At 37.5% G+C, this 72,089-nt stretch overlaps 1 pseudogene; it reads right to left on the reverse strand.

Annotated features, from left to right (window-relative positions):
* Positions 1-22,281: 22,281 nt before the first annotated feature.
* On the reverse strand, positions 22,282-55,988 carry LOC114895333 (annotated as a pseudogene).
* Between the last annotated feature and the right edge of the window lie 16,101 nt (positions 55,989-72,089).

A 72,089-nucleotide genomic window follows, 5' to 3' on the forward strand; every position in this document is an offset into this window, starting at 1 on the left:
AATGTATATTTGGCAGACTACACTGAGTTGATCATTTATGGACCAGAATAGGGGAGAGTATTAAAACTTTTACCTGGCTCCTGTGTTTACAGAGCACACAGTGAAGTTGGAGAGAGAACATATACACAAAATAACTACTATATAATATGTACAGGGTAAAATATCAGTGAAAAAATATAGCACAAATTGAGTAATTAGTGAAAGGAGTACTTAGATCATTGTATTTAGGTAAAGGTTGGGGAAGTTTTCTAAAGAAGATTTAGCTTATTGTTTTTTTGCAGATAGGGGCTGTAAAGTACATGGTTCTCAAAGGGATCTGTGACTAAAAAAGACTAAGACACATTGTTATGTGTCTTAGTCTTTAGGTAAAAGGTGAAAGTTGTGCAGATAGGAATTTTGTTCCTTTCCTTATTGTGTACATAGTTTGAATTGGTGCATCAGTATATTTATGTCTCTCCTCTTCCTTTACACCTCATAGACTCTATTCATGTCTGTGAGGCTAGCCACTTTCTAAATGCTAATAAGAAAACAAGTTTAACCAAAGAAACCTGTAATTTATCCTACTTTATGCTATTTGAGGGTTGGTTTTGTTTATTTGTTTTTTGGAAAATGAAGGAGTTTTCAGTCTAGTAAGTTTTCCCCAGTGGACTGCTTTCTCTACCAGCAGCTCTTTTAATTTTTTAAGCCAACATATAACTTAGACTTATTTGAATTGATATCTTATGAACCTAAGTTATTTCCTTCATAAACAGTTGACTTTAAGTTTATTGCCTTATTGTGGTTTGTGATGCCAATATTACCCTTTTATCAAGGTTCGAATTTTCATTCGAATCATTGTCAGTCATTTTTTCAGAAAATACTGAAAAAAAATTAGCTAGATATCAGACATTCTGCTAGGCTTTGGAGTTAGAGAGATAGGAATAATACTAGAGGAACTCTCATTTAGTGGGAAAGGTAGAAGAATAAAGGAACAATTACAATAAAATGTGACCAGATCCACGATAAATGTTTATACCATAGAGGCAGAAGGTTAAATTAGAATCAAGAGTTGCAGCAAGGACAAAGGGAACTGGGGGGGGGGGGGGGGAAATGAACCAGGGTAGGAAAGTATTCCACAGTTAGTGATAACTGAGTTGAGTTTGAAAGGATAAGTGCAGATTGTCCAAGGGAAGAGGAAGAAGAGCATTCTAAAGACAAAAGCACAAGAGCATGGCAAATAATTAAATACAGCTAGAATATAGAGAGCAAGTGGGAATATTGAATTAAGGCTAGAGAATTACATATATGATGTGTGTGTACGTGTGTGTGTGTTATATACCCACATATATATCACATGAATAGATTTATGTAGAATATTAAAAAGTAAGAAGTTAGGATTTTATGTTCATGGATGAGGAGATATCAAAGTGGCAATTGAGTCTGCATTTTATATGACACTAAGATTATTGGAGGAATTGAAGAGTCGAGACTACTACTCACTCTGAAGACCAGGGGAGAAATGATGAAGGCCACAAATAAGACATAACAATAAAAAATTAAAAAAGAGAAACTGTTACATTTGAGAGGTATAGAAAATAAATTTGGTGAGTATAGGATGAGGGTGCCAAAAAAAGGGGAGAAGCTGTGATGGCTCCTCAGGTTCTGTGAATGGTGACATATTTATGAGCAGTTTGGAGGTGTGGGAGATGATGAGTTTGAAATGTCTATGAGGCATGGAGATCAAGAGACACTGATTAAGTGGATATGTGGGTCCAGAGATATGGGCTGGGAATAGAGGTTTGGAACTTATCAACACACATAGATGGTATTTGAGGCTTTTGGTGTGGATTTTGTACCAAGTGAATACGATGGTGACTAGGAGACTGATAGAGAGCAGCCAGAGAGAATAGCAACCAGGAGGGAGTGTCATAGGCAATGGAAGGAAAAAGTTTTGAGAAATAGGAGGCTGTTAAATACTACAGAGAGGCCCAAATAAGTTAAAAACTTGAAAGTATTCATTGGGTTTGACAATTAGGCAGTCATTGGTAACTTGGTGGCAGTAATTACAAGCAAGTAGGGGGTGTGCAAGCCATGTGCAAGTGTGTTAAAGTGTAAATGAAGACTGCAAATGTAGACCACTCTCAATAAACTTGGCAGTGGGAGCATAGAAAATTACAATTAACATTGAAATTAATTAGAAAAGGACCTGCTTTTCAAAAAGATTTGCATTTCTTTACCTACTCTAAAATTTGCATTGCTTGTATAGTTTCTACATTAATTATGTCATTTGAAGTTTTTAAAAGGCTATGAATTAAAGAGGAGAAAGCAGTAGCTGGGGAGTGGGGAAAGATAAAGGAGGAGGTAGGACTGTGGTTCTCTCACATTGAGTCACCTGGACACCTTTCAAAAAATATCCATGCTTTGCCCTTACTCACCTATTTTCATAATCTCTGCAGGTAGGGCCTAGGCATTGACTATTTTTTAAGAGGTCCAGGTACCTTGATACCCACTGAAGGTTGAAACCACTGAGAAAAGATTTTTCTCTTAAGATGGGAGTGACTGAAGACTGTTTAAATACTGAGAAAAATGAACAATCTATAATTTATATAGCTTATTGATTATATGTTATAATTTATTGATATGAGATACCATTAGCTTATATCAGAAGATACTGATACTAAAGAATTAAATAGATCATTGACTGGGGGTTAAGAGACATATGCACTTTATTTCTGACTGTCACCAATTTGCTATATAATTTTGTGCAAGTCAAAAAATATCTACACATGTATACAGTGTGGAGGCTATGATTCTGTACCTAAGGACCATTTCCATCTCAATTTCATTTTATTTTTCATCTACTTCTTGAGCAGAATCATGGCTCTCTAGAGTAAGTATCTAATTTGTATCTGCAGTTAAATATAGTTCCAATTCCAATTAATCTTAGGATGTTTCCTTAATTTTCCTTTTCTTCCATCTCTGAAATAAAAATTTCAAAATGTTTACAGGATGAAGCACATCCTAAGAACTGCATGGCTTAGAGGAAATTCATACTGCGTTTACTGCGTTCTCTTCTACTCTCAACATTCATACCCCAGGGAAATTTATTTTTAAATTAGTTTGTTCAATTTTGGAAAAACGTGTTTTAAAGCTGAAAAGAATGAAGATTCATCTAGTTCTGCATTCTCATGTTGAAAGAGGAGGACACAGGATCAGAGAAAGTTAGCAACGGAGCATCTTATTCCCCCATTCTGTGCCTTCTATACTAGTCCACTCTTTGGCAGATGGGAAGCCTACATAAGCAGTGACACAAAAGCATCCAGCCTGTGTTGCCTTGGTGACATGGGAAGCTTCAGAAGCACCACAAAGCCCAGGGACCATCACCCTGATTAAGTGAAAGTTTTATTACATATCCACTTAAACTTGATATAATTTGATTAACGCTGAATTTTAAACTCACTTTGAAAATATCAAGCCCTAGAAAATTGCATCTATAATAATAACAAATAATTATCAAAATAGTTTGAGGCAAATGGAAAAATATGTATTCCAATCTCTTAGTTTTAAATATTTATCATTGAGATCAAGAAAAATGAATTTTAGGGCACTTAGGTTAGACAGTGTCACTCAGAAAAAAGTTTGTTATATGTAAAAATAGATATAATTCCCATGAAGCAAAAGAAGCAAAATCTATTTTCAAAATACAGAGAAATTTACAAAAAGTAATTGAAAGGAAAAGGAAAAGTATTCCTAGGTAGCAGTTGCAAGCGTTATCATATCTCCTGGATATAGAAGTAGGGCATCAGTTCAGTTATAAGATCATTTCGGCTCCAGCATTAGTCTCAAGGTTAAGAAATGATAGTGAAAGTTCTAAGTATGCATATGGTTATAAAATGCTTTCAAGGTTAAATATGTGCACTAAACACTCAGGAGTAGATATCACCTGAGCTTATTATCAGACTTAGCTTATGGACTTTTTGTACCTACTGATTTGATAGACAAAATTAGAACTAAAATAGGATTTATTCAAACTGATTGAAAGAAACAATTTTAGTTGTAATACTACAGAAAAGTTGAAATTTTATAGAAACTACTTTGACAAATCATCTAACCTAAAGTTCTGAATTATTTAAATGAGTTAACTCTGCAGAGAGGAAAGTGAACAGTAGTTGGCTTCTGATTCAATTTTTGTACTGTATCGCCCCCAAAAAAGTTAAATGCAAAGCACTTATCCCATAACAGACATTTAAGAAATGTGAATTCCTTCCCTCACTGCTCCCCATTTTTTCAGTGACAGACTTAATTACCATTTCTGCAGGGGACACTGTATAGAGGCTCCATGGGCAAAAGGGAGGCCCTAATTGTCTCACTGAGATATAAGAGACCAAATAATTGAAAAATATGTCTCTGTTGGGTATCAGAGTTACTCTTGGCTCATCAGTTAAGAATTAGCCTATTTAGATGCAGCTTTTACTACCATTTAGTATCACATAAGTACACTGAATTTCTTGCCTTGTTACTCCTGACACATGAGCTGAAAACTCTTTGTGTTGATTTAACTTGAAGTCAAAGTCAAAATTGATAAAGCATTTTAAAATTTTATAATCAAATTAGAAACACCTCTCTCATTTTGACTTACTCTTTCGTATCATCATTCAAATAAATAAAATAAAATAAAAAAATAAATAGAATGTTGTACTATTTTTCTTACAGGGATTATAATATATTTAAACTTTTAGCTGTTCTGTTAGCTGGGAATGAGTGAGCGGGACTGTACTATTCTTGTAACATGAAAGAGGCAGTTCATCGCATTGTTAAATCACACATTGAATTCTCTCAAATTATCCTGTCAAGTAGGTCTTCTTACAATAATTATTCCAAAGCATTGTTCTTGATTTTTATTTTAATAAACTGATGCACGGATCATCTGCAATAATAAAAGTGTGAAAATGTCCAGGAAAGTTTAAAAAAAAAGGTAACAAAAGAGGACTTTCTGTGCAAAAATTTCATATGTAAAGTCATTGAAATCAGAAGAAATAGTTAGATTAATGGAACAGAAGAGAAAGTGTAGAATCAGACCCATGTATACATAAGAATATATTATGTAAAGAAGGTGATATCAATAAATAGCATTGTGAAAACAAGCTATCTTTTGAAAAAATTAAGGTGAATTAAAGATTTAAAGTGGAAAAAAAGGAATTACAAGGTGCTACCCTCAGAATTAATGAACAAGGATAAATTTTAAATTTCTAAAAATAATTCAAGCCTAATTCCACCTCCCTAAAATGTTTAATTTTTTCAACTATTATCCTATACATATTGTTTAATGCAGAAATGTATGTTCATTATGTTTTACATTCCATTTTATTTAATGTTGTATGATTTGTCTTAGGTCTATTTAGTATTTTCAGTTATTTTAATGAAATCTTATCTTTTTAACAGGTATATATAATTCACAACTAACAATTTAGTGTAAAGATTTTTGGATATTTTTCTCTATAAATATGCATCTAAATATGTTTGTATGCATTTATCTCACTGACAAAAATGGAGACATACTATATATACTATCGCAATCCTTAATTTTTTTTTCTCTATACAATATATTTTAGAAATGACATAACCTTTAGAATCAAACTCTCATTTTGAAGCTCAAAACAAAAAGACCTTCTGTGGTTTTGTTTGGAAACCAAATTGTAAAGAAATCATTATTTTCTAAATTAATTTCTAGGCTGCATTTAAAATTTTTTCTACTTTGTTATCTATTTTAAAGAATATACTATTTCAAATTATTTTTATCTGAGATTTACTTATTTTGATTGATTAATTTCTGCCACTTTTATGTTTTGTCATTTTACTTTATAATTTAAAAATTTATACTTCTCCCTTTTCCTTTTTCCATTATGGTGTTACTCTATTTACATTAATATTTTAATAACGTTTGAAAGTAAATATTGTACTTTTAACACTTTATAAATGAGTTAAAGCAATTCACAGTCATGATACTGCAATTATCAATTTATAACTAATCAAGCATCCTACATTTTTGTTTCTTTTTAAGGAGAGAAAAATAATTTTATGCTCTTTAGTGATGTTTTCTGTTCCCTCATTCTTCATCATTAGTTAAATGGGAAAGTCTTTTTGTTGTTAGTTTTAACTAATGTTTCAGTATTAATAATAGGTAGTAATATTACATCCCTTACCTTTCTAGAGTATTCATAATTACTCTTGTTCTGTCAGTAATTACATCAATTTTTAGTTATAGTAAAGTTTTTTACTCATCTCTAAACTACATAATACTTATTCTAAATATTGAACTGCCTCTGTTGGGACCTCTTTATCCCTGTCCACAGGTTGTCTTGAGTTTTCTAGAGATCTTTACAGGAAACATATACTTGGGTAATAAATATTGCAGGTCTAAAAATGTTTTTAGGTACTTTTATACACAGATGATAGCTCTATTAAACAGACTAATCTTTGACTACATACTTTCAGTTTTTAATTCAACTTTTTATTTTGAGATAATTGTAAATTCAATTCACATGCAGTTGTAAGAAATAAGAGATCTTGTGTACTCTTTACCAATTTCCCCCAATGGTAACATCTTGCAAAACAAAAGCTCAATATCACAATCAGGATTTTGACACTGATATAGTCAGGAAACAACATTTCCATCACAAGAAAGGAAATTTCTTTCCTTTTATAGCCACAGCATGTTGTTCTTTTATAGCCACATTCATTTCCCTCCTCCCACCTCCTCCTTTATCCCTGGTAACCAATAATCTGTTCTTCATTTCTATAATTTTGTCATTTCAAGAATGTTATGAAAATGGAATCATAAAGGATGTAAACCTTGGGGACTGACTTTTTTCACCAGTATAATTCTCTGGAGATACACATCCAGGATGTTGGATGTATCAATCATTTCTTCTGTGTTATTTTTTCTAAAAGTTTTATAGCTTTATAGTTAAAGTCAGTGATTCATCCTTGACATTGAAAATTTTCCCAGGACATGTTTGATCTTGGTTTCTGTTTGTTGGTTTTCTTCTTTACTTCCTCCCCAACTCAAATCATATTTCTTAATATATTGAAAAGCATCTTCAGTTTACAGTTGTACCCCTTATTAGTGATTCTGGGGGGTTTTGTGTGTGTGAATTCTTTACTTAGCACTTCTATTATTCAAAAATTTGTGTCTGTATCTTTTCTTTTCACTGGTGCATGTCCTGCTCTTAAAACAGCACCTGCCACATGGTAGGTGCTATATAATTAACTGTTAAAGGATTAAATAAATATCTTTAATGTTTCTCAGCTTATCTGTCATTTTCTTTCTCTGTTATTTTCCCCTCGTATTTTGTATTTCTTCCTTAAGTTTATATACTATTTCACTAAATTCAATTTTGTTTTTTTTGTTTGTTTGTTTTAAAGGTACAGATTCCTTTTTTTTAACATCTTTATTGGAGCATAATTGCTTTACAATGGTGTGTTCATTTCTGCTTTATAACAAAGTGAATCAGCTATACATATACATATATCCCCATATCTCCTCCCCCTTGTGTCTCCCTCCCACCCTCCCTAGCGCACCCCTCTAGGTGGTCACAAAGCACTGAGCTGATCTCCCTGTGCTATGTGGCTGCTTCCCACTAGCTATCTATTTTACATCGGTAGTATATATAAGTCCATGCCACTCTTTCACCTCTTGATCGGACTGTTTATTCCAATGATGATAATAACTTGTTTCAAAGACCCGGTGTTTATAAAATATTTTAAGATGGAGTGCAACAGTGTCCCAGAGGAAAGCCTGGGGTTGCTCAAGGAAGGAGCACAAAGTCTAGTGGTGACCTAATGAGGTCATGAGATTGGTTTTATACATGAGGAATAAATAAACACACTGTGTATAATGGAAGTCATGTTTCTCACTCTGATAGGAAGGAGCTACAAATATGGAAAGCAGGAATGTTAGAATGAAATTTTTGGCATTGGATTAGAATTTCAGTCTTGATTTTCTAAACAGAAATAGAGATATATAAATATATATTTATATATAAGTATGTATGTGTACACATATGTTGTATATGCATATAGATTTTTTTTTTCTATCTCTGTTCACTGAGATGGTCTGGGAGCAATGGCACTCCAATAATAATGAGAACACCTAGTACCCAGATCTTGGTTTCAAAATGCCATTCTCTGCTAAAAGGAACCAGTGCTCCTTGGACAAATGGTTAATCCTAGCTGGGACAAATGGCTAATCCTAGCTTTTTTTTTTTTTCACCAGGCAAGGGCAGCTATGTTCTTCCTTCTCAGACACTTTCTCACCCAGCCTGAGCATAACCCGGCCTCGTTCCCACCCCACTTTGTCCCTCCTTTGGTCTTGCTCTTGTTGTGAACAGAGCAGGACAATGTGGTCCTGGAGCTGTTCTTTTGTGGTGAAGAGAAGGAAGTGCTCGAAGAATGATAGGACACCTCAAAGCAAGCAAACAAACAAAACAAAAAAACCAGGAGCTGGCCTGAAAGGGCTCCTGCTGGCCAAATCTGGAACAATTTGAGCACCAGCGTAAATAAAGATAAAAATAGGTCATAGCCCATTAATGAAATAGGAGTATATGAGTCAATACTGAAAAAAATTAGTAAAGAAATGGGAAAAGAGGAAGCTCTACTTTATAGCAGAATGCCAACTAATAAATCTAGAAGATATTGTGGACATAAAAAATCACCATTCAGCAACTACCATACTTGTGGTGGAGAAATCTGGCTGGTACCACCTTTAACCAAGTGCATATCACCAGAAATGGTATCATCAAAATTGTATACCACATATATGGTAGCCATGGAAGTGCCCTGCTGAGAGAACATACCTTGGAGAGAAAAGCTGCTGACACTTCCAGCCACTATCCCTATGAATGCTGAGGTCCACTTCTCCTAGTCTACTCCCAGCCAATCACTGAGCATGGTGGGGATATTTAAGCCTGTCCATTCCTGCCTGATGTGGGATTCCTCTAACAGGAAACATTTTCTTGGGGACACCCCATCAGTCTGTCTTGAGGTTTTCTCAGAACTGCACTAGAGTGTGAGTTCTTACCTCCTTCTCACCTTTCTCAGGTGTTTGTCCCAAATATTGGTCTAAAGACCCTCTCTCTGCCAATTCCTGCTTCTTCCCCTTTATTCTTCACAGGCATTTCTCCCAATAAGTCTCTTTTGTGTTTAATTCAACTTGGCATCTTTTTCTTGGAAGACAATCCGATATGAGGAAATGAGGGGGGGAAAAAGCATCACTTCTGTGATATTTATGCCAAAAATGCATAATCTGAATCTCTTTATTAGACAAACCCACACTGAGGCATCTTGTACAGAATAATTGACCTGTAATCCTCAAAAGTATGAAAATAAAAGACTGAAAAACTGTTCCAGGTTAAAAAAGTCTAGAGACAATATAACTAAAATGTAACATGTGATCCTGGATTGAATCTCTTAGTCACAAAGTCATTATCAAGATAATCGGAACTTCTCTGGTGGTGCAGTGGTTGAGAGTCCACATGCCAGTGCAGGGGACACGGGTTCGTGCCCCGGTCTGGGAGGATCCCACATGCTGCGGAGCGGCTGGGCCCGTGGGCCATGGCCGCTGAGCCTGCGCATCCGGAGCCTGTGCTCCGCAACGGGAGAGGCCACAACAGTGAGAGGCCCGGGTACCGCAAAAAATAATAATAATAATAAGATAATCGGAAAACTTGAACTGGTTCTTTGTATTAGATGGTAAAAACGTCTTGATGGCAGGAGAGGAGATACTCACTGAAGAATTTAGGGACTATGAATGCATCATCATATCTGAAACTGAGTTCAGGAAGACCTTTGTCTTTGCCCTATACCTGAAAATTTCCTGTAAATTTGGAATTCTCATTTTTCAAAAAGTAAATCTGGTGGTATGTGGAGTATGGATTAGAAGAGGCCAAGAAGTAAAGTCTCCAGACTTTCACAGGTGCCCAGATGAGAAAGAGTGGGCCAGCAGATTTGGCAAAAGCAACAATAGATTCAAGGTTGATTTAAGTGATAGAACTAGTGACTCATTAATAAATTGGATATGGGGGGGTGTTAAAAAAAGGTTTTTTGTTGCTGTTGGTGGTGGTGTTTTGGTTTTTTTTGTTTTTGTTTTTGTTTTTTTGACCACACCAGGCAGCTTGTGAGATCTTAGTTCCACAACCAGGGACTGAACCCAGTCCCACATCAGTGAAAGCATCGAGTCCTAACCACTGGACCACCAGGGAATTCCAAAAGAGGTTATTAAAAATAGATTTTTGTTTCTGGCTTTAGCAACTGAGTGGAGGCTAGCCATTCAGTGTAGCAAAGAAGATGGAGGGGTTAACAGGTTTGAGAAGAAATTCATGAGTTCTGTTTTAGACATGTTATGGGTAAGAATCCTAGTATTAGTAGGCAATTGGTTATATGGGTCTAGAACTTAGAGTAGAAGTTTGGGGCAGAGATGTAAATTTAGGAGTTATTAGCATATAAAAGCCATTGAGATGAATGAGATCACCTGCAGAGAAAGAGTAGACATTGAAGAAAGAAAGTCCATAAATTAAACCTGGATGATCTCCAACATTTACATATCAGTTAAAGGAGGAAAGCAGCCAAGTAGACCAATTCTGATGGAAATCTATTTAAATAATTGCTCATCTGTCCCATACTTCTAAAATGCAAAGTAGATAGGATCTGCATATTTATCCAAGAGGAAGGCATGCCAGAGTGCTAGGTTTGTCAGCTCCTCTCTCTCTCCACATAGCTCTCTCTCTCCACATAGCTCCTCAGGCTATGTGGACTGACCATTCCTTCCTTCCAGCATTATCCTCCATTGCAATAGTAGCTGAAAACAGATGAGCTCTAAATCTGGTTTTAAATTTGCACATGCAATAATAGGCTCATTCCTTATAAGAACTTGGGAATTATTGTTTCTCCTGGGGCTCATTTAGAAGCTTCCTAGTGTTAACAAACAGGTAACTATTTGCCTTATTACATATATAAGAGAGAGAAAACTACTCTCACTTTCAATTCACAGTATAATCATCAAAGGGGACTGTAAATGAGAGCTTTCTTAAGAAATACAATTAGCTTGAGACTACTTAAGTATTCTTTCACAAAATTTTAACTCTGTCTCTGAAAGATACAAAACATATGTGGATTGATTTTATATATTTTACATTTGCTATTACACAAATTCAATAAAAATAGCTGGCATTTTTATTTTTAAAGATAGGTCGTGGGCTTTCTGGGTACCCCAGTAACTGGTGAATGGGAAAGAAAAACAAAACTAAGTAACCATTAAAACAGTTCTTCCAGGCTTCCCTGGTGGCGCAGTGGTTGAGAGTCCACCTGCCGATGCAGGGGACGCGGGTTCGTGCCCCGGTCCGGGAAGATCCCACATGCCGCGGAGCGGCTAGGCCCGTGAGCCATGGACGCTGAGCCTGCACGTCCGGAGCCTGTGCTCCGCAGCGGGAGAGGCCACAACAGTGACAGGCCTGCGTACCACAAAAAAAAAAAAACCAAAACAAACAAACAAACAAAAAAACAGTTCTTCCTAGAAGCAGGATAAAATGGATGATCCTGATGACATTTTGGCAGGGGGATTTCTAGGAAGATGTCACAAATATTCATAGTGACTCCAAGGAAGATATCTGGTCCAATGTCCATAGGGTATGTACTTTGTACACCCTTACAAAATTGTATTGAGAGATATTTAGAATGCTGATGTTGAAAGACTTGAAGAATCTTACTTGATCTGTAAATTTAATAGAAAGAGTTCTATCTCAGCTCTGCCATTCACCTGTGAAAGACTTCACTAAATGGAGTTTGGCCCTGACATTTCCCTCAGTTCGTGTTTTCTGTCCTTCTCATATTTATGAACAAGCATAGCTAGAGTTCTTGGCTCTAACCCTCCAAAATTTTAATAGTAAAATCAGTAGTAGTAGCATATTGAGTTACTTGAATAGTATTTGCCATTGCACAGAGTAAAAGAAGGGTCCAGCTGGAGAAAGTCTCTCTTCCTTATCACTAGCCTGTACACAACTGCTTTTCTTCCCTTTCCTAGAATAGACCAGGGACCCTGATTTGGGCTCAGCTGAAGCAGAAATACAGAAACCAGATGTTTCATGGAGTCTTAGTCATAGGTACTAATGTATATTTAATTATTTTATTTCAACACCCTCATTCTCTCAGAGGCACTTGTCTTATTCCCTGTTTTGTTCATCACTGTATTACCAACACCTAGAATAGTGCTTGGTATCAAGTAGATACATTACAAACATTTGTTGACTTACTGAATACTAAAATTAATATGACCTTGTGTAGATGGAATATGACTTGCTTACTTCACTGTATTTAATAAATATTCAAAAATGTTGACTCTAGGGAATTCCCTGGTGGTCCCGTGGTTAGGACTCCACACTTTTACTGCTGAGGGCCTGGGTTCAATCCCTGGTCAGGGAACTAAGATCCTGCAAGCCACGTGATGTGGCCTCCCCAAAAATGTTGACTGTAAATAATTTTTCACTTTTCATACGTGATATAAATGCTAGGGAATATAATTTAATACTCATAATTATACTATACCTGAGGCTCTTTCCTTTTCTGCATTATTGAAAACAAGAACATTTAATTTTTTTGTGAATTTAATAGAAACTTTCTGAATACTTTCATAAATTCACTGAGGGATATTGTAGAGCTCAGTGTAACAAGTACAGTCATTAAGGTTTAGAAATTAGTTTCTTTCTTTACTTTCAGTAATTTAATGTTTATTTTCTTAAATCTTTAATCAATACCTTAGAAATTTTCATATTTCATAAAAATGGGGTAATTTATTGATTATTGATTAACTCTTTGATATTTGTATAGGAAGTATTTTTCCCAATTTATTTTCATTTTATTTTTCTTAGAGTTTTATAGATATCTATAATAGACTGATAAAGATATAAGTTGTTATATGTAAGCCTCATGGTAACCACAAATTAAAAGCCTACAGGAAGTACACAAAAGGTAAAGACACAGGAATATAAGCATAGCACTACAGAAACTCATTAAATCACAAAGGAAGAGAGCAAGAGAGGAAGAAAGGAACAGAGAGGAACTACAAAAACAGCAAGAAAACAATTAACAAAATAGCAATAAGCACATACCTATCAATAATTACTTTAAATATAAATGGACTAAATTCTCCAATCAGAAGACATAGGGTGGCTGACTAGATTAAAAAAACAAGACCTATCTACATGCTGCCTACAAGAGACACCCTTTAGCTGTAAGGATATACACAAACTGAAAGTGAAGGGATGGAAAAAGATATTAATTGCAAATGGAAACCAAAAGAAAGCTGGAGTATTTATACTTATATCAGACAAAATAGACTTTAGAACAAAGACTAAGAGACAAAAATAATAATAGACAAAAAGGGGCATGATAAAGGGGCTAATCCAACCAGAGGATATAACATTTAAAATATTTATGCACCCAACATAGGAGCATCTCAATATATAAATATTAACACACCCAAAGGGAGAAATAGACAGCAATACAATAATAGTAGGAGACTTTAATACCCCACTATGCCAATTGATAGATCACTGAGACAAAAAAAAAAATCAATAAGGAAACATCTGCCTTAAATGACATGTTAGACCAGTTGGGCTTAACAGATATTTACAAAAGTTACCATCCAAAAGCAATGGATACACCTTCTTCTCACGTGTACACAGAACATTTCCTAAGATACATTGTGTGTTAGGCCACAAAACAAGTCTTAATAAATATAAGGGGATTGAAATCGTATCAAGCATTGTTTCTAACCAATGGTAGAAATGAGAAATTAATTACACAAAGAAAACTGGAGAATAAACATGCTATGGAATAACAAATAGGTCAAAGAAGAAGTCAAAAGAGAAATCAAAAAATACTTTGAGACAAATGAAAGTGGAAGTGTAACATACAAAAATTTATGGGATGCAGTAAAAGCAGATTGAAGAGGGATGTTCATAGAGATAAACACCTACCTCAAGAAAGAAGGAAAATCTCAAACAACTTAACTTTACAGCTTAAGGAAGTAGAAAAAGAAGAACAAACAAAGCCCAAAGTTAGAAGGAAGAAAATAACAGAGATTAGTGCAGAAATAAATGAAAGAGACTAAAAAGACAATAGTAAAGACCAGTAAAACTAAGAGATGGTTCTTGGAAAAAAGTTAACAAAAATTGACAAACATTTAGCTAGAGTCAACAACAACAAAAAAAGATTCAAATAAATAAAAATCAAAAATGAAAAAGAGATATTATAACTGATACCACAGAAGTACAAAGGGTCATGAGACCAATATGAACAATTATATGCCAAAAAACTGGACAACCTAGAAAAAAATGGATAAATCCCTAGAAACATACAACCTACCAAAACCAAATTATGATGAAATAGAAAATCTAAACTGACCAATAACTAACAAGGAGATTGAATCAGTAATCAAAAACTTCTCAACAAGCAAAAGTCAAGAACTGTATGGCTTCCTGGTGAAATTTCACCAAATATTCAAAGAAGAATTAATACCAATTCTCCTCAAACGCTTCCAAAAAATAGAATAGTGGGTAACTCTTCCAAACACATTTTACAAGGCCAGTATAACCTGATGCCAAAACCAGACGAGTTTGCCATACACACACACACACACACAAAGAGAAAATTACAAGCCATTCCTAATGAATATAGATGCAAAAATTCTCAACAAAATATCAGCAAATCAAATTTAACAACACATTAAATGGATCATACACCATGATCAAATGGGGTTATTCCCCAGATGCAAGAATAGTTCAACATCTGCAGATCAATCAGTGTGATACACCACTTTACACCATTAGTAAAGTGAAGGATAAAAATGATATGATCATCTCAATAGATGCAGAAAAAGAATTTGACAAAATTCAACACCCATGTATGATAAAAAACTCTCAACAAAGCATGTATAGAGGAAGCATACCTCAATATAATAAAAGCTGAAATCTTTTCCTCTAAGATTAGGAACAAGCCAAGATGTCCACTCTCACCACTTTTATTTAACATAGCATTGAAAGTCCTAGCCAGAGGAATTAGGCAAGAAAAAGAAATAAAAGGAATTCAAATTGGAAAGGAAGAAGAAACTTGCAGATGACATGATATTATATACAGAAAACCCTAAAGACTCCATCAAAACACTATTAGAACTAATAAAGAAGTTCAGTAAAGTTTCAGGATACAAAATCAATATACAAAAATATGCTGTGTATGCTTATTAGTGTATGAGCTATCATAAAGAGAAATTAATAATCCCATTTACAATTGCATCAAAAAGAACAAAATACCTAGGAGTAAAGTTGATCAAGGAGGTGAAAGACCTGTATATTAAAAACTAAAAGACATTAATGAAAGAAATTGAAGAAGACACAAATAAATACAAAGATATTCCATGTTCATAGGCTAGAGAAATTAATTTTGTTAAAATATCCATACTATCCAAAACAATATACAGATTCAGTGTAATTCTTATCAAAATTCCAGTGGTATTTTTCATAGAAAGAGAACAAACAATCCTAAAACTTATATGGAACCACAAAAACCCCAAAGAGCCAAAGCAATTTTGAGAAAGAATAAAGCTGAAAGCATCACACTTTCAGATTTCAAACGATATTTTGAAGTTATAGTAATTAAAACAATATAATTTTTGGAATAAAAACAGACACATAGATCAATGGAACAGACTATAGAGCCTTTACAACAAAGGAACCAAGAATACACATTGGGAAAGGAGAAGTCTCTTCAATAGATAGTGTTGGGAAAATTGGACAGCCACATGCAAAAGAATGAAACTGGACAGCTATCTTACACAATACACAAAAATTAACTCAAAATGGATTAAAGGCTTGAACATGAGACCTGAAACAATAAAACTCCTAGAAGAAAACATAGTCAGTAAGCTCCTTGACATGGGTCTTGGCAATGATTTTTTTGTATCTGACACCAAAAGTAAAGCAATAAAGCAAAAATAAACAATTGGGAATACACCAAACTAAAAGGTTTCTGCACAGCAAAGGAAAATATCAACAAAATGAAAAGTAAAACTACTGAATGGGAGAAAATAATTGCAAATCATATATCTGATAAGGGGCTAATATCCAAAATATACAAAGAACTCACACAACTCAACAGCAAAAAACAATCCAATTTAAAAAATGGGAAGAACACCTGAAAAGACATTTTTCCAAAAAAGACATACAGATGGCCAAAAGGTACATGAAAGATACTCGTCATCATTAATCATCAAGGAACTGCAAATCAAAACCACAATGAGATGCCACCTCACACATTTCAGAATGGCTATTATCAAAAAAATAAGAAATAACAAGTGTTGGCAAGGATGTGAAGAAAAGGGAACTCTTGTGTACTGTGGTGGGAATGTAAACTGGTGAAACCACTATGAGAAATGGTATGGAGGTCCCTCAAGTAATTAAAAACCGAACTAGCATATGATCTTGCAATTCCACTTCTGGGTATTTATCCAAAGGGGAAAAAAATCACTACCTTAAAAAGATATATACATGTCCATGTTCACTGCAGCATTATTTACAATAGCTAAGATATGGAAACAGCCTAAGTGTCCATTGATGGTGACTAGGTAAAGAAATTGTGGTATATATCTACAATGGAATATTATTCAGCCATAAAAATAATGCAGCGTTGCCATTTGCAACAACATGGATGGATCTTGACAGCATTATGCTAAGTGAAATAAGTCAGGCAGGGAAAGACAAATACCATATGATCTCTCTTACATGTGGAATCTTAAAAAAGAATGCTCATAGATACAGAGAACAGATTGGTAGTTGCAAGAGGCCATGGGTGGGTGAATTGTTTTTGTTTTGTTATTTTAGTTTAAATAAATCTAATTTAAATTCTTTAAAAGAATTACAAACAGTATTAATTAGCAATAATAATTTTAAAAAGAAAATGAAAATAGGCAAGTCAGAACAGATTTGTTTACAACTAAAGACATGTCTCAGGGAAAAAAAATGGTGAAGTTTGCCAGTGAAGCCATCTGGTCCTGGGGTTTTCTGTGTAGGGAGTTTTGGGGCTTTTTTTATATATATAAGAAAATAATGGATACCACAGAAATTTTACCCAGTATCCCCCAGTGGTAGCATCTTGCATAAGTATAGTACAGTATCAAAACTGGGGATATCACAACTATTGCTACAGTCAAGATATACTACAGTTCTATCACCACAAGGATCCCTCATTTTCCTTTTTCATAGCAACACCCACTTCTCTCCTGTCCCCACCCCTTACTTAATCCTCGCAACCATTAATCTGGTCTTCATTACTATAATTTTGTCATTTCCTTTTTTTGGCCGTGCCACACGCCATGTGAGATCATCTTTCCTGACCAGGGATCAAACATACAGTGTTTGATCCCTGCAGTGTTTCAAAAATGTTATATAACTCATAGCATTCTGCATGGTGCCCAACTTCAGGAAAGACTGAGACACCATCCTTGTGGGGAAACACAAGTAAGGCCGGATCCAGGGCTCAAACCAAAGCCTCAGGCAGGGGGTCCACAGCCCGCTTTCTGAACCCCCCAAAACTCTTACGCCCTAGACTCTCAGGAGGCCTGCCATGCAGAATGCCATGAGTTAGAAGCTGGGGGAAGGAGGGCTTAGAGATGCTTGAGGGACGTCCTTAACCTATGTGAAATGTTGGAAGTTGAGGTGAAAAATATGGCTTTGATATCTTCATGGAAAACTGCATTATTTCAATCCTGAATCTGGTTCAGTTCCCTTACTGACTTATTATTATATTAAAAATGTCTATTTAGCAGTGATTGTAAAATGAAAGTAATTAACATGCAATGTTTTTTGTGGGGAGACTAAGGGGAAACAGGTGTTCAGCCTAGAAAAACGTTTCTCATTGGATTTCCTGTGAAGTCAGTGTGTCTTGGGTTTAACTTTGAAACAAATTAAAAATTTTTTTAATTTTTTAAATTAAAAAAAAAAGTTATATAAATGAAGCCATACAATATGTAATCTTTTGGCAATGGCTCTATTTCACTCAGAATAATTCTCTGGAGATTCACGCAGACTGTAAATAATTTGAAAAGAATTCAATCTAGTAATGAAGAAAATATAAATGAAGATGATGGTGATACTATTTTGTTAAACCACCAAAGCTTAAAAAACAAACACACAAACATCCAACATATGTAACACTGCAGGGAAATATACACTTTCATGAAAAACAACTAAAATAGCTAACATTGATTGAATGCCTATTACTCAGGCAAGGTTCTAAGTATTTTTCTGTTTTAATTTACAAATTCTTACACAACACTACGAAGTAAGTGCTGCCATTATCTCCATTGTATATATGAGCAAACCAAGCACTGAGACGTTAATTTGCCCAAGGTCATAGAACTAGTAAAGGTCAGAGCCATGACTCAAACATTTATTTCCTAGTTATTTTCAAATAACAGATAAGCATTATTGTAACATCAAAAATTCATCTGCTCACAATTAAAAATCATCACCAAGTGTTCTGGCATCATAATTATTTCAATGCTTCACTTTATCGCCTATGTCCTACAGTGCTAAGCACCAGAGCAACAAATAAAAATTGGTATTATTATCTCTAATACAAATAATAACCAAGTTATTTCTATATTTATAATTTTTAAAATATTTTTTCTTTTTGACTGTGTCCAAAAGCTCTGAAATCATCATTATCAATACCTAATTTAATAAAATGCTACAACAGTAAGGTGTATTAACATTTTACTCGGTGTTATTTCCCAAGTTCTAAAATATCTGAGGCATCTACAAAAAAATGAAATTTATTTCTTAAAAGGGGGAATTTATTTTAGACATACAGACACAGATATTTAGAAATGAAGGGGAAAGAAATCAATTACCCTGAAAATATCATCACCTAATATAGTGTTTTAAAACTGTAAGCATTCTTTATGGAACCAGAAATCCACATTAACTCAATGGGTTGCAAACAATCAAAGCTATTATGTTTATCTAAATGATTTCTGAGTGTATATAAGTGAAACATAGTAATAATTTATATAGATTATGTTAATCATTTAAATATTGTCTGTCTACTTTTTTTTTTTTTTTTTTGCCGTACGCGGGCCTCTCACTGTTGTGGCCTCTCCAGTTGCGGAGCACAGGCTCTGAACGCGCAGGCTCAGCGGCCATGGCTCACGGGCCCAGCCGCTCCGCGGCATGTGGGATCCTCCCGGACCGGGGCACGAACCCGTGTCCCCTGCATCGGCAGGTGGGCTCTCAACCACTGCGCCACCAGGGAAGCCCTGTCTGTCTACTTTCGTAATAAAAAGCTATTTACCATTTTTTCCTCTGATATTTGTTCCACTCTAAAAGTGCTGTTACCGTTTTTCAATTTTAAAACTATACTTTATAAATATAGGTACATATACATTAATCAGAGAAAGAAAATTACATAATTATCTTAACATTACTCAGTTAAAAATAAACTATTTTTCTAAACTTAAAACTACCATATTATGATTACTGTGGCTTGTTGCATTTAAGTGGTGATTAAAGTTACAGCAAAGCATTTATGCTTTCAGGCAAAAGTATTGTATATATGATCAGCTTATTGTCATCATTATACATGTAACTGTGAAGGTATATAGACAATCTACCCAATATTAACACACCAAAACCAAAACAAAACAAATAAAAAGTAGTCACTGAAATGTCTGTGAGCCAGAGCACATTTGCATGTGAAATTCCTTACTTCAGATACACAGACTTATTCTTGTCACTAGAAATAATAAAAATAAATGTATCTTTCTTTTGACCCCTGCGCCATTATAAATCAAGGTTGAAAATGTGTTCATCTTGGGGCTTCCCTGGCGGCGCAGTGGTTGGGAGTCTGCCTGCCGATGCAGGGGGCACGGGTTCGTGCCCCGGTCCGGGAAGATCCCACATGCCGGGGAGTGGCTAAGCCCATGAGCCATGGCTGCTGAGCCTGCGCGTCCGGAGCCTGTGCTCCGCAACGGGAGAGGCCACAACAGTGAATGTGTTCATCTTGGATTTTCTTCTTTTTTATGCTTCTTGAGAGTATAAAATACTATCCCATACAAAATTATTGTGTAATTTTGTACAGAGATTCCTTGTAGCAAATTCTCCATAGGTGAAAATATAGAGAACTCAAAATAACTCTCGACAGATTTCAGATATTAATTATATGTTTTAGCGGGAAAAAAGTACCCATTAAATTTGCCCTTCTGCCACGGAACATAAGAATTGGCTAAATGAGATGCTAATTACAGGAATGAGATAGAATCTCTGAGAATTAAATTCTATTTAATATTTAAGTATTAACTCTCCTTTCATATTAACAACTATTCAGTTTGATTCACATATTTTGGCTCTTTTCAAGGTAAGTAAAATTACTTCTTGACTTCATGAAATTCACATTCAATTTTATAAAGTTTTCAGATAATAATACTTATGCAAAACCCATATTATCTTAGGTTCTTAATGGTCACAATATGTAATTTAAATGATATTTTCTTTAATGTAGAAAATAGTTTCATTTCTGAAATGGGACTCTGTGTTTAAAATACTGTAAATTAGATCATGTTTGCCCATTGAATTCTACTGTATATCTAGAATTATTCTTTGGGAAAATGTAAGCCACAATCTAGTTTAGATGTGACATGGCTCTTAAGAGCAGAGCATGAAGATTTTGATGGTTATAATGTAGCACTAGCTCTAGTGACCCATTCATCTTATAGGAAGTTTGTGTACCTCTTTACTCCATATGATCTGGCTTACTCATATTCAGATAGTACCAAAGTTTGAGTACAAGGTAACAGCTAACTTTTTTTGAGCTCCTACTGTGTATCAGACATAATTCCAATCACTTTCAGGGATGATTTAACTCTGTGCAGTAGAATTGATTAGCCCCCTTTACAGGTGAGGAAAATGAAAGTCAGAGAGCTCTCATGGCTAAGAAGGGCTTGAGAACACAGTTTGATTTCAGAGATGAGTTTAGGACCACTATGCTATGCTGCCTTCCCATTTTCAAGACTAGAGCTTCTCAATCATGAATGGGTGACAAATATGTTCAGATATGGGCCCTCTCAGCCCTTGGGATTGATGGACAGGACCTGGAGCCCAGAACCCTGGTCTGTTCCCATGTCTGTGAGCAGCTTCATTTACTTACACCAGTGCACTACACAAAGATGACTTTCTACATGTGCCATAGTGTGAAAAAGTTTGACAAGCATGCTGCCCTAGAGCAAGGAAAACATTTAGAGATAAATATATTAACTGTGTTCCTAATTTGTAACTGACATTAAATTTTCAGAGTCAGCAATCTTCTGACAAGGGATAATTTATATACCTTATATAATTCTACTTTATGTTGCTTTGCTAATGATTTCCTCCACTGATATTTTGTTATGCTTCATATTAATTCTTAACTGGCAACATTTATCCTGACTAGAGTTACCATGAATTCTTTTTTTTTTTCAATTCCAGAAATTATCACTTTACTATACAAAAAAACCTAAACATTTACAAAAGAAAATCAAAAGAAGTTGCATTTTTAGACCTCATTGGGAAAGTTACACAAGAGTCTGATGAAAAAACAATATCATAAAACGTCTCCGTACCATGTCAGTACCATCCAGAGAAATCCAATCAACCATTATACCATAGGTTGAAGTGTTCGGTACCTGAAAGTCAACCCAGTGCCCTCTTGGTTTATCATTTGCCTATAACAATATAAAACTCTAGCATCTTTACAAAACATGGAATTGTTGCCTATGAACTTTATAGGAATAAAATTTTGTTAAAGGAAATAATATAGTACAAAGATGACATGGTTCAGCTGCCAATCAATATTAACAGGAATTAAGTTATAACAGTCAGTCCAAGCAACATTTTAATAATTTTAGAAATGTGACTATAGTGTGCTGATATTCCAAGCAATCTTGCTCTGACATAGTTTTATTTTACATATATACAAGTCATGTTATTGCATATACACATCAAGAAACTACTCCAGTTATCACATCTCAAAGGTAGTGCCTATTTTTTAGGCCGAAATTTTCCTTTGGCTTCTGGCTCACAACAAGGGGCATAGGCAGCCATTTCTTTCCAAGAGTTTACTACATTCAAGGAAGTTTGGACTCCTAGCTTGTTGTTTTCCTCATGGAATGATGAGCAGTACTGAGGATTTGAACATCGTGTCTCTGAGTATTTCAAACATTAGCTACACTTTTGATTTCCTTGCTTCTACAAGACTGTATGACCCTTTCATGTTAGCTTTTCTAGCAAAGTAAATAATCATTCCAATGGCAGGTATTATTAAGGAGGATGCACAATAGAGCATGAGAAGTTCAGGAGAAAAATAGTCCTTGTTACTTTCTCTTCCTTTAACATCAAGTGTTATGCTTGTTAATTGAAAGCCAATTTCGTTTTTAGATTCACATTCATATACTCCCGCATCCTCTAACTGGGCCCTGTGGATGGTATATGCACCATATGTAGACTTAGGCACTATGTAGCCTGACTCTGCTTTTTTCTTCAGGATTATCAAAGTTTGGAGAACATTTCCACATGTACAGGAGATAATGACAGTGTCTCCTTCCTTGACATTCTCAGAAGGAAAAGCTGTTAAGTTGTATATCTTTTGGAGCAACTTGGATAATTAATTTGACTTCTTTTCTGCTTATTCCAACCTGTTTAATGACTTCACAGACATAAATACCAGAATCTCCCATTTTTGTAGACATTAAGGTGAGAGTGATATTCTCAGAAAGAGGCTATAGATCCCCATTACTTAGCAGCCTGCTCCACAGGATTTTCGAAGCTGGAAGGCCATTGCTAGAGCATGTCATATTCACAGATCTACCTTCCTCCAGGATGGAGGAGGGGCTGACCAAGAGGGTTGTATCACCAGGAGCAACATTAACATATAGTACCTGTGTACTCTGCCTTTGTTTAGGTTCCAATTCCATTTCATCAATAGGTAACTTAGTCGGACAAACAAGAACTTTTCCAGTATCTTCAGTGGTGGGGATGAAGATCATTTCCAATCTCTTGGTCTCTAGGGATTTCTTACTTACGTCTGCCAAAAAGATTTTATTTTTCATAATACTCTCCCCTTTAAGTAATTCAATCTCCAGCCAGTCAAAAGGATACACATCAGGAACCTTCCAGCTTACAGTGACCAGGTTTCCACTCACTAACAGACCACTCATCTCAATTTCTGGATCTCTAGGGAAGGAGTAGAGCGCCACCTGGATTACCTTTTCCAGTTTCTTATGTCCACATGTCACGGTGCACAGGTAAAAATGTTTGTTCTCAAATCTCACAGGGCTCAGGATCAACGTGGACTTGGACCCCTTGCTCCTCACCTTCCCATTCAGAGGGCTGTCTATATGGGTTCTCCAAGAGAAAGATGGGGACTCGCAACACATGACATCACAGGTCAACACAACTGAGTTGCCAATCTGAGCAGCAATCTGGGATCCAGGAGAGATCTCTACAGTAAACATTTTCTCTTGAACAATTAATTTCACCTCTTTTCTGTCTTTCCCAACCAGGTTAACTCCTTCACACACATAAATTCCAGAATCTTCCATCTTCATAGCAATTAAAGTGAGAGTTGCATTCTCAGAAAGGAGCTGTAGATTCCTATTGTCTAATTTCTTGCTCCAGAAAAATCTGTGGAGCTGGTAGACCTTCACTGGTACATGTCATTGTCATGGAGTCAGCTTCTTGTGGGCTTGTGGAGGGATTCACAGATATAACTGTGTCCTTGGGTGAGACATAGACTTGCAGTTTTTTTGTAGTCCCCCGTACTTGGGGTTGAGAATCAATTTCATTAATGTGTACTGTAGCTTGACAAACAAGAGCTTTCCCAATATCCTCATAAACAGGAGTGAAGGTTACTTCCAAACTCTTTGTTTCCTGGTACTTCATTTCTGAAGGCTCCAGAAAGTTCTGTGTCTTCACTGAACGGTTGCCCTTCAGTAATTCTATCTCCAGCTTTTCAAATGGGTAAACAGCAGGGACCAAACACGTGACTGTGACTGGCTTCCCAACTTCCAGGGAGCCACTCACATGAATCTCTGGGTCCTTAGGGAAAGAGTAGATCTCCACTGGGATTCCTTCTTCCAGTTTCTGGGACTCACAAATCACTGTGCACAAGTAATAGTGTTCATTCCCCACACTAACAGGATTTATGGTCAGCGTGGATTCTGTCCCCTCATTTCTCACCTTCCCGTTCAGCGGACTGTCTATCTGAGTTCTCCAGGAGAACGATGGGGACTCGCAGTCTGTTGTGCTGCAAGCCAGTGAGATGGAGTCACCAATCTGAGCAATAATTTTGGATTCAGGGAAGATGTTGATTTTAAAAGCTTGAGCTGCTAGTATTGGAGGGTCTCCTGCAGAGGTGGGGGGTGGCTGTGGCTTACCACGGGGACAAGGACACTGGCAGCAGAAGCTCTGGGAACTACTCCTTGGTGTGAGCCCTCCCAGAGTCCGCCATTAGCCCCACCAAAGAGCCGGGGAGGCTCCAGTGCTGGGTTTCATCAAGCCAAACAACCACCATGATTTCTTGAAATCATTAAAATGGAATTTTAATTATTCTTGATAAATTATTTTTTACTGTTCATATGGACTGCCTACTTCTCAATCAGAATTGGCAAATATTCTGGCTTGAATGCTGGAGTACCACAAAGCACATGAGGGTGAATAAAGTATTGATAAATAAAGGAATGCTTTCTTCCTTTCTTTTTTTTTTTTTTAAGATGGGGGGAAGGCTCCCCAAATCCAAGGAGAAGAGTTGCTCAGGGACTTCGTGGTCCAGGCTTTCTTTCTTGCCCCTGAGGATTTCTACTGTGGTCCCCCCACGCTTCCGCAGTGCCAGGCTCGGCTCCATGCCACTTCCCACACCTCAGCCACTGTTCACCTTGACCCACCGCTGACTGCCACTTTGACTGGCCCTGCTGCCGGGAATGCTTTCTAAAGAAGTGATGCTTGAAAGTTAAAAAAAATATATGGAGAGTCTGTTTCTGCTTTGTAAATAAGTTCATTTGTATCATTTCTTTTTAGATTCTGCATATAAGTGGTATCATACGATATTTCTCTTTCTCTGATTTACTTCACTCTGTATGACAGACTCTAGGCCCATCCACCTTACTACAAATAACTCAGTTTCATTTCTTTTTAAGGCTGAGTAATATTCCATTGTATTTATGTACCACATTTTCTTTATCCATTCCTCTGTCGATGGACATTTAGGTTGCTTCCATGTCTTGGCTGTTGTAAACAGTGGTGCAATGAACACTGGGATGCATGTATCCTTTCAGACCATGTTTTTCTCTGGATATATGTCCAGACTTAGAGAATGACTTATGGTTACCAGAGGGCAAGGATTGGGGGAAGGGATAGTTAGGGAATGTGGGATTGACATGTACACATTGCTATATTTAAAATGGATAACCAACAAGCGTCTACTGTATAACACAGGGAACTCTGCTCAATATTATGTAACAAGCTAAATGGGAAAAGAATTTGAAAAAGAACTGATACATGTATATGTATAACTGAATCACTTTGCTGTACAACTGAAACTATCACAACATTGTTAATGAACTATACTCCAATATAAAATAAAAAGTTAAAAAATAATGGAGAGAATAGGAGTGCTGTCTTAATGAGGAAAGCTTGAGCTGTTTAGAAGCCCTTGCACAGCACTGAAGTGAATTTTGAGACTTCACATCACTTCAATGCCAGGATAAAATTAAGACAGTATAGTTTAGAATCCCTGGGACCCTTAGAAACAGCACAGGGAAACCCAACTGGCAATCCCAACTGTCTTAAGTCAAAGTGTAGTGATGCATAAACACTTGCACTCAAGTGTTTTCACCGTGTTTAAAATGATTTGTTCACAACGCATTAACCATGGAAGCTCATCTGGAAGTGGGTTTGTGGTTTTCCAGATTTTACCTCCATAAAAGTTTTCAGGTAAAGATAAATGTTGCAGGTGAGTCAAAAAGGAAAAAAAGTAATTTCCTATTGGTTGCAATAGCCAGAGAATGATTGCCCAATTACACGTTTGTTCTGGCTTAGAACTTTGGTGGGGGCCATCCTTGGAATTTGGACAGTTTGCCATCTGGTTTAAGTATGTGATTACACATGAGATACCAGGGAGGGGGAAGGAAAGGTGACTCCAAAGTTGTAAGCCTCACTGATTCAGTAATAATGGGCCATTGTCAAGGAAAGTATTACCAAGAAGAGGAGCTGGTTGGGTGTGTTTGGGGTGGAGAGGATGATGAATTCTTTGGAGAACATGTAGATCTGAAGGAATGAGGAGGAAATCCAAGTGGAGGTTTCATGAAAGCAATTGAAAATGCTTGCCTGCAGTTGTGTGGAGAGATTAGGACTGACGGTTTGTGTCGGAAGTCATCTATTCATAGTCTTAGGAGTGAAAGAGATCTTCTCTCCAAGGAAAAAAGGAAAAAGATAAACTAAAGGGCACATTGCATGGATAACCACCTTCACAGGGGGAGGAAGGCGGAAACAAAGGAGATAGGCCACACTGGCCTCTGTGGCGTCCTTGAACCCACCAAGCATAGCCCCCTGAGAGCTTGCACCTTCCATCCTCAGCCTGGAATGCTCTTCCCACAGAGGCAGAGGTGCTTCCTCTGTGCGCCTATAATACTCTAAATGTTTCTGATGCTACATTCACCACAGATTATGACTTCTGTTTGTGTTGTCTCACCTGATACATAACTATTCAGTGAATGAATGAATGAATGGGAGAAGTGGAATGAGAAGAGATTGCGTTCAAGGCCACATTTCAGAAATCAAGATCTTGGAGTTCTCATAAGTTGGTCAGACAATATGTTATTTCAAGGAAAATATAATCCAGTGCTTATTGTGTGCCAGGCATTCCTGGAACAAAAGCCAGATGTTTTGGGACTTCCCTGGTGGCGCAGTGGTTAAGAATCCACCTGCCAATGCAGGGGACACAGGTTTGATCCCTGGTCCAGGAAGATCCCAAAAGCCTCAGAGCAACTAACCCCGTATGCCACAACTACTAAGCCCGTGTGCTGCAACTACTGAAGCCCACATGCCTAGAGCCCATGCTCCACAAGAAAAGCCACTTCAATGAGAAGCCCACACCCTGCAACGAAGAGTAGCCACCGCTTGCTGCAAATAGAGAAAGCCCGCGAGCAGGAATGAAGACCCAATGCAGCCATAAATAAATAAATAAAAGCCAGATATTTTAAAGTAGCGTCAAGACAACTCTCTCCATTTCTTGGCTCTGGTTTTCTAAGTACCGGCCTCATCTTCAGGCAGGTTTTTTTTTAAGTGGCAGCAAAGTCAACACTCACTCCTTCAAAATGATTCTGTCTCTGCTGGAGTCATTTGCCTACCTTTGTGAAACTACGGGATGTTGGGCCCCTGATGGATTACCCAGGCCAGAGGGGGGACAGTTTTGAGAGCAGAGTATGATATGAGGGCAAAATCAAAAAGTAACAAGTCCATTCTTGAAATCATAAAAGAGGCCATCTAGTGGCACTGTGATCTGAAACAACAGTAGGGAACAGAAGGGGAAAGAATAAATTCATTCTCCCCCTCCTCCATCTTATTGTCAAAATTACACTGTACTGTCAGAAACAAGGATGGATGCTGTTCCCTGAGATTGCCTCTGTTGTGTGTTTAAAGTTCTGTAGATGAAGGAGAGTTGAAAAAGCATCACCTGAGAATAAAGCCACTTGTTAGTGTTAGAACACTGAGCTTTGATGTTTTAATTTATATAAATCTTGCCTTTGGTATGTATGAAAATATAAATCTAATATAAAAGTTTTATATAAACTTTAAAAAGTTCTCTAAAGTCCCATATATATAATGTTGTACGTATATCACGGGTTTTGTAAATAGACCCAGGTTCAAATCCTGCTATACCATTTACTATTTGTGTGAAGCCTAGGCATATGAATTAAGCTTTTGTGTCTCATTCTCTCTGGTACTTACCTTAAGGGTTAACTAAGAGAGTGCATGAAAAGCATTTAGCACATTGTCCAGTGCACTAGTCAATATTGGTAGGTATTATTGGCATTATTGCTGTGGCTTAAGAATTTTTTTATTATGGTAAATAAAATATGCATAAAACATACCATTTTAACCATATGCAGCTAAGTGGCATAAAGTACATTCACATCATTGTGCAACCATTACAAATATCCATCTCCAGAATTTTTTCTTCTTCCCAAACTGGAACTCTGTATCCATTAAACAATAACTCCCCATCTCTCCTCTCCTCCCAGACTCTGATAACTGCCAAACTTTCTGTCTCTCTGAGTTTGTCTATTCTAGGTTCTTCATGTAAGTGGAATCAGACAAGATTTCTCCTATTGTGTCTGGCTTAATTAAGATTTTTTGTTTTAATAACAAAAGCTAAATCCAGACTTTTTAGTCATTGATTCCTAGGGTTCCTGTACTACATAGGCCCCAACAGATGAGCCTAAATTCCACCACCTTGGTGATAGTATCTACTAATTATAGGCACAATCTTAGTAGGTGAGAAATAGTCTCTACAGTGCACGCTTTAGATACCCCATCTATTTCCACAGCATCACAGAAGCAGAGTTTTTATAGTGTCTGTAGAATCTGAAAATATTTCTAAAAGGTAGCTGAAATGCTTGGGTGCTTTAACTGTGGATAAGGATAAAAGTTTTCACAACTTTTTAGTAATCAGCCTCAGGACCCCTGTCCCAAAGTGACTGTAAATTGTGCAATCAGTAAGCAAAATAGATGACAACGAGGCGTAAAACTTTATTATTAAACAATGATATAAACCTAAATAAGACTGTTCAGAAAAAAACCTATTTAAAAATTTTCTCTCACAATCTGTTTCTTTTTATCATATTACGAGCTTAATGAGTTACTTCCCTGCCTGGCAAAGCTGCATTCCTTCAGTTTTGCATTTCCTGGACAAAAAGCAAGAACTGTTCAGCCTGTAACCATCAAGTACCAAGCAAGTTGCTTCTGTAGCAACAAATCACCCACATGAAGTCTCTTAGGGTTTTTATCTCTTTACGTCAATGACTTTTCAATGCAAATTTGGCTATTATCAGTCAAGTGGAAGATCCTAAAACTGCTGCTTAAAAATCTGGGAGCAGACTCTTTCTCCATAGCTCAGCTCCTTTGAGCCTGGTCTCTCTAATATCCCTGACCCATATTACGATAATCATCACTACAAACAAACATATGCCACCACTGACTGTAATTTCTATTTTCCTTGTATAATCTTGGGCAAGCAATTTATAATCTCTGAACTTTAGGGTCTCATCTATAAAATAGGCAGATAAAGACAGTTTGTGAAAATGCCTAGCATGGCATGTGGCATGTGATAAGGTACACAGGCAAATATTAAATTTGGGAAAGAAGCACGTGTGTATGTTGTACTTTCCAGCCCTCTTTCTCCTTGAGACTATTTCTCATTTCTCTCCTAACAACCGTCTCACAGCTTCTTGATCTAGTATTTAGGAACTGAAATTATCACCTCATTTGCCCTTCTACTAGCAAGACCGGTCCTAGCATAAGCTAAGACTGCCTTAATCATTGCCCTTCCCACTTAATTATGTTTATCTCTTCCACATCCTGGGCCCTCAGGACTCTGCCTGCTGCTTTGCAGAAAGCAAGTTTGATAGCCTGCTATTTCTAGTTTTTAATCTAAATGAAATGGCATTGATTCAGACATTTGAAAGTACACTGTGATAATTAGAAAATCAAAATTCTGTAAGAACAAAAGCTTAAAAAGTGTTTATATTTTGTTAACCCTGGGCTTTTTGTCAGAAAAGGTGATGCTATGTTCATTGTATACTTCTATTTCTTTGAACAATTATGCTGGTATTTATTGAGTGCTTACTACAGCCCAGGCACTGTGTTAAACACCTCACATACATTATTATTTCATTTAATCCATCCAGCAATCCTAGTAGGTAGGTGTCACTCATACCCATGTTATAGATAAGGAAACAAAGGCTTAGAAAGGTTAAGTATCTTGCCTAATTTCACACAGAGCTGGATCAAAACCAGGCTGACCCGAGAACCCATGGTCTGGCCACCACACCAGGGTTTTCAGTGGTGTGTTCAAATGCAGGTCCTCAGTCCAGAAAAGACAGTACTGAGTTATTTTAAACTAGGAAGCCTCTGGAGGGCCTTAAATGATGGTCCTTTTTACCGCATATTTTTTTTCCCACTTACCTTATTTTTCTCTTATTGAGGTCCTTAGGTTTAATTTTTTAGTACTAAAATCTATCTGTTCTCTGTTCCTTGCAGTAAGAAACATAAGGCTTCGAGAGCGTCATACAACTTTACAAGTTTGAAATTCCTGGGGCAACATAACACACTGAATCCATTCAAGAGTACATGGTGACCTCAGTGATTCTTGTGGTTGGAATTTTTCTTTTGTAATCAAAATAGTAAGAACACTTGATTAATTTTCTGTGAAAGTGTGCCTGAAATTAAGAATGTTCCCCACATAATATTTTATTTCTTCAAGTAAGAAATATACAGTCCCATGTGCAGAATTTATGAAAAAATGAAAATATGAAAAAAAATCGGAACTCCGATTTTATGTGGGTTATAACAGTTGTCTCCAGAGTGGGTCTTCCAAGTACCTTGGGAAGTTTCTATTTCTTCTATTAGAATTTTGATTTCTAATTTTTTTATGATTATTTTTAATTTCTATTTTTATATATACTTTATAATGTATATATTTTATACAAAATATATACAATTTATTTGAAATTATGTACTATTATGTACATAACATATGCAATATATATTCACATGTATTTTTATTCTATATATTCATGTATTTTTGTTCATATATATAAAGTATATGCTGAAAACATTTTATTGATGAAATGAGTCATCAAAATTTTAAGCTTCCAGCAATTCTAAAATATAACAAGAATTTATTTTTTTGTAATCTAAACAATCAGAAAAAATTTTAAAGATACAGTATTTTCATGAGAAGGAGCTAAATCATAAATAAATACCCCGTGATAAAGTTAAAAGGCCATTTGTAGGATATACCATGTTCATCTAAAGTATAATGATGATTAAAAGCTATAACAATGTTCTTGGGGCTTTGCAAAATTCTTAATTATCCTCTAGCTTAAATTGTCTTGTGTCTAGTCTAAAAGTAAAATTATATAGAGCCAGTCATTGGTAAGTGATTTTTTTCAAGTTAATTTCTGATACTTGCAGTGGCTCCATTGTCCCTGATGTGACATACAAGATTTTCTAGTATCCTGACGGTGTCCAATCCTATCTCATTGCTCAACACTACTCTCAAGTCTATGCTAAATTCACTTCTCTTTAACAATTCTCTTGCCTTTGGGCACTTGCAGAATCCATTCCCTCTCTTAAGAGAGAAACACCCTTCCCTTCTCTTTGCCTGGCTACCCTCTTCCCATCCTTTCAGCCTCAGTTAAACTATGTTTCTTTTAAATTCATATTAGTTGCCCCCTCTATGTATTCCAGGGTATCCTATACTCTCCTCTCCTTTAACATTTAACACATTGTATGTTTAGATGTCTGTCTTCCAACCTAAATTTGTAATACTCACCTCACATTTCTGGCAGATTGGACTATTTGGATCCAAGTCTAGGTGGAGAAATAATGGCACATGACTGAAGCCTTCCAACTTGAGTGATACGGAAGTTTCTCTGGCCCTTAAGTGGCACTGCATACCCTCTCTGGTCAGTTGGTTTATACCTTGTGGACTGTTTATTATATGCTTTGATATCTTCACTTAACTCATTCCCTCACTCTTTTTTCTTTTCTCCTTGTCCTCTCTTCTTTTGTTTATTAGACTGACAGGTTAGCCCTGCTAATATTTCTGATTTTCCTCCATATACCTACTGTCTATAGGAAATTAACCTTGCTCATCTAGGCAGTGTTAAAACTTAGGCACTGATCCAGAATGGCCAGTCGAGAAATGCTGCTGAGCAGAGGCAAGAGAATGCACTAGCAGCATGGGGAAGGACCAAGCTGACTTTAGATGAGACCAGATTTAGTAGATATTTGACCCTTGATCAACAATCAGTCTTTTAATGCAAATTTTCCCTACTTTGGGGAAAAAGAGGTAGGTTTTTCTTTCTCAGCTCCTAATCTTTGTTGTTTTTTTTTTAATCACAAAATGCATTTTCTCTATCTTTACATCCACTTGACTCTAGGGCAAGGATAGTTTCTAATTATGCTGTCAGCAAAATTATATTTGATTATGAAGGCAAAAACATTGCTAAATTATTTGAAATTCTATTTCATTTACATTCTAATTCAAATTTGACCTTCCTTGATTTTGTTTGATTGCAATAGTGTATTATAGTCATTCATCAGCCACTTTTCTGGATCATGAACTTAGATTTATATTGTTTGTATTAGTTGATTTGGAAAGTGCTTTCAGTTTTCATTGTATTATTTCTTTGTGGATCTGAATTGTAGATTTGCTCTTCCCACCTCTCATAGTGCTATCATAAGCAAAATAAAGTCTTAAAACCGGCACCATTCTCAAGATTTATTTTTACAATAATTTTGCCTGTAGTGATACTGTTGGCTTTAAAGTCTTCTCAAGATTGTGCCTTACACCCCTTCTCATGAAGGGATGATGTAGTCAATTTGATTGGAGTAATTTTTTGGAAATTACTGGCAGGATGGGGAGGTGATACACTGTTTTCTATCAAAACTGCCTTTCTCAGGGAAGCCTTTGCTGCCTGCCTTGCCCATGGGTAACTTACAGACTCGAATACAGATCACTCAGGGAAATAAACTGCAGTATCAATGGAGGGAAAAAAAAATGCCTTATATAGAAAATTAATTTGTCAATTTCTTAGTGTCCAAAGTTTTCTTTTAGATTTTGATAAACAGGCAAAATTATTTTAACTAGCTGTAAGTGAAAGTGTGAAACTCTTGTTTAAGGATATTATTTGCCTTTCAATGGTTGAATACATGATGAAGTAAACATCCTAAGGTTCACATTATTAAAGTTATCACAGTAATTGTCAATAATTCTACTTAAAAGTATAAATGATTAATCGGGAGACCATGTATATGTAGAATCACGTTAATAATCATAGATTAAGAATAGGCTGAGTTGGACTTAAACATGATGACATCTGGCCTGAGGAATGAGTATACATAAGTGACTTTTTAAAAGTTGAACTACTTAAAAATTTAAAAATATATACATTCTTAAAAATCTTTTTTTCATGTTGCAAGATGTATACAGAAAATCAGGTAAACAAAAAGAACATAATTACCCAAAGTCATAAACTACATAAACTACCCAGAGACAACTATTGGTAATATTGTGTGTATGAAACAAGTTTTAAAAAGTGTACAAATAGTGTATATAGCATACCTATTTGTGCAAAATGATAGAAAAAGGCAACTTCTCAGTTCCTGGCTGTTGTTTTGCTTTTTTGTTTTTTTGATAGTACACTTCCTAGTTTTTAATACAGAAATCTTATAGAAAAAATAATATATACATATCTCAACACTTTTTAATAGACAAAAATAACATATTTACATCACCCAAACTCAGTACAATTTTAAGAAAACAATGCTTGGGAAAGCCTCGAGTTATACTGCAGACACATTGGTAGGTTAAGAATCAAATGTACACGTTTTGGGACGCTCACAAGTGTCAACAAAAGTCATCTGCTTCTCTGAAGTCAGTGCCTGAAGATGCCCTAGTCAGGCATACAAAGCAAAGGTTTGTTAGTAAGTCTATTATTGGTGATTAGCAGGTGATGTTTTAAGGAATTTTTATCCTAATATGATAGTATGTTACATATATAAACATTTTACTGTGGTTTATATATGATTTAGGAAATTGGGGGTCTGGGGGTTGACATGACACAAGATGCATTAGAATGATAAAAATAGGCACCTGCTTAACATTCTCTTGCAGATTTTCAGGACTGTATTATTGTTAATAACACATTACCATTAATGTGCAGGCATTAACATTAACTATACAGGTGTGTGAGATACCTGTATATGTAATTGTGCATACATAAACAATTTCTGGAAGCATATACCAGAAACTGGTTTCACTGACTGTCTCTGGGAAGGGGACTATGTCACTGGGACAGGAATGTCAATTTTGAACCATATGTATATGTTAGCTATCAAAAATGAAATTATATAAGTACAATCAAATGTAATGTGAAAAATATACTCATGCCTTTGAATATGACTAGTTTTATCTATTTTCAGTAAAAGCAAACATGATTTAAGACTATGATTCATAGTCTCTATCCGTATTAAATGTGCAATGATTTACTAGGGGCTACTGAGATATGAGGAGATGTTCATATCTATAGTAGACTTAGACTGGTGGTCTTGAAACTCTAGTCAGGTATCCAGTGGCCCCTTTAAGGAGCTATTGGGCAAGAGCTGGTATCTCTCATTAAGGAGCACTCTAGGGAAAGAAAGAGAGAGAAAGTGAGGGAAGGAGAGAAAGAAAAAAAGAGGAAGAAGAAGAAAAAAAACGCCCTGAGCACTTCTCACTTTTCTGCTTCTTTTTGCTGGCTGTTATCTGATTCACAGTCCATTGCTCCCAACTACAGTCGGCCCTCCAAATCCCAGGTTCTGCCTCCCTGGATTCAACCAACTGCAGATTGAAAACATTCAGGAAAAAGAAAAATTCAAGAAAGTTCCAAAAAAGCAAAACTTGAATTTACTGTGTGCCAGCAACTATTTACACAGCATTTACATTGTATTTAAATTATTTACACAGCATTTACATATTAGTATTCGGTACTATAAGTAATCTAGAGATAATTTAAAGTACATGGGAGACTGTGCATAAGTTATATGCAAATGCTACGTACACTATTATACAAAAGGGACTTGAGCAGCCTTGCATTTTGGTATTGGGGGTCTTGGAACCCATCCTCCATGGATAGAGGGAAAACTGTACAACTTTTGTTATCTCCACTGATCAGCTCCAAGTGTTTTTTTTTTCCCTTCCAGTTTTATTGAGATATAATTAACATACAGCACTGCTTAAAGTGTACAGCATAATAATTTGACTTATACACATCATGATTACCACAATAAGTTTAGTGAACACCTATCATCTCATATAGACACAAAATAAAAAGAAAAAAACTTTTCTCCTAGAGATGAGAACTCAGGATTTATTTTCAACAACTTTCATGTATTACATACAGCAATGTTAATTAATCATGTTGAACATTATATCCCCAGTATTTATTTATCTTATAACTGGAAGTTTGTACCTTTTGACCACCTCCATTCAGTTCTCCCTTCCCCCACCTCTGGTAACCACAAATCTGATCTCTTATTCCATGAGTTTATTTTTTTTTAATTATTATTATTATTATTGGCTGTACCACACGGCTTGTGGGATCTTAGTTCCCCGACTAGGGACTGAACCCTGGTTCTTGGCAGTGAAAGCACCGAGTCCTAACCACTGGATCACCAGGGTATTCCCAAGTTTGTTTATTTTTTGGTGTAGAATTGACCTACAACACCATGTTAGTTCCCGGCGTACAACATGACAATTCAATATTTCCATACATTACAAAATGATCACCATGGTAAGTCTAGTCACCATCTGTTATCATACAAAGATATTACATTATTATTGACTATATTCTCCATGTTGTACATTTCACCCTGTGACTCATTTATTTTGTAACTGGAAGTTTATACCTCTCAATCTTCCTCAACTATTTCTTTCCTCTCCCCACTCCTCTCCTCTCTGGCAACCACCTGTTTGTTCTCTATATCTATGAGTCTGTTTCTGTTTTGTTATGTTTGTTCATTTGTTTTTTCTAGATTCCACAGTAAGTGAAATCATATGTATTTGTCTTTCTCTATATGACTTATTTCACTTAGCATAATACCCCCTAGGTCCATCCATGTTGTTGCACGACAAGATTTCGTTCTGTTTTCATGACTGGGTAATATTTCATTACCCAGTCATGAAAATACACACACACACACACCCCACACCCTCTTTATCCATTCATCTATGGATGGGCACTTAGGCTGCTTCCGTATTTTGGCTATTGTAAATAATGCTGCAATGAACACAGGGGTGCATATATCTTTTCGAACTAGTTTTGTTTTCTTTGGATAAATACCGAGGAGTGGAATTACTGGATCATCTGGTAGTTTTATTTTTAAATTTTCTTTTTTTTTAATTTTTGGATGTGTTGGGTCTTAGTTGCGGCACACGGGATCTTCGTTGAGGCATGCGGGATCTTTTGTTGTGGTGCGCAGGCTCTTCATTGCAGCGTGCAGGTTTTCTCTCTCCAGTTATGGCACGTGGGCTCCAGGGTGTGTGGGCTCTGTAGTTTGCAAGCATGCAGGCTCTCTAGTTGAGGTGCGCGAGCTCAGTAGTCGTGGCACATGGGCTTAGTTGTCTTGCGGCATGTGGGATTAGTTCCCTGACCAGGGATCGAACCCACGTCCCCTGCACTGTAAGGTGGATTCTTTACCACTGGACCACCAGGAAAGTCCCTATTTTTAATTTTTTGAGGAACCTCCATACTGGTTTCCATAGTGGCTGCAACAATTTACATTCCTACCAACAGTGCACAAGGGTTCCCTTTTGTCCATCCAGGTATTTCTTAATGATCTCCCAGATGCTACTTGAGCAAACAAATGAAATCCTGCCTGTAGGAGCAAAGATTAAACTTCTTTCCTGTTCAATGATTTTTGGAAGTGCCCTGTTTAATCCTAGTTCTGCATTTGTCTAGCTCCAGCTGGGTATAGGGACACTGTTAGCTCATGAGGGAAACTCTCAGAGTCCCTGCCCATCTGCAGATTTTTGGAGGCCTGTGTTCTAATTGCTCTGACTTATGTCAGAAGTCCAAAGCTAGGTTTCTATTCTCATGTACATTAATCTCAAGATACAGGATCTTCCCATTTAGGAAAAGAATAATGAATGAAATGATTCCTGGCCACCTTTCAGCCTGCTCATCATTATGCCAAACGCTTCATCCTCCAAATGTTTCCAAAAAAGCCTATTTGAACTCTTTTTTGCTTTTATAACACCCTCCTTAGCTTTGGTAATCAGGCATCCACTCTTTGCCTCATACCATATGTACTGGCTTATTATGGAAGTCTAGTCCTGGCTGAAATAAACTGCATGGTTTGTGGCCATTGAGGGTGGGTATGAACTAGTTTTCATATCAGCTACCTGATAAATCTGGTAGCCTGATAAATCATGGCATCTATCATAGTCATGCTATTAAGGTTTATCAAGGCTTCATGTCACTTCCCCTTGAGGACTCATGACAGTCAAAACCTGATTACTTTAACATGATTTATTTCCAAACCACCAACAGCTCTTCAAATGACAGAAAGTTATCAGAAGTCTTTCAACAGCCAGCCTGACACTCTGGCCTATAAGCTTTAACTGGCTTTCCTAAGAGCATTGTCTCTTAAGCAATTCTTCACTCTATAATTTTTAAGCCACTCAACACAGGCTGTACCAAACCAGCTTTCTCCAAATCCTCAGTTGACTTCAGCTGAACATCCTGTTATTATTACTGAGAATAGGTTCCCTTATTCTCATCCTGTCAAGGAAGTACCAGGTGCATGTGTTACACTTAGGCAATGATGCAGTCCTCTTATCACCCACACAAGCACCCTAATGCAGCCTAAGTTCCTATAAGATACCTCTATCAGTCTGCTTTATCTTCCTCATTACAGTTCTGTCTGCTTCCTCATATCTGCCTCACATCAGTTTGTATATCTCATGACTTTTCAAGTGAAAAATTTAAACTTTTAACGGTATGCAAAGTTCTGTGCTTGCAGACAACAATCCTTGCTCTTTAGGAACTTATATTTAGAAGGATACAGGAGACATATGCCTTAATTACTGTGACGCCAATCAGCTGATTGTGTGATGTATCAGGAGTCCAGGCAAACCACAATAGAAGTTCAGAGGAAGAGCTCTCTGTCTGGGGCGGCAGAAGGCTTCACAGTGGAGACAGCATCTGAGCTAAGATGTGAAGGCTGGCTAGGGTTTTAAACCACAACTAAAATAGAAGAGTTGACATTCCAGGAAGAAGAAAATAGTCAAGTAAATGGAAGATCTGAAATTATATGTTTGGAAAACAATCAGCAGCCCATTTCTGGCTGAAAAAAAGAATACATGAAAAATAGTAAATCTAGACATTTTGGGGTCAACTTGTGGCATGCTTTGATTTTCCAAATTATAGAACTGAATTAGTATGTATTAAAAATAAAATGGCAGGATTGGAGCAATGTTTTAGAGATGAATTTGATACTGAAATGCAGAGTCAGAAGGATGGAAAAATAGTTAAAAGATTACTGAAACAGTAGTAAAGCTCTCTGAGAAACAGGATTGTAAAATAACTGAGTGCTGTAAGGAATTATAAAATAAGTTATGTGATGAATACTATGAAAAAATAGTATCAATGTATGATAACCAGTTAGCTATTTTAGACCTAATGGATGACTTAGAAAGAAAAGGAATGATAACACACTCCATTTTTGTATGCTATGCAGCATCTATCATTTTTCTTTGCATATAGTAGGTGTTCTATAAATATGGATTCAGATGCTCTATTTTTAATATCTGATTTCAACATTCAGGATATTTCTGGGTAAGCTAGTCTCAATTTTGTTGTAGCTAATTTAAAATGCTGGATTTATAACTACTGGAAATTGAAGTGCACTATAATACTATTGCTATATTATCATTGAAATTCTTTGATAATTTATTACAGGTTTCACAGGGTATACCATCATAAATTTTAATCCTTACATTTTATCTGCAAGAGTAATACATACTTGTAACAAATTCACAGAATATAAGAGCATATGAAATAAAGGAAGCAAATTCCAACGCCCCTGGAAACCTGGCAGGTAACAACACGAGTCAAGTCTGACACAGAGAGGGTACATACCTTTTAAAGGGGGCAGCGTTTATCCAGCTCAAGCCAATTGTTGCCAGGCAGGAATACGGGTCCTGGGTTTCCAAATCTTATTTTAAGAGAACTGGAAGTCCAGGTTTTCTCATGAATTCTTTTGATCTTTAAAACATTCTCTCTCTGTAAAAAATACATCTGCTAGTTGAATCAAGCTGGCAGGTCACCAGTTTGCAGTCTCTGATATGAAGTTAAAAAGTGAAAGTCTTTATGCTCTAGCCTCATTTCATAAAGATGTGCATTGCAGACAACTGATGCACTATGATATGATGATTATGTCTATTGGTCTATAAATTGTTTTTTGAAATTAACAATAGATTGAAGACATTTTATATGCCAGCCTATGGAGATGCTCTTCTACTTCATCTCTTCCATCTTCCTTCTCTGGGCTCAGTTTTTCATTGTTGGAATTACATAATTAAATTACCTATTTGTACCACTTAAGGGAAATTTATATTATTTCCCTTTTTAAAAGTTACCATTGGTAACAGATGGACAGCCTTACAGGGGTATCATTCTTCTCTTGTGCTAACATGGATTCTGTGATGTGGTGTTGCTGGGTGAGTGAAAAGGCACGTGCATTTGAGATTTTAATAGATATTTCCAAATAGTACTCCAAAAACATACCTGGAGTGTTACAGAGTGCTAGATTTTATCATCTCTTGTAAATACCAGATAGAATCTTACACATTTTTCTCAGCCTGATTAGAAATGTTGTATTTGATTATTTTTTACTGGTGAGGTCAAGTACCTTTCTCTACACTAATTGGTCATTTGTAGTCTTCAATAAATTGCTTGCTCATAGCTTTTGCTCATTTGTCTACTCATGTTGTTTGCCTTGGTTACTGATTTGCAGCTTAGTATTTTCTCCCATCCTGTTTGCTCTTGGCTATAGTTCATGTAGTTTACCTTTGGACTTTCTGCCTTTCACTGTATGGAAATGTTAATTTTTTATAAAATCAGATAAGATCATCACATCACCAAATATTTCCTATGTGTCTTCTGAGTTCTAGGTCATACTTGGAAATGCCATTTTCTCTTCAAGATTATAAAAGTATTCACCCACATTTTCTTGTACAGTAATATATATATATAATATACATAATATGCTTATATACATATTAAATACTACTATATTGAATTTAGATATTTAATCCATAAGAAATTTATTTTTCTAAATGGTTGGGGTAGGGATCTACATGGTTTCCTTCAAATGGTCCAACTGTCCAAATACCATTTGTTTGGGTAACTGGACCAGCTGATTTTAAGTGTCACCTTTGTTATATATGATTTCCCACACATATGAGTTTGTTTTTGTTCTCTCTATTCTGTGCTACTAATATATTTATCTATTCTAGTACCAGTACCAGATTTTTAAATGTCTATAGCATTATACTACATTCTTATATACAGTAGGAAGCTCTTTTTTAAAAAATTTCTTGACTATGCTGAAGCTAAACATCATTTGACAGTGACTTTTCTGATTCGATAATATATCATGTATTACTATTAATCCAAGACTTCTACAATGTTAGTTGAAAAAGTTTGAGTTTATTCCTAGATATTTTATAATCGGGGTTGTTGGTGAATGAGTTTTTCCTTTTTTTTTTTTATATAACTCATTACTTGGATACAGTTGTCATATAAGAAATCTATAGTTATTTATAGTATCTTTGGGGGGACCATTTTATCTAACTTAACTATTTCTAAGCAGATGATTTAGTCTCCTGTCCTGTAGGATGTTGAGGAGAAAATGATCAGTGAGTTGAGCTGCCACAGAAGGACGCTGAGATTTTCGCAGCCTAGTATGTGTTTCTAAAAGTCTGGAAACTCTCAGGACTAGGTGGTGTTGATAATATACATTCTAAAGGAAATTAACTACTAGTTGAAAATAAATTAAGATGTTAGCATTGCATTCCAAAATAGACAGTGGCACTCAATTTAAAGTTCTAAAGAAAACTGTTATAAATGATTATGCTCAGAGGCATTTGTCTGAAATGTTTGCACAATGATTCAGCACTTTATTAAGGTGAAATTTTAAAAAACTGATCACCAACTTGAGTCAATAAACATATGTTTTGTAAATGGACTTACACTGAAAGGTAAAAAACATCAAGTTCTTTTATAAGTGAATCTGACAAATATTTCCTGTAGCAATAGCAACCATTTAAATTTTACAGAGCTTTGTAGTTTACCTGCAATCATTTAATCCTCAGAAAAATTCTATGAGATGGAAAACAAGGCTCTAGTGTTACCCTCACTTTCTCAATGAAGAAACTGAGGTTTAATGAGGTTAAATGAGTTGTCCAAATTTATATAACTCTTAAGTGGTAAAGTCAGGGTTTAGATGCAGATCCCCTGAAGCTTATATCAATATGCATTGCAATCCACACTGCTACTTCCAAAAGGATCCAGCGTATTGTAAAATGACATATGAAATATCTTGATGATCTTGTCTTTGATCCTTGATTACATGGCTGTGCAATCACACATGCAATCTGTGTGACCCCTATCTGACATTAACATTGCATGGGTACACCAAATTCTCCACCATGCAAGTCTGAATACTGTCTTTCTGCCATGGCCAATGAAAGATTTCATTAAAGCCCTCCAATGTTTTTTTGATATCCATATTGACTTTATGCTAAGCAATTGTGTTCTATATAATAATCAATTACAACATAATTCCAAAAGAAGTTTTTTAGTATTTACAATCCTAAATTCAATGAGCTCTCTACTCTGCCATTGGCATGACAACTTCATGTTCACAAGGATTTGACATTTTTGAGTTTTACAATCTAGAATATTTTAAAAAGCATTTCTGAACTTTCCATAACAATTTTTTTCTTCAAATTGTGAGGCTGTAGAACTCCTTGTATATTATTTTTCCTATGTCAAATGCCCTCTTCCCTGGTAGAGAAGGGCTGTAGAGAGGATGGAATATTAATGGATTAAATCTCAATGAATGTCCTACTGATGGCTGGGGAACATACTTTTAAAAATTTAGTTAATTATACACTGAAACTTTCAAAAAAAATTGAGATTTGTTATGATTCTTACTTCTAAAACCCTCACTTCCTCTCTTTTCCATCCCTTTCCTACCCCACCCTTGTCATATTACTTTTTCCTCAAATTCACCAGATCACCAGGGACTAACACATTTATTCTAAGCCATCTCTATACAGCAAAGTGCTGGATAACAGGTATGAAAAAAAAGAGCCTTTCAAATATTTCTAGTTGAAGAATAATACAGATAAAAGAATATCTTAAGGATTAACTTCTTAGTTCTATTTTGTGTTGGCTCCTGTCAAGCTTCCATAATTTGAACTTTGAATAAAAATACATATGACCTAAAAATTAGTAATCAAAATGAAGTAAAAGAAGTACCTTTCTGTGAAACTCTCAGAAAGTTGTACTTAAACAAGGAGAAGTCAGTATATCATATACTGTATTCAACACTTTTTTCAGATTACATGCCAGGGTTTAACAGAGCAAACTGTCAATCCTAATTATGGCTAGATTAAAACCTCTCTCTAAACCAGTGACTGTAGTGAAGACAAGGAATATCACATAAAAATGTTTTCTCTTAAATAAAAAAGCCTATACATAGTGTTCTAACCAAAGCAATCCTTGTTTCATGCTTACAACTGAACTCCTTATAAAATGGAGATACGCTGTCATGTCATTATATATGTAGCACCTCAGGGAAAATATTGTCAAAGTAATAAACTTAGTAAAAATACACAAAACATTCACAAGTCTTTCCATATAATATTCTAGCATATGTTTAATAATTTTCTCACTTATTTCTATGAGTTGTTTACTGCTTACTTGGCTAAACAGTAAGATATTTCCATAATGAGTCAGAATAGTATATTCCCTAAACAGAAAATTCTCTAAAGGTTTAGTTTCTTAGCATAACTTTTTGCCTGCTAATAAATGTTTAACAAGAACGCTCAGGTTGCTTGAGTGCAAGAGATATTAGTTATGTACCAAAAAAGTTTTAATTAAATATTAATTTTGACGTGAAGACATACCCCCTATATTCTCCACCAATAAAATAGGGCAAGTAGCCTCTGCAACAGTTAGAATTTTTCTATATTTTAGAGAAGAGGAAGTTGCTCAAAATAATAATTCCTGAAATATATTGGCATTTGCTATGTGCAGGAACTATGCTAACGATCTAACTGGATAGAAAATGGGTATTTACACCAATTTTTCAGCTAAGAGACCTGAAGTTGTGAAAGTCACTTGTTATAAATGGTAGGGACAGGATTCAGTCCAGGTCTACTTAAATTTAAAACCTGAAGCTTCAACTAGACATACAGCTACAGAAGAGCACAGGGAATATCTGGCTTCCCCTGAACATATTTTTCAAAAGAATATGCTTTCTTCTTTTTAAGAAGAAAATTAGAACATTATGTTGATACAAGGTTATGATTACAATAGGGGAAGCAGCGTGAAAATAATAATGCCAGATTCTGGCAACAACCCTGCTTTAAATCACTACACTATAGTACTTTCCACGACACTGAGTACTTCATGAGGACTTTTTTTTTTTCTGTTTTATCTATTCACCCATTGCCCGATTATTTGTTATTTCCTGGTTACCTTGTCTTCTAGCTTTAGAAATGACCTAGAAGTCAGACATCATTTTTTTAAAAAACTTCTCAGAGAGGAAATATGTGGTCCTCCTAGAATTCCTGGAAGGACTGGATTATCTTTCTTCTCCCACAATAATAGTACTGTCTTATGAAGAAAATGTCAGGAGGTCATAAAACAGTTACTTTTCCTGATAGTGGTGGTAACTGCACCTAGATGTAGTCCTACTCTTTCACGTGCCCTAGTGACATATATTTTTAGGACATCTGGTAAGATTCAGTAGGTTAGAGAAGCTTACAAACAATCTTGGGGTATTGAGTTACAGCTTCAAGGAAAAGAGCATGAATGTATCCACTGAATCATCACTACTAAAAAAAGACTTCAGAATCTCTCATAGTTAGACTTCGATTCATTAGGTTTGCAATAGCAAAGACTTTCTGCACACAAGTAGACAATAGACAGCTTGGTCAGGAATTAAATATGATCCTGGACTTCACAAAGTTTGCTTATGACATTGGACAATGCTATAGTCTATTCAATGAAATGTCCTAGGCCTGAATCTGTGTTGGGACAGGTCGTTTGCAACTAAAATATTTATCCCACATCATCTGGGTCTATTATAGGTTGAACTATGTCCCCTACAAATTTATATGTTGAAGATCTAACCTCCAGTAACCTCAGAATGTGACCTTATTTAGAAACAGTCATTGCACATGTAATTAATTAAGATAAAATGAGGTCATATTGCAGTAAGGCGGGCTTCTAATCCAACAAGAACTCGTGTCCTTGTAAAAAGGGGAAATTTGGACACAGAGACATGCACACAAGGGTAATACCACGTGAACATGAAGACAGTTGGAGGTGATACATCTACAAGTCAAGAAATGCCAGATTTCCTGCAAACCACCAGAAGCTAGAAGAAACACATGAAGATTATCCCTCACAGCCTTCATAAGAAACCAATCCTGCCAATATCCTTGATATCAGACTTCTGACAATAAATTTCTGTTTGAGCAGCCTAGTTTGTGGTGCTTTGTTATGACAGCCCTAGGAAACTTATACATGGTCCTTCAAGAGAGATCTTCATTGATTTAGGATGATATATATGTCTCTATGCCTTCAGAGGGTTGATATGAAAAACGTTGTTTAAATAATCCTTTATATTTTATAAAGCTATTGTTAAGATAGCCACACACTATGATAAAGACTATTATAATAAATTCCCATGTGGATTTAGTTTCAAGAAAAGTTTTGCCTTAGTATGCTTTTATGTTTTCCTTTTTAATAGTGCCTCAATGTGCTTCCCTTCTTACTCTAGCACCCAGAAAGCTTGGAACCAAGTGTATTGCCCCAAAACTGAACACGTGTATCTGAAAACATCTACTCCTGAAATGAAAACATTTGCAAAACATCCTTTAGATGTTTCCTCTTGTTGTATCCTTACTTGCCTCATCTGAATGTAATTTGTAAGTAGTTTCAAAGCCTTTCAGAAAAGAAAAATCAATTTTTAAACAAAATGATAGCATATGCGCTCTAGAAGTTAGTCATAATTTGTGATAGTGTCAGAAAAATTAGAATTACTAGCTGGAGAACAGCGTTTGGGTAGCCGAGTACTGAATAGCTATTAATTCGGAAAAAAGTGTTGGGGTGGGGGGGGTATGGGCACGGAATCATCCCTTTGAGATCCAGGAAAACTCTTATAAAAGAGAAAGCATCAAAGACACAAAGATTTTTCCCATATGGTGTTTCGTCAGTTCATCAATAACATTACTTTCTGTGATTGGTTCATGATGTCTAGAAAAGGCTCACCTTTTTTTGTATAAAAACTGAAACAAGCAGAGGTAGTATATTAATGTCCTAGGAAGAAACAAAAAACAGTTAAGAGGAGGACTGATGGTGGCAAAAGCCTAAGCAGGGAAGTTGAATGATAATTGTGGCAGCAGAGCTGCAAGTAAGCAGGCGTCTTGATGTCAAAATGAAGCGAGTCAATGAGTCAATACCAAATATCAATGAGGTCTGAGTCTGGTGATACAAACTGCAGCTTGCATCCCTGCACTGAAGCCCATTAAGCCAAAGACACAAGAAGTCCAGAAATACAGAGCATCGACAGTGATGCCACAGAACATGTGTGCAGAGAGCATAGCATGAAATTCAAGAATTCACCTTAACCTTAGTAATTCTCCAGATGATGCACAGCAGTATGCCAGGGCACATCAACCAACATATCCAAGCAGCTGGCAAAGTAGGTGGATGTTTAGAGTCACTGCATGTAGCTCAATGTTCATAAGCTGTGTCATAGCTCTATGTCATACCCCCTCTCCCTCAGCTACTACTGCATCTGTACCTAGGGCTCCATGAGCAGCCATGAGTTCCAGGCACTCAGATAATTTATGATCTCATGTCATGTTCACAATAATAGTATGAAATATATATTTTTTTTAAATCTTGTTTTAATGTAAGGAAACAGAGGATCTGAAACGTTAAGTAATTTGTTCCAAGGTAACCCAGCTGATGAATGGCGGAGTGGTATTCAAACTTAGGTCTGTTGGAATTTCAAGTGTTCCTACCCAGCCTTTCCAAAGAATCATTGCTATTGCTAACTCAATCATTGTCACTGCCCAGTTCGGAAATCTCCAGATCAATATTGTTATTTTTCTTCTTTAGGAGAGCATTTCTGGCTTTTCACAAAATGTCTTGCCCCCTTTACAGTCATCCCTGTCATTTCATTAATGTCACTTATTCTTCCCCTCCATAGTGCTGTTGATGGCAGCTTATCTCTGGATGCAAGGTCTTTTAGGAGAGGGTGGATAATTGTGTCTACTTGGAATCAGCTGTAAGTATGCCTTCTGATTTCTTCTCAGCATCTCAAAACGATTGATTTTGTCCCTGGTGTGACCCAGTTGTCTTGCCCCTTTACAAAGCTGGAGATCTGGAGTCAAAGTAATTTAAGGTCTGAATTTGCTCTATGGAGAAATTTCAACAGCTCTAGGCTCACACAATGGACAATGACAAGAGGGTCTTAGCATCTGCGGGGCATATGGGTCTGGCCACCACACTATGCCTTCTTTCTTTTAGCTTACATTATAGTATTTAAGTCAAGCAACTTAAAATTGACACTCATTGTAGTAGCCTGAATAATGACCAATTATGTCCATTTCCTAATCCCTGAGACTGTGAATGTTACCTTATACAGTAAAAGGGACTTTGCAGTTATGATTAAGGATTTTGACATAGATTATCCTGGATTACCTGGGTGGGTCATCAATATTATTACAACTGTCTTTAAAAGAGACAGAGGGAGATTTGACTACAAAGGATCAGGTGATGTGATGGATCTGATGATGCTATGAAGCTCTAGCAATAGAGAAGACAAGGAAAGGGATTCTTCCACCCAGAGTTTCCAAAAGGGAGTACAGCCCTGTTTACATGTTGACTTCAGCCCAGTGAAACCAAATTTCAGACTTCTGACTTCCAGAATTCTAAGTAAATGTATGTTGTTTTAAGCACCAAGTGTGTGTTAATTCATTATAGCAACCATAGGAAACCAATGAACACAGATTTTTAACCTTAAATGGAATGGGCCCCAAATACTTGAAATGTTACCATCTTCTTTATCAATGTCTTTCAGAAAATAACTCCCTTAGAGATTCCACTGAGTTTTACTAATAAGGGGCTGGAAGCCCAGTAATGCAACTTCAAAAAAATATGCAACCCTTCTTTTCAATAAATGTGTTAATTAATGTGAGCCACAAACTTTGCCTTTTAATATTCTTTGTTCAGCTGGCATAATACAGCTGGGGGTCCTATGATTAAAAGAAATAGTAGGAAGAGTTCTTGAGTGTCCTTGACTATGCCCCCTCCTCCCCCCACTTACCTTTTAGTGCTGAGGGTCAGGCTGCAGAATGCAAATTTATTTTGTAGATTAGATCTTATTTCTTGTACACCAGGTCTGTGTAGCTGCTTATTTCTAGTATCTGGGTGAAATAAGTCTAGAAAATGCCAAATAGCCCTATGCAAAGGTGAAAGAAATGAAAAATTATCAAAGAATGTCAAATAAATATGCACACTTATTATAGTTATTTTTGTGTTTACCATGTAAAACCGTTAGAATATTACTACCCTTTCTGTGGCTCATACGAATTTATATTGATAACTTCTTATTCTAAATAGACGACATGAAAGACCTTTGGATTCAGCTACTTTCCTTTTCAAATTTCACTCTCAAGAAAGTGAAGCCAATGATCATGAATTGGTACAGTGTATATTTTAGACAGATTCTTAGGCTCATGACCCAGTTCTGCGACTGCTCAGATTTCTGACTCCTGCCTGGAGCTCATCCAAAAGCACCTAAAAGCCACTTTTTACTTAACCATGGTGATTTATGGGTCCCATGGATCTGGTTCATCTCAGCAAGGCTAATAATTCATTGAACAACATACCCAGGAAAAGAAAACTTAAAGATGTTTTCTGGCTTTATTTAAAATGACTTAGAGCAAGATGCTATTTTGTTCTTTGTGGCAAGTGTTCCTGTTTTAAAGACACAGTACTCCAGTAAGTCTTCCAATTTTGACCAGGAGTTGCTTTGTGTAATTCAGAAATTACTGATTGAAAATCCTTTAAAGTTTTTTCCTCAATATTTCAAATAGGTGAAGATTTACTGTTATCTAAAGCTTTCTAATAGGAACATTTTGATTTAAATGGGATTTGGGGGGCTTCCCTGGTGGCGCAATGGTTGAGAGTCCGCCTGCCGATGCAGGGGACATGGGTTCGCTCCCCAGTCCGGGAAGATCCCACATGCCGCGGAGCGGCTGGGCCCGTGAGCCATGGCAGCTGAGCCTGCGCGTCCGGAACCTGTGCTCCGCAACAGGAGAGGCCACAACAGTGAGAGGCCCGTGTACCGAAAAAAAAAAAAAAAAAGGGATTTTGGTCATATTTGAAACTATCAGTTAAAAATCACTGGACTTCCCTGGCTGTCCAGTGGTTAAGACTCTGTGCTTCCAATGCAGGGGGGATGGGTTTGATCCCTGGTTGAGGAACTAAGATCCCGCATGTCACACAGCGTGGCCAAAAGAAAAAAAAATCACTTCTTTATAATTCTTAACCAATTGGGTGCTGTTTTTCTTGCACAAATTGAAAAGCAATTATTGACCTTAGAGAGGAAACTGCATGCCCTGGGTTGGTGATGAGTCCTTTTCATAATTCATTGTACATACTCCAAATCTCGGTGGAAATCTAGAAATACTATGGAGCAAAAGAACAGAGGCTTGCCTAGTGGGCAGAGAAGTTGGGCAAAATTAGGTTACGGGGCAAATGCTTGGGCTAGAAGCATTTGGGAACAATTAGGGAAAGAAACTGAAAAAACAAAAGAAAGAAGGAGGATAGAAGCACAAGGTCGTAAGAGGCAAGAGGGCTCATGGGAGGTTAAACTGTAACAGAGGAAAGGGACGTTCATGAACTTAGAAAAGGGAAAAGTGGGACTAAGTGCTAATTTGTTAAATCTGGAAATGGAAATTGAGGGATGTCAGACGGCATCTGTTGTTTCAGTGAGTAAGATAGGAGACTAGAGTTCAAAGAGGGGAAATGTTCAGGATAATATTTGTGAATATGATAGAAAGTCAATTAATACTGAAAAAATTGTTGAGTGGAATGAAGGCTGGGGTAAGACTGCATATCTTACAAGTCTGTAATAGAACAATCAGCTAGGCTATGCTTTGCAAATTCAGGTACCCTTGGGTCTATCAGCTGTGTGCCTAGAATAAACAAAGCTGTAGGAATAACAGATCATCTTCCTCTAGCATCAGTTTTACTTGAAACATCTGAATGAAATTTTAAGTGCTTAACTGAATGTTTTAAAAATATTTTAATATAGACAGAATGAAAATCAGGGTAAATTTTTTAAGATAAATGAGAAACTTCAAACAAATTAAGTGCTTGTGGTAAGCTGCTCTTGATTATAACCCCCAACACTCTCAGGACTGCTACATGTAACTGTTCATTTTCTTCTACCCTTGGAGGAATGCCTACAGAAAAGTTTCAGATGCTAGGGAGCTGTAGACAACGTAAGCAGGAGCAGAGAAAGCAAGAGGGTTGATTTCTCCCTGGGATTGGCAAGGGCTGGAGGCCAATGAGGTGAGGAATTATAAGGTACTTGTGCAAGGCATTAAAGGTGGCCTTTTACTCCATAGGATAAAGTGATTCTCCCAATCTGTCTGACATAGATATTATATTTATCTGTTTTACAGATTTGGAAACTAAACCTCAGAGTGGTAAACCATTTGCCTAAGACACATAGTTGATAAGTAACAAGGGAACTAAGTGTGGTCAGAAAGGCTCTGATGGCTTAGGAGACGAAGAGGCAACGGAGGGACTACAGGTCTTGATGACAATAAAGGCAGGGTCAGCAGGGGCAGGGCCTAGGCAAGGTAGAAAGACATCAAAGGGAGGCACTGTATTTATTGGTTGTTTGAAACCAAAACGTCATGGTTTAGATTTAACAAAACTCCGTAAGCACCATTCAAAAAAATCAAATCAGCCTTATATCTCCCACCAGCTATTTAGGGTGGCTGTTCCTTTGCCTCATTTTTCTTTCCTGGAGGACAGAAACTTCAATAAGACTGAAATTTCCTTCTGTTATGCAACAATCACAAATTAAGAAAATGGAGTAAACTACATTGGATTAGTAAGCAGTGAAGTTTTTCTGCACACCATTATTTGGGGAAAAGCACAATCTCTAGCAAATTGTATCTTCTTGCTTCTTAATAACATACATATAGTATGCCAAAGATTTGGGACCTGTGAGAGCTTCTGTTCCTCCCAGTTACACATCATTGTGTTGCCTGTGGTCAGGCTCCCTCATTACTTTAAAAGACTTTTTCCACATTAAGAGCAACCTTTTCAATCTCTTGGGGATTTCAAATTATTATTTTTGTTACTGTTCATTTAATATGTATTTACTGAGCACAAGCTGCATTTTAAACATTGTGCTATTTGGGGGGCAGGGGGCAGCGGAGGGAGGCACTAAGAGACTTGTTTACAACCCAGGACTCATCTTTAACTGCTACCTAGTTTACCTACAAATCAGACTTAAACCTGTTTTCTAATAGATGGAAATCCTAAATTATCAATAGTAAGGTCAAATAAAGGAGTTTGCAGTAGGCCTGGTTGGTCCATTTTGGAGCCTGGTGTTTCCAGAGAAGCAGGATTCCAGACAGTGAAGAGTCAGGCAGAGGACTTGGGGGACTAGGTATGAAGTAAAATCACTGTGTGCAGCAGAGCTGGAAGGTCACAATAAAATTCCCACAAATTAGGGAGGTTAAAGATGCACTTGGTGTGCTTTAAAATGCATTCATGAGCTGTGCGCCATACAGGTGAGAATCAACCAGGGCAGCTCCATCCTTACCCATGATTCCCTTCCTCAGTTCAACCCATCAGCGGTAGCAGGTACAGATTAAAAATAGCAACAGTAGCTCTATGTTGGCTAATCCTACTCCAGAGAGGCGACTATGTCTATATACATTAAATGACTTTACCAAAAAATGTCCATTTGAAATGATGGACAGGAAATGAAATTTCCTGGCAAAGGAAGTGGTGAATGCTGATTAGAAGACACTGTCTTTCATGAACTCAGTAGAGTAGACTTCTCTATTAAAAATAAGAAGCAATCTTACTGCTTTGTCTGGGAACCAATATTTCCAGATTCTTTTGATATATTTGTCTAAACAGTGGAGGCTGAGTGGAGAAATGTTACTGATTTTCAGATTAGACAAGTTGTTATTACAGAATCGACTAACTTAACAAGTGTGTATCTGAGTTGACCAGAAGTACCTCACCTCATGCAAATCAGTTTCCCAATTAAAAGAATTTCTGAGATCACATCATTTTGTTTAAGGTAAATGGACTAGCTTTTGATGTAAAATACCAAAATCATAATTAAGACTAAGAAATGTGAATGATCCATAATGTATTTTGAAAGCCAAGTAGGTAAAAATCCAAAAATTTAATCATTCAAGAGCAGTAATGCAGAAATGTCATGAAGAACATAAATATTGAATTCACAAAATACCATCTGACAGACATTTCAGGTGAATGGTAGCAGTGTGAATCCAATAACAAGAACAAGAAACAATTATAAAATCTAGGGGGCCCTCCAGTCCTTTCCATTAGACATTTACATGACAAGTCTGAAGATGTCTTAATAGGAAGTTTGGAGATTTTATCAGAATGACATTTTCCTTCACAGACTCTAAGGAATGAGACATGTATGCCATTGGTGCAGGTATTGAGATTAAATATCCTCCATAGGGTTGTGCAACATTCATTAAACATTCTGGTGTGCAAACTATGTTCTAAGTGTTGGGATAACTCTGAAAAATCTACTTAAGCTATTTTTTAATCTTTAAGTGGAAAAAAGAGGTGTGGGGAGAGAGGCAGTGTGAAAACGGCACTAAGAGGGATACGCTGGGAAAATACTGGAAAATCAAAAGGGTTTCTAAAAACTTGGGCAAATTTAATAACTATGCTTAGGAGAGGCAATTTAGAAATCACGACTATAGAAGCCCCTGTATTGTGTGAGGCGCCATTGCATGAGCAAGGATGGTGTGAAAAGGGACATCCCAGGCTGCCACCATGGCTGACCTGGGTGGATAACGGAGGATCAGTAAATATTTCTTACAAATCTTCCTATTAGATTGCCAGTTGTGGTAACATATTTGTAATTTTTGAAAAGCAATTAGGTCAGGAAAAGATTTTCTAGAGTTTCTGAAGGTTTTGGGGTTGAGGATGAGGGCTACCATGACCAGGATGGGGGCTCTGAAGCCCAGCCCTCTCCCCTCCCAGCCTTGTGTCAGCACTGGTGGTTTTGGTGAAGATTAAAGGAGAAGCACACACAGAGCATCTTCATTCTACCTGGTACAAATAAGAGCTATCCTGATCACCAACATCTTTTTCATCATCACTCATAAACTGCTGGGATATATATGAGACGAATGGTGAAAACTTAATATTTAAACAAAGAATTTAAAATGAAGAGGAGAGTTACAAAAACAAGACCAGAATGAGCAGCCAACTCTCAAGAGCCAGGTTCCAATGAAGAGTACACATGCCAAGGGAAAGGGTTCCCAGCCTTTCCTGTCAGCAGGCAAGTTCAGGGGAGAGTAGACTAGAGCATATTTCTCAAAGGGTGCCCACCACATTCACCTGAGATGTTCTGTTGGAAAGGTGGATGTCTTCAAATCACTTCCCAGGCACCCCAACTCAGGAGTGCAACAAAGCACAAATGGGAAAGGAGCCACTATCAGCAGGGGCGACTCATGGGGATGTCAGGACTCACTTGTTGCTCTCAAACTACTCAGCTTCACAGACCTCTTAGTTTTCCTGAACTTCTCTGTTGCTCTGGTAGTATGAGAACACATTTCCCAAGGGAAAGGCCTTGTGGAGGGATTGCTTCTTCTCCATGGCATGGAGATCTCCTGTCCATCTTTGCCCTGTGGGAGAAGGCTGTGGCAGAGGCCCCTGGCCTGGGGGTTCAGTGCCTGGGAATCCCACTCAAACCCATGCCAGGGGGGTCTGGCAGGCAGTCCCTACCTCATTGACATGCAGGGCCACAAGCTCAGTGGAACCATTGTTGGCAGTTGGCACCACCTTCATGAAGCTCACTTTGCTGGGGTCCTACTCCTTTGAGAGGCAAAGTGCTGCTGCTGAACCCTTCTCAAGCCCAGCTCCATGGTCCCCAATGGGGAGGCTGCTGGGGCTGCAGCTCTCGGGACATGTTCTGGGCTCTAGGTGTTGGTTTGGTCATTCCCCAGTCTGTCACTGGGCCAAGGGACAGCACCATGCTGGACACCTCACCATGCCTCTGGTCCAGCTTATATCAAAGCTGGGGTTACAAATAACACCCAATGCCCAGAGCTCTGCTGATGACATAAACTCAAACAGGAAGAACAATACCTGGCATGAGGTTCGCTCTCAACCCACATGAGCCCTGTCACAGGCCACCTGGCCTGCTGCCTCTTCCCCCCAACCCATCACTATTCTTCCTTATGTCCTTAAGTAATGACAGACAATGAGACTCGAGGATTGTTCTTAACTCAACTAAGGGGCTTGGCATGTTCTGTTTTCTCCACCTGGAACAGTCACAGAATTGGCTTCAGGCCTTTGCTCAAAGGTCGCCTTCTCAGGAAGTTGCCCCTGGATGCTCTGTCTAAAGTTCCCTCACTACATTCCTATCCTTGTCCTGATTTTCTCTCTTTAGCATTGACTGCTGACTATGAGTTCTATCTTCCCCACTAACACCATAAAAGCCATGGGTTTGTCTGTTTTGTTCACTGCTATTTCCCAAGCACCTAAGATATGGAGGCACTGAATGGAGTTCAATTAGTGCTCCCTCAATCCTGTGAGATGCATCCATCCCACCCTCTGCTGCCATGGGTGTTTGGGGGATGGGGGTGGGAGGGGAGGCACAGCCCTGATCCTGAGAAACAAGGCCCTGCCCCTCTGAGAGTTCATGGGCCACCAAATCAAGCAGAAAATAATGAAAATAGACAAATTTATAAACTCTGGTAACCTATGAAAAAAAAGTGCAAAGCACTACGTGGGGCCAGCCTCACGGCAGGCCGTTTGCAGAATAATCACAATGGTACTCTGAGGTATGTGTTACAGTTATCACTAAGGACCCTGGCTAAGATCCCTGATGCAAACCCAGATCTTCCTGTCCTAACCTCACAGCTGATTAGCTCTTCTTTGTTCTTCATCCTTGGAGAGAAGGTTAACAGTCATACTTTTTAGTTGCAGGCCAACAGGCAGCGCCCCCCCCCCACAACTCCCCTCCATTCTTTTGTCCCTTGCTGGGGTCTTTCATTGTACTGACTTGAAGCCACCAAGCCCAGAAGTTTGAGCCCCTCCCCAGGGATAAGGCTTGTTGGGATAAGGGAGATTTCACTCCCTCGGAAGAGAGAGAGGATTCAGTCCACTTTTGAGGGATGAGGGATTCCTGTCTTTCTGCAGTCCTTGGTGCTGTTTCATTTCCCTCTTCTTTCAGCAAACACATGCCTGGGATCTGAGGGGAGGCTGACTAAAGGCTGAACTCAGTGCTCATGGCTCCAAACCTGCTGGTGTCATCTGAGGCAGACCCAGAGGGCCTGATATCAACTGCTGACCCAAAGCAGCTCTCACTCATCCATATTTCAGGGCTAAGGGTCACATGCACTATCTTGCTGTTGTATCCTGATGGCAGTCTTAACTAAATCACTCTCGTCTTGCAGAAAGGCATGAAGACTCCAAGCAGTTAAGTCACTTGCTCACAAATAGCTCCTGCTCCTCCTAAACACCGCCTTAACTGCATTTCAAACTACCTTTGGTCCACACAGGGTGGGGGAATTAAAGGGTGAGCCTCTGAGCATTGTACAGTAGGACTAATGCTCAATTCTCAAACCAAGTTTCATAGATAGGGAAACCTACCCTGCAGGTCTAGCCTCACAATTTGAAAAGCAAGATAGGAGATAAGACTACAAAGAAGACAGGGTCGCTTCCAGGAAAAACCAAGTACCCGCTAACATGGGACCTAGCATTAACAAATCCTATCAAACAGCAGCATATACCGGGCCCAGCGCTAAACTATCGAATCTAAATGACCACACCAGGAAGGAATTCCAGAGAAGGTAAGTAACCGGCGCCAGGGTGGCACAGCAAGTCAGCAGTGGGGTCGGGATTTAGCCAGCGCAAAAGGGTGGAGAACACCGCTGGAGACCTAGGCCCAGAAAATGCGAGGCCCAGGCAGGGTTGGGGACGGACACAGCTCAGTGGCAAAGCCCGACCTTGCTAGGGATTGTGCTCGTGTGCAAGCACTTACCGGGGTGCAGCTGAGCGCGCACTGCGCGTGCTCGTACCAATGCGCCGAGAGAACGGTGAGAGCGCGAGGCACATGGTGGCGAGCACGAGCCACATGGCCTCGGGGACCTACGTCCAGCTGCCAGCCCCAGCAACCAGCTGCCGCGGCGCCCAGCCAGGCCAGGTAGAGCAGCCCCTCGAATGGCAGCACCGTGAGGCGCCGCAGCAGCGCCAGCCACCGGTTCGGCCACAGGGCGGCGACTAACTCACTCACTGTGAGTGCAGGTCCAGCAGCAAGGAGCGCGCGCGCGGCAAAGAGGGTACGCGGCTGCAATCTGGGCTTGGGCTGCTCGACGACGGGGTGGGCCAGGCCTAGCAAGGCCGAGCCCCTCAAGACAGGCCGCTGCCCCCGGACCCAGCCAACATCGCCCCCGTCTTTCCCAGAGCCGCGCCGGTTTCCGCATAGGCACCGCCTCACTTCTGACGTTTTACTTCCGCTGAGCCTTGGGCGCCACCAGAGCATCGCGGAATTAGAACAGCTGGGGACACGTAGTGGGCTGGATCTGGAAGTGGCTACTCAGGGAGACGCCATGACAGGTTGCTGCCGGAAAAAGAGGCTGGGCGCCGCCATGACAGAAAGGGCTTGAAAGGGCTAAAGGCGGCCTGTCTACCCTGCCACGCCGGACTGAGACCGGAAAAAACGAGGCAAGCCGGGGCGCCGTGACAACCTGAACCGGAAAAGGCGAGTCCTCCTCCGAGACTACACGGCACCGGCCTATCTGGTTCACGAAGGACGGAACTTGTACACTTCGGAGGCAGGGCCTGTCAGGGAAAAGCTGGTGTTCAGGGGGCGGGGCTTGCTATGAGGTGGGGCTTGTGTCTCCTGCTGAAAGCCTCCGCCTTCAGGGTCCTGGGGAGGGCTCAGGACTGGCAGGCTTAAAAAGCTAACACAGGACACAGCCACACATGACAAGAGCCATCATGCAATAGATAATAATTACTCACAAAATTACTACTTTAACATAAAATATGAAAAATCGGTGTTTATTTGAAATGATGTATTTTTTCTGTATTATTTACTTTCCAGTTACATAAATGCTATTGTTTGAACAAAACCAAGATAGTATTGTATTACTAATAGAAAAAGGTATATCAATATGTTTATAGTGTTTCTGCCCTCTGATACAGAATTTATGAGCTATATTTTCAACTGTTTATTGGATATTGAATTTTCTGTTACATTGCATGTTCTTAAGATTCTTAAAATACATATGTGTAAGACTTTGCAAAAGGAGAATGTAAATGCAATAGGACTTGGATAATATTCTATATTTAATAAAATAACGATGATGTTTCTTTCTTTGCCGTTACACAGTAGGATATTTTTACTCTTTCACTCTTCTTTTCCAATTATGCTTATATGAACAGACTGCGACCTTTAGAACATCCTTTTCTTTTATGTAGTTATAAAACTAAGGCAAAGATGACATCATTCTGACTTGCTCTTATCAAGTTCACAATTCTTGATTCTTGGTGTCATTCCAATGTGATGACATCAAGCTAAATATCCTCTCAAGTAAAGCCTTTCTTTACTTACTAACAACAACAAGCTTTTTGACTTGTAGGATTTTGTTTCTAGTTCTCCGAAGCAGGTTTGTTTTGTAGACCAGCTTATTTATCAATCAAGCCTTTGCATCTATAAATTCATCATATGCTGCTATCGGTGTCCAAAATGTTTGTAGATTTTTGAACACTCAGAAGCACGTGGGATATCAACATACATTAAACCTCCCTTTCTCCGGGAGAATGGTTTTAAAGCATAGAGGTAATTTGAAGTTGTGAAATCAGAGTTGGATTCCAAATAGTTACATTTTTAGGAAAGAAACTGAGAATTTTTTGTTTAGTTTGCCCTTTCTTGGTGACATTTTGAATTCTAAAGCAGGCTTATTTCAAAAAATGAGTAATTTTTTGCCATATGAATTTTTGTCACAACCTACACATAGTGTTCAACAACTTAGGGGCAATTGGTTCATCCTTGTCTTGTGCTTTTGGTGTCATATGCAAGAAATTGCTACCAAGACCAATATCAAGGAGCTTATTCTCTCTGTTTTCTTCTAGGGTTTTTACAGTTTCAGGTCTTATGTTCAAGTCCTTAATCCATTTCAAGTTAATTTTTGTGAGTGGTGTAAGATAGAAGTTCAATTTCATTCTTTTGCTTTTGGTATTCAGTTTTCCCAACACCATTTGTTGAAGAGACTACCTTTCCCCATTGGGTATTCTTAGCTCCCATGTCAAATATTTGTTGACCATATATGCATGGGTTTTTTTCTGGGTGCTGGTGGCCTTATGGAATGAGTTAGGAAGAATTCCCTCTGCTTCTGTCTTCTGAAAGAGATGTAGACGTACTAATTGGTATACTTTCTTCCTTATAGGTTTGGTAGATTTTACCAGTGAACTTGTCTGGGTCTGGTGCTTTCTGTTTTGGAAGGTTGTTCATTATTGATTCAATTTCTGTAATAGATAAATGCCCATTCAGATTGTCTGTTTCTTCTTGTGTGAGTCTTGGCAGATTATGTCTTTCAAGGAATTGGTTCATTTCATTCAGCTTATCAAATTTGGGGGCATAGAGTTGTTCAAAGCATTCCTCTATTATCCTTGTAATGTCTATGAGATCTGTAGTGATGTTCCCTCTCTCACTTCTGATGTTAGTAATTTGTGTCCTCTTTCTTTTTTATCAGTTAGCTGGCTAGAAGCTTATCAATTTGATTGATCTTTTTCAAAGAACCACCTTTTGGTTTTGTTAATCTTCTTTATTGATTTCCTGTTTTCAAGTTCATTGATTTCTGCTCTAATTGTTATTTCTGCTTACTATGGATTTATTTTGCTGTTCTTTTTCTAGTTTCCTAAGGTGGAAACTTAGGTTACTGATTTTAGATCTTTCTTCTTTTCTAATATATACATTTATATATAAAAATTTTCTCTAAGCACTACTTTTGCTGCATTGTAACAATTTTGATACCTTGTTTGTTTTCATTTTCTTCTAGTTCAAAATATTGGGTTGGCCAGAAAGTTCATTTGATTAATGAATATGTTCAATAAAATTATTGGTGAAAACGAAAAATGTGTCTTTTACACACACTTACTAGAGAATGGACTTGAGGATATGGGGAGGGGAAGGGTAAACTGTGACAAAGTGAGAGAGAGGCATGGACATATATACACTACCAAACGTAAAATAGATAGCTAGTGGGAAGCAGCCGCATAGTACAGGGAGATCAGCTCGGTGCTTTGTGACCACCTGGAGGGGTGGGATAGGGAGGGTGGGAGGGAGGGAGACGCAAGAGGGAAGAGATATGGGAACGTATGTATATATATAACTGATTCATTTTGTTGTGAAGCAGAAACTAACACACCATTGTAAAGCAATTATACTCCAATAAAGATGTTAAAAATAATTTGTCTTTTACTTAAAACATAATGAACTTTTTGGCTAACTCAATGTTTTAAAATTTCTCTTGAGATTTCTTCTCTGACCCATATGTCCTTTAGAAGTATGTTGTTTAATCTCTGTGTTTTTGGATTTTTTTCAGTTATCTCTCTGTTATTGATTTCTAATTTAATTCCATTTTGGTCTGAGAGAAGACAATATGTGATTTCTATTTTTATAAATTTTTAAGGTGTGTTTTTTGGCCCCAAATGTAGTCTATTTTGTTGAAATGGTCCCTGTGAGCTTTAGAAGAATTGTAATCAGCTGTTGTTGGATGAAGTAATCTATACATATCTATTATAACCAGTTGACTGGATATGCATCTCTTCCAACTGGCTGTTCCTGAGTTATATCTTTTTTAAAAAAACTGGTAACCTAGTAAGTAAACTGTTTTTCTGAATTCTGTGAGTTGCTCTAGAAAATTAATTGAACCTGAGGAGGAAGTTGGAGAAACCTCTGATTTATAGCCTGTAAGTCAGAAGTACAGGTAACAACCTGGAATTGTAATTGACCTCTGAAGTGAGTGGGAGAAATCATGTGAGACTGAGCTCTTAACCTGTGAGATTTGATGTTATCTCCAGGTAGATAGCATCAGAATTGAGTTAATTGCTTGGTTTTGTTGGAAAAACAAAACAAAAAAACACATACCAGAGTGTCTGACATTAGTTGGGGGGAAATTCTCAGTCATTAACCTTTCAAATGTTTCTTCTGGTCCTTTTTCTCTTCTCCTTCTGATATTCTTGTTATATGTAAACTACACTTTTTGCATTTGTCCCACTGTACTTGGATAGCTGTGTTTTTTTGTTTGTTTTTCTTCTCTTTGTTTTTTTACTTTTGGAGATTTCCATTGACATATCTTCAAGCTCTGAGATTCTTTCCTCAGCCATGTCCCATCTACTAATAAGCTCGTCAAAGGCATTCTTCAATTCTGTTACAGTGTTTCTGATCTTGTGAAAGAATTTTAATCTAAAATAGAACCAGAGGATATAAAATGGAGAATCTCACACATGTGCCCTCAGGAAGACAAAACTTAAGGACTAAGAGAAAGGTTTCCCATAAATGCCTGCTTTACAGAAAACTGATAGTGTCAGAATTTTCTCAGATGATAGGGATTGATCAAAGTTGTCTTATACCAATTTTGGAAAGTTTTGCTGGAGACATGAATAGGTGATAACCCAGGTTGTGTTGATCTCACAAAGTGGGCTGAATTGAGCTTGGTTTGTGTGACTGGACTGATTTTGTCAGCTCAGTAAGTTTTCATGGCTAGTATATATTCTTTATTTTAACAGACTCTAACTGAACTTTCTCTTCTTTACATTCCCTTTGCATAAATACAGCCTACTCCAAGCCCTCAATGGGCTCACCTGTAGCTTGCTACACTTTGCTTGCCCTGACTTGCAATTCCTCTAACTATTCCTGCACAAACCCATCTTTTTGAGCTTACCTCAGTTTATATCTTTATTGTCAACAAACTCTAACATTTCTATTTTGTTATTTCTTAGGATTTTCATCTCACTGTTTACACTGCCCATCTGTTCTTGCATGCCATCTACTTTATCCACTGAAGCCCTTATGTTAATTATAGTTGTTTTAAATTCCTGGTCTGATAATTTCAACATCCCTGTCATGTTTGGTTTTGATGCTTGCTCTGTCCCTTGAAATTATGTTTTATGCCTTTTGGTATACCTTGTAATTTTTTCTTGATAGCCAAGCATGAGGCACTGTGTTAAAAAAAAAAAAAAAAACTACTGTAAATAGGCCTTTAGTCATGTGTGGTGAGGTTTCAGGAGCAGGGAAGCAATTTACAGTCCTATGAATAGGTCTTAGTCTTTTAGTGGGCCTGTGTCTCTAGGCTCTCCCTGAAGTGGGAGAGAATGGCTAGAGTTGACTGGAATTAGTATTTCCCTTCCCTCAGGTCAGGTAGGCTCTGATAATACCCCAGCAAGTTAGGCTTTGGTTAACTAGTTTCCCCTGAGGACAGGCCTTGTTAAGAATAGTTCTATGACATTTATCAAAATGGTTCCTTTTTGGAAGGGGATGGGGAAGATGACAGAGTAAGAGGATGTGGAATTTACTTCCTCCCACAAAAACATCAAAAATACATCTACATGTGGGACAATTCTCAAAGAAAACTAACTGGAAACTGGCAGAAGATCTATACAACCAAAGCTGCAAGAAGGATCTCCACATAACTGGGTAGGATGGGGGAAAAAAGCCATCACATCAGGACCAGCACTCCTGGGAGGGATCTGTAAGGAAGAGAAGGCCCACAGATGAACACTCAACCTGCGGAGCCCCCTTCCTGCTGAGAAATCTTCTGATACTGATTAGCCTAGACTCTACTCATGAGGAGTGTGTGTGTGCTGGCTTGCTAACTAACAATCAGGGCAGAGAGAGACTTGCACTGGAAGCTACTGCCTCACTGCACTTCCCAATCCAAAGGGGTTAATGCCCCAGCCCTGCTTACTCCCCACCACAGCCTGATAGGAGAACAGGACAAAGATTTGGCCTAGCTGTGCAGAGACACAGGTGGGGGAGCCTGGGGTGTTATTTTTGCAAAACTACAGAGACCACTGTCAGTGCGTGCACAGGGGTGGTGGGTAAAACCGGGCAGACATATTCAGCATGCACACCAGGCAGTGCCACAAGAACGCCAGCAGCTAAGTGTTAAATCTCAGGGTAGACAGTCCCTGGGAAAGGATCTAGCTATGCAGAGACAGACTGGAGTTTCTGGGGTGTGATCCAGGTGAAGCCGCAGAGCCCATTATTATTGTGTGCACAGAGGCGGCAGCTGTAGCCACAGAGTTCATTGTCAGCGAGTGCACAGTGGTGACAGGTTCAGCTGTGGCAGACATTGTCAGTGTGTACACCAGGTGGTGCCACATGAATGCTCAGGGCCTAGGTGCTAAATCTCATGTGGTCAGGCCCTGGGCAGGAGTATGTGGTGATACATTTCCTGGAGGAAGCAGCCCAGCTCTACCCACTCCACACCACAGCTTAGCACCAGATCTGGGGTGGATAGGTCCTGGGAGAGTTCTGCCATAGAGGCAGCCCAGGTCCCAGGCAGAAGAACAGCCACCTAGATTCCTGCAGCCACAATGCCCTGATCCCCAGGCCCAGCCTGCTACACACCACAACCTTGCATTAGATCTGGGATGGACACAATGGAGAAAGGGACACAACCTTGGAATGCTTCTGTGCAGAACCACAGACACCTACACAGGCAGTGCATAGGTTCACTGTGCCTGGACATGCCTCACTTTCTTCAGCAATCACATTCTTTGGGACAGGGCATGCACTTAAGGGAGATGGAGCCTGATAGAACCTGGCCCTAAGGGCCACTACTCCATCAACTGGGGATCAGACCCACATCAACAGTGTGATGACAGCCAGAGAGTGAAGAGAAGGCCCCACCACACATCCAGCACAGACTCTGGACCCCCCCAAAATGTCACACTCCCTTTCAAGGTTATAACGACCAGCACACTCTGAGGAAAGACGTGGCTGGCATCCATACCAAAACCAGCCCTCCCACCAAAAATATTTGATGCACAGTTTACACAGGAACACTCCTACATAAAATCACCACTTCAAGACCACAATAGATAACTGTTTCTCCTAAATTCATAGACACAGAGAAAGTTAAATAAAATGATAAGGCAGAGGCACTACTCCCAAATAAAAGTACAAGAGAAATCTTCTGAAAGGACAAACCTCAGTCTACTAGACCTCGAGTTCAAAAGGGAGGTAATAAAAATGTTGAAAGAATGGGCATAGAAATGCAGATAACTGTAACAAGGACCAGAAACTATAAAGATGACCCAATCAAAATTTGACAATTCAAGTTCCAAGGTAAAAGTAAATCTAGAAACAATGAATAGCAGGCTAGTCACCCAGAAGAACAAGTAAGTGATATGGAATATAGAATAATAGAAATCACCCAATCAGAACAGCAGACAGAAAGACAAATGAAAAAACTTTGCAGGCCAGAAGGGAGCGGCATGATATATTCAAAGTCCTGAGAGGGAAAAACCTGCAACCTAGGATACTCAACCCAGAAAAATTATCATTTAGAGTAGGATAGATAAAGGATTTCTCAGATAAACAAAAACTAAAAGAATTCACCAGTACTAAACCTACCCTAGAAGAAATGTTGAGGGATCTTCTGTAAAAGAAGCAAGAATCTATAGGAAAGGGAAAATCCCAATAGGAAAGGCAAATATATAGTAAGTATTGAAGATCATTTAAACAAGCAAGTACGTGGATTAAAAAAACAAACAAAAAATGTAAAAGCAACCATAACTGCAATAAGCAGTAAAGGAATAAGCATGAAGATGTAAAATATGACATCAAAATTACAAAATGTGGTGGAAGGGAGTATAAAAATGTAGATTTTTAAGAACGTTTTTGAACTTGTAGGACTATCAGTTTAAAGTGTGTAGCTATTGTTATTGATTAAAATACTTGAACTCCATGGTAACCACAAATCAAAAACCTATAGTAGGTACACAAAAACCAAAAGCAAATTAACTCAAGCATACTACAAAAGAAAATCATCAAACCACAAAAGAAAAAACAAAAAGAAGAAGAAATGAACAAAGAAGAACTAGAAAGACAACTGGAAAACAAGGTTTAAAATGGCAATGAGTACATACATATCAATAATTACTTTAAATGTCAATGGACTAACTGCTCCAATCAAAAGACACAGACTGGCAAATTGGGTAAAAATCAAGAACCTACAATATGCTTCCAATCAGAGACTCACTTCAGGATGAAAGGCACACACAGACTGAAAGTGATAGGAAGGAAAAAGATGTTTCATGAAAATCAAACCAATAACAGTGGAGGTAGCAATACTCAGACAAAATAGACTTATAAACAAGGGCTATAAAGAAAGACAAAGAAGGACATTATATAATGATAAAGGGATCAATACAAAAAGAGATAGTAAAAAAAAAGGGGGGTGGGGGACTTCCCTGGAGGTCCAGTGGTTAATACTTTGCCTTCCAATCCAGTGCTGGTTCAATCCCTGGTCAGGGAGCTAAGATCCCACATGTCTCACGGCCAAAAAACCAAAACATAAAAGAGAAGCAATATTGAAACAAATTCAATAAAAATTTCTAAAATGGTCCACATCAAAAAAAAAAAGAGGATTTACAATTGTTAACATATATGTACCTTATATAGGAGAATCTAAATGTATAAAACAAATGCTAACAGACATAAAAGGAGAAATTGACAAGAATACAGTGATGGCAGGAGACTTTAATTCTCCATTAACATCAATGGACAGATCATCCAGGCAGAAAATCAATAAGGCAACAAATGTCCTAATTGACACCATAGACCAGTTGGACTTAATTTATATCTACAGGACTCTACACCAAAAGAATCAGAATACACATTTTTTTTCAAGTGCACATGGAAGATTCTCTAGGATAGACCTCATACTAGGTCACAAAACAAGCTCCAACAAATTTAAGAGCATAGAAATTATTTCAAGCATCTCTTCTGACCACAAGGGTATGAAACTAGAAATCAACACAGAAAGGAAAATGGGAAAAGAAGTAAAACATGGAGGCTAAAAAACAGGCTACAAATAAATAAATAAATATACAAAACAGGTCAATAATGAAATCAAAGAAGAAATCAGAAAATACCCCAAGACAAATTGAAATAAAAATAAAACCATGCAGTTTTAAGAGGGAAGTTCATAGAAATACAGGCCTTCCTCAAAAAATAAGAAAAATCTCAAATGAATAACCTAATCCACCACCTAAAATAACTAGAAAAAGAAAAAGAAAACCCCAAGTCAGCAGAAGGAAGGAAATAATAAAGATCAGAGAGAAATTTTTAAAAATAGAAATAAAAAATAATAGAAAATATCAATAAAACCAAGAGATGGTTTTTGAAAAAATAAACAAAATCTATAAACCTCTAGCCAAGCTTACCAAGAAGAAAAGCAAAAGGACCCAAATAATCAAAATAATAAATGAAAGAGGAGAAATAACAAAACTGATACTGCAGAAATACAAAAAATCATAAGAGATTACTATGAAGAGTTACAGGGCAACAATTTGGACAACATAGAAGAAATGAACAAGTTTCTAGAAATATACAGCCTTCCAAGACTAAGTCAAGAAGAAACAGATAATTTGAACAATGAAATAGAATCTGTAACAAACTCTCAGCAAACAAAAGTCCAGGGCTGGACAACTTCAATGGGGAATTCTACCAAACATACAAAAAGAACTTATATCTATACTTCTCAAACTATTCAAAGAAACTGAAGATGAGGGAACACTCCCAAATTCAATCTATGAGGCCAGCATCACCCTGATACAAAAACCAGACAAAAACTCTACAAAAAAAAGAAAATTACACACCAGTATCTTCGATGAATATAGATGTAAGAATTCTTAACAAAGTATTAGCAAACTGAATCCAACAATACATAAAAAGGATGCATGATCAAGTTGTATTCATTCCAGAGTTGCAAGGATGGTTCAACATTTGCAAATCAATCAATGTGATACACCACATTAACAAAAGGAAGGACAAAAACCAAATGATCCACTCAATAGGTGCAGAAAAAGCATTTGACAAAATTCAACATTTTTTCATGATAAAACTCTTACCAAAATGGGTATAGAAGGAACATATCTCAACGTAATAAAAGCCATTTACAACAAACCCACAGCCAACAACTATCACCACTTCTATTCAACATAATATTGGAAGTCCTACCCACAGCAATCAAAAAAGAAAAAAATAATCAAAAGATAACTAAATTGGATGGGAAGAGGTAAAACTGCCACTATTTTCAGATGATCTGATACTCTATATAGAGAACCCTAAAGTCTCCACATAAAACTATTAGAACTAATAAATGAATTCAGCAAGACTGCATGATACAAGATTAGTATACAGAAATCTGTTGTGTTTCTATATACTAAAAATGAAATATCAGAGAGAAAGTAAAAAAGAAAATGGCTTTTAAAACTGTGTGGAAGGGGCTTCCCTGGTGGTGCAGTGGTTAGGAATCTGCCTGCCAATGCAAGGAACACGGGTTCAAGCCCTGGTCCAGGAAGATCCCACATGCCATGGAGCAACTAAGCCCATGTGCCGTAACTACTGAGCCTGTGCTCTAGATCCTATGAGCCACAACTACTGAGCCCATATGCCACAACTACTGAAGCCCACGCACCTAGAGGCCATGCTCCACAACAAGCCCCAGCAATGAGAGCCCGCACACCACAACGAAGAGTAGCCCCTGCTTACAACAACTAGAGAAAGCCCACACGCAGCAATGAAGACCCAATGCAGCCAAAAATAAATAAATTAAAAACAAACAAACAAACAGTGTGGAAAATAATACAATATCTATGTAACTTAACCAAGGAGGTGAAAGGCCTATACACTGAAAACTATAAAACACTGGTGAAGGAAATTGAAGATGATTCAAAAAGAAACAGAAAGATATCCTGTGCTCTTGGGCTGAAAAGTTAATATTACTAAAATCACCATACTACCCAAAGCAATCTACAGATTTGATACAATCCCTATCAAAATACAGAGGTGAATTGTGTGAACATTTAGAATAGAACTAACACCTATCCTTCTCAAACTCTTTCAAAATAGAGCAGAGGGAGGAACACTCCCAAATTCATTTTACAAGGCCACCATCACCCTGATACCAAAACCAGAAAAAGATGTCCCCAAAAGAAAACTACAGGCTAATATCACTGATGAATATAGCTGCAAAAATCCTCAACAAAATACTAGCAAACAGAATGCAACAGTACATTAAAAGGCTCATTCACAATGATCAAGTGGGGTTTATCCCAGGAATGCAAGCATTCTTCAGCCTGTGCAAATCAATCAATGTGAAACACCATATTAACAAACTGAAAGATAAAAACCATATGATCATCTCAACAGATGCAAAAAAGCTTTCAATAAAATTCGACACCCATTTATGGTAAAAATTCTCCAGAAAGTGGGCATAGATGGAATTTGCTGCAACATAATAAAGGCCATATATGACAAAACCCACAGCCAACATCATTCTCAATGGTGAAAACATGAAAATATTTCCTCTAAGATCAGGAAAAAGATAAAGTAGCCCACTCTCATCACTATTATTCAACATAGTTTTGGAAGTTTTAACAAGGGCAATCAGAGAAGAAAGAGAAATAAAAGGAATCCAAATCAGAAAAGAAGTAAAACTGTCACTGCTTACAGATGACCTGATACTGTACATAGAGCATCCTAAAGATGCTACCAGAAAACTACTAGAGCTAATCAATGAATGTGGTAGAGTAGTAGGATACAAAATTAATGCACAGAAATCTCTTGCATTTCTATATACTAACAACAGAAAAATCTGAAAGAGAAATTAAGGAAACACTCCCATTTACCATTGCAAAAACAGAATATAATACCTAGAAATAAACCTACTGAAGGAGACAAAACACCTCTATGCAGAAAACTATAAGACACTACTGAAAGAAATTAAAGATGATACAAACAGATAGAGAGATATACCATGTTCTTGCACTGAAAGAATCAGCACTGTGAAAATGACTATACTACCCAAAACAAACTACAGATTCAATGCAATCCCTATCAGGCTGCCAATGGCATTTTTCACAGACCTAGAAGACAAAAAAATCACAATTAATATGGAAACACAAAATACCCCAAATAGATAAAGCAATCCTGAGAAAAAAATAAACGGAGCTGGAGGAATCAGGCTCCCTGACTTCAGACTATACTACAAAGGTACCATAATCAAGACAATATGGTACTGGCACAAAAACAGAAAAATAGATCAATGGAAGAGGATAGAAAGCCCAGAGATAACCCCATGCATATATGGTCACCTTATCTTTGATAATAGAGGCAAGATTATACAACGGGGAAAGACAGCTTCTTCAATAAGTGGTGCTGGGAAAACTGGACAGCTGCATGTGAAAGAATGAAATTAGAACACTTCCTAACACCACACACAAAAATAAACTCAAAATGGAATAAAGACTTAAATGTAAGGCCAGACACTACAAAACTCTTTGAGGAAAACATAGGCAGAACACTCTATGACATAAATCACAGCAAGACCCTACTTGACCCACCTCCTAGAGAAATAGATATAAAAACAAAAATAAACAAATGGGACCTAATGAAACAATAACTTTTGCACAGCAAAGGAAGCCATAAACAAGAGTGAAAGACAGCCCTTAGAATGGAGAAAATATTTGCAAATGAATCAATGGACAAAGGTTAAATCTCTAAAGTATACAAGCGGCACATGCAGCTCAATAACAAAAAAGCAAAGGACCCAATCCAAAAATGAGCAGAAGATATAAATAGACATTTCTACAAAGAAGATATACAGACTGCCAGCAAACACAGGAAAGGATGCTCAACATCACTAATCACTAGAAAAATGCAAATCAAAACTACAATGAGGTATCACCTCACACTGGTCAGAATGGACATCATGAAAAAATGTATAAAAAATAAATGCTGGAGAGGATGTGGAGAAAAGGGAACCCTCTTGCACTGTTGGTGGGAATGTAAGTTGATACAGCTATGATGGAAAACAGTATGGACGTTCCTTAAAAAACTAAAAATAGAACTACCATATGACCCAGCAATCGCACTACTGGACATATACCCTGAGAATACCATAATTTGAAAAGAGACATGTACCACAATGTTCATTGAAGCACTATTTACAATAGCCAGGACATGGAAGCAACCTAAGTGTCCATCGACATATGAATGGATAAAGAAGATGTGGCACATATATACAATGGAATATTACTCAGCCATAAAAGGAAACGAAATTGAATTATTTGTAGTGAGGTGGATAGACCTAGAGTCTGTCATACAGAGTGAAGTAAGTCAGAAAGTGAAAAACAAATACCATATGCTAACACATATAGATGGAATCTAAAAATGAAAATAAAAAAAAGTTTCTGATGAACCCAGGACAGGAATAAAGACACAGACGTAGAGAATGGACTTGAGGACATGGAGAGGGGGAAGGGTAAGCTGGGACGAAGTGAGAGGGTAGCATTGACATATATACACTACTAAATGTAAAATACATAGCTATTGGGAAGCAGCTGCATAGCTCAGGGAGATCAGTTCTGTGTTTTGTGACCACCTAGAGAGGTGGAATAAGGAGGGTGGGAGGGAGGTGAAAGAGGGAGGGGATATGGGGATATATGTATACATATAACTGATTCACCTTTTTTTTAACATCTTTATTGGAGTATAATTGCTTTAAAATGGTGTGCTTCTGCTTTATAAAAAAGTGAATCAGTTATGCATATACATATGTTCCCATACCTCTTTGCTCTTGCGTCTCCCTCTCTCCCACTCTCCCAATCCCACCCCTCTAGGAGGTAACAAAGCACAGAGCTGATTTCCCTATGCTATGTGGCTGCTTCCCACAAGCTATTTATTTTACGATTGGTAGTGTATATATGTCCATGCCTCTCTCTCTCTTTGTCACAGCTTATCCTTCCCCCTCCTCATATCTTCAAGTCCATTCTCTAGTAGGTCTGTGTCTTTATTCCTGTCTTACCCCTAGGTTCTTCATGACATGTTTTTTTCTTAAATTCCATATATATGTGTTAGCATACGGTATTTGTCTTTCTCTTTCTGACTGACTTAACTCGGTATGACAGACTCTACGTCTATCCACCTCATTACAAATAGCTCAATTTCATTTCTTTTTATGGCTGAGTAATATTCCATTGTATATACGTGCCACGTCTTCTTTATCCACTCATCCAATGATGGACAATTAGGTTGTTTCCATCTCTGGACTATTGTAAATAGAGCTGCAATTAACATTTTGGTACATGACTCTTTTTGAATTATGGTTTTCTCAGGGTATATGCCTAGTAGTGGGACTGCTGGGTCATATGGTAGTTCTATTTGTAGTTTTTTAAGGAACCTCCATACTGTTCTCCATAGTGGCTGTACCAATTCACATTCCCACCAGCAGTGCAAGAGTATTGCTTTTCTCCACACCCTCTCCAGCATTTATTGTTTCTAGATTTTTTGATGATGGCCATTCTGACTGGTGGGAGATGATACCTCATTGCAGTTTTGATTTCCATTTCTCTAATGGTTAATGATGTTGAGCATTCTTTCATGTGTTTGTTGGCAGTCTGTATATCTTCTTTGAAGAAATGTCTATTTAGGTCTTCTGCCCATTTTTGGATTGGGTTGTTGGTTTTCTTGTTATTGAGCTGCATGAGCTGCTTGTATATTTTGGAGATTAATCCCTTGTCAGTTGCTTCATTTGCAAATATTTTCTCCCATTCTGAGGGTTGTCTTTTGGTCTTGTTTATTGTCTCCTTTGCTGTGCCAAAGCTTTGAAGTTTCATTAGGTCCCATTTGTTTAGTTTCGTTTTTATTTCCATTTCTCTAGGAGGTGGGTCAAAAAGGATCTTGCTGAGATTTATGTCATAGGGTGTTCTGCCTATGTTTTCCTCTAAGAGTTTGATAATTTCTGGCCTTACATTTAGGTCTTTAATCCACTTTGAGTTCATTTTTGTGTATGGTGTTAGGGAGTGATCTAATCTCATACTTTTACATGTACCTGTCCAGTTTTCCCAGCACCACTTATTGAACAGGCTGTCCTTTCTCCACTGTACATTCCTGCCTCCTTTATCAAATATAAGGTGACCATATGTGCGTGGGTTTATCTCTGGGCTTTCTATCCTGTTCCATTGATCTATCTGTCTGTTTTTGTGCCAGTACCATGTTGTCTTGATTACTGTAGCTTTGTAGAATAGTCTGAAATCAGGGAGCCTGATTCCTCCAGCTCCATTTTCCATTCTCAAGATTGCTTTGGCTATTCGGGGTCTTTTGTTTTTCCATACAAATTGTGAAATTTTTTGTTCTAGTTCTGTGAAAAATGCCAGTGGTAGTTTGATAGGGATTGCATTGAATCTGTAGATTGCTTTGGGTAGTAGAGTCATTTTCACAATGTTGATTCTTCCAATCCAAGAACATGGTATATCTCTCCATCTATTTGTATCATCTTTAATTTCTTTCATCAGTGTCATAATTTTCTGAATACAGGTCTTTTGTCTCCTTAGGTAAGTTTATTCCTAGATATTTTATTCTTTTTGTTGCAATGGTAAATGGGAGTGTTTTCTTGATTTCACTTTCAGATTTTTCATCATTAGTGTATAGGAATGCCAGAGATTTCTGTGCATTAATTTTGTATCCTGCTACTTTACCAAATTCATTCATTAGCTCTAGTAGTTTTCTGGTAGCATCTTTAGGATTATCTATGTGGAGTATCCTGTCATCTGCAAACAGTGACAGCTGTACTTCTTCTTTTCCAATTTGGATTCCTTTTATTTCCTTTTCTTCTCTGATTGCTGTGGTGAAAACTTCCAGAACTATGTTGAACAAGAGTGGTGATAGTGGGCCACCTTGTCTTCTTCCTGATCTTAGCGGAATTGCTTTCAATTTTTCACCATTGAGGATGACGTTGGCTGTGGGTTTGTCATATATGACCTTTATTATGTTGAGGAAAGTTGCCTCTATGCCTACTTTCTGCAGGGTTTTTATTATAAATGGGTGTTGAATTGTGTCGAAGGCTTTCTGTGCATCTTTTGAGATTATGATATGGTATTTCTCCTTCAGTTTTTTAATATGGTGTATCACGTTGATTGATTTGAGTATATTGAAGAATCCTTGCATTCCTGGAATAAAACCCACTTGATCATGGTGTATGATCCTTTTAATGTGATGTTGAATTCTGTTTGCTAGTATTTTGTTGAGGATTTTTGCATCTATGTTCATCAGTGATATTGGCCTGTAGTTTTCTTTCTTTGTGACATCCTTGTCTGGTTTTGGTATCAAGGTGATGGTGGCCTCGTAGAATGAGTTTGGGAGTGTTCTTCCCTCTGCTATATTTTGGAAGAATTTGAGAAGGATAAGCATTAGCTCTTCTCTAAATGTTTGGTAGAATTCACCTGTGAAGCCATCTGGTCCTGGATTTTGTTTATTGGAAGATATTTAATCTCAGTTTCAATTTCAGTGCTTGTGATTAGTCTGTTCATATTTTCTATTTTTTCCTGATTCAGTCTTGGCAGG

The sequence above is a fragment of the Monodon monoceros genome, unplaced genomic scaffold, assembly GCF_005190385.1.
Source record: "Monodon monoceros isolate NGI ecotype Baffin Bay Population unplaced genomic scaffold, NGI_Narwhal_1 Super_Scaffold_14, whole genome shotgun sequence".
NCBI lineage: Eukaryota > Metazoa > Chordata > Mammalia > Artiodactyla > Monodontidae > Monodon > Monodon monoceros.